Source organism: Tachypleus tridentatus, chromosome 13, assembly GCF_004210375.1.
Source record: "Tachypleus tridentatus isolate NWPU-2018 chromosome 13, ASM421037v1, whole genome shotgun sequence".
Lineage (NCBI taxonomy): Eukaryota > Metazoa > Arthropoda > Merostomata > Xiphosura > Limulidae > Tachypleus > Tachypleus tridentatus.
In genome coordinates, this window is record NC_134837.1 from 264,457,813 (window position 1) to 264,529,901 (window position 72,089).

General features: G+C 34.1%; 1 protein-coding gene across 3 annotated transcripts; it reads right to left on the minus strand.

Annotated features, from left to right (window-relative positions):
* Positions 1 to 927: 927 nt before the first annotated feature.
* On the minus strand, positions 928 to 29,703 carry LOC143236825 (uncharacterized). Of its 3 annotated transcripts, XR_013019763.1 has the most exons (6): positions 29,321 to 29,703; positions 26,046 to 26,357; positions 16,757 to 17,109; positions 6,390 to 6,474; positions 4,535 to 4,737; positions 928 to 2,879 (listed from the first exon to the last, which is right to left on the minus strand). XR_013019763.1 is itself a non-coding variant. In XM_076475426.1 (4 exons), exons 1-4 carry the CDS (start codon positions 16,797 to 16,799, stop codon positions 2,494 to 2,496), a joined length of 717 nt encoding a protein of 238 aa, XP_076331541.1. In that variant the 5' UTR covers positions 16,800 to 17,109; the 3' UTR covers positions 928 to 2,493. The 3 variants fall into 3 exon arrangements, 2 of the variants coding, with proteins under 2 accessions (XP_076331541.1, XP_076331542.1); XM_076475426.1 differs by lacking the exons at positions 26,046 to 26,357; positions 29,321 to 29,703; XM_076475427.1 differs by lacking the exons at positions 16,757 to 17,109; positions 26,046 to 26,357; positions 29,321 to 29,703 and adding an exon at positions 10,944 to 10,979.
* Positions 29,704 to 72,089: the final 42,386 nt, after the last annotated feature.

Genomic DNA, 72,089 nt, shown 5'->3' on the forward strand with positions numbered 1-72,089 from the left:
TAGTGTTTGTCACAAGGATATCTTCACAATCCATAAGACAAATTAGTGAAAGTAACAAAAGTCTAAGATCTAAAGCAGTAAGAACTAGTGTTTGTCACAAGGATATCTTCAGGATCCATAAGACAAATTAGTGAAAATAACAAAAGTCTCAGATCCAAAGCAGTAAGAACTAGTGTTTGTCACAAGGATATCTTCAGGATCCATGAGACAAATTAGTGAAAATAACAAAAGTCTCAGATCCAAAGCAGTAAGAACTAGTGTTTGTCACAAGGATATCTTCACAATCCATAAGACAAATTAGTGAAAGTAACAAAAGTCTAAGATCTAAAGCAGTAAGAACTAGTGTTTGTCACAAGGATATCTTCAGGATCCATAAGACAAATTAGTGAAAATAACAAAAGTCTCAGATCCAAAGCAGTAAGAACTAGTGTTTGTCACAAGGATATCTTCAGGATCCATGAGACAAATTAGTGAAAATAACAAAAGTCTCAGATCCAAAGCAGTAAGAACTAGTGTTTGTCACAAGGATATCTTCACAATCCAAAGACAAATTAGTGAAAGTAACAAAAGTCTAAGATCTAAAGCAGTAAGAACTAGTGTTTGTCACAAGGATATCTTCAGGATCCATAAGATAAATTAATGACAGTAACAAAAGTCTAAGATCCAAAACAGAATCCAGAAGACAAATTAATGGTAGTAACAAGTCTTTAGGATGTAAATTATTATGTGAAAAAAAAACGTCTTTCAGAATTATTCTTGAACCCTGGGTACCTGAGTAATTAAGCAGTGGAAGCCTTTTCAATGTCAAAAGATTTTCTTTTTAACATAAGTATGATCATCACACTATATTGTGGTTAAGTAATTAGTGGACAGAATAGCTATCACCCATTAGTCTGTTAAATATATCAAGTTACATAAAAAAAAAAATTCAGACCAACATTTTATTAGCCACAAGTTACAATAATTCAATCCAATAACATGGAAGCTTGGCTAAACATCATGGCAAACAAGCATATCCTGTGTTATTTTCAAACATGGTGAATTAAAATACATAAAGAACTAAATTACAAGAGGCAAAAAAAAAAAAAATTAAAATTGAGTCTTGTAATTTTTTTACCATAATTGTTAAGCCTAATAATTCCAGATTTCTGAATTTAATACTAAGATTAAGCATGGCATTGCAAACTGAAGTTAAACCTCGAAGAGTTTCTATATTTTCTTTTTTATTGGTCACATAATTTCATGCAAAGAAAAATCAAAGGTATTAGCTATTTTGAATATTTCAATATACCAAGTAAAATAAAAGTACACAAATTATTGGTAATTGTTGCTTGTTAAATAAAAGGTTGCTCAAATATATCTCTATCCAAGATAAAACTGTTTTGTTTCTAAATATAAATACAGAAGTGCATATTTATAAAAAAACTAAATGCATTTTAGAAGTTGGTAATACGATTTGTATATTTAAATTTCCATTTGAAAGATTGGAAATAAAAGTTTTAAATATATCAAATTTACTTTCCTAGTTCTTTAGGAGTTTTGTAATTCAAGTTTAACCACAAGGTTTAACGATTTACATCTCGTGAAGGTGAGTATGCTGTAATAGTTTAGTCATGCCAAGTAAGTATGTGGTAATAATTTAGTCATGCCAAATAAGTATAAAACAGAAGTCTACACATAAACTGTTTTGTAAAAGAGAGAGAGAAAAAAAAATTTTCCATTTCATGCTTCAGTAATACATGTAATGTCTTACTGAAGGTGTACAATCTAGTAATATTTACATATCAGAACTTTTGAACCAATTACTAATGAAATTTGTACACTTACTACTAATTTCTAATAGTAAAATATTTACTAAATATTCCATCTTTGATGAAGGACCTGAAGTCTGTTAATATATTACTGTAGTAAAGACAGAAGATAAAACAAAAGATTTGATATAACCATGGCTATAATAATAAAGGAACCCATCCAGGATAAAAGGAGGGGAAAGGGTGTAAAATGAATCATGATGCATTGTTTTAAGACTTATTTCTGCACATTTATTAATCAAAATTTTAATTTCTTATCCAATGAACTTTGTGTAAACTTGTAATGAATGTAATTAACTAAAGGATTAACAAAATGAAATACTATTACTTTTTAAACCACATTCGGGTAAGTCAGAGGGAAGTGGCTAAAATGAATAAAACCATGCTGTTAGTAGAACAAACTGTTTTTACTATAGATTGTGTTCCAAGAACATAATTCAATTTTGTAAACTAATATCATATCTGCACACTCACAAAATACATGTCTGCATTCTGTGAAGATCTAAGAGTAAAATTTGCTATTAACAGAGAATATGTTATTCTTATGATTCAATCACAGTTCCAATACTTCAATGACATCATTAAACTCTGTTCACATAATACCTGTTATTTTATACATTTCCTGAAAACAAAAATTTTTTAAATGTAATTGAACTTTAAGTAATACATCACTAATACTATATTATACGTGTTTCCACTCAGATATAGCAAAATATTTCCAAATGACACTAAGCAATGGCACGCACGATGAGTGGCCATCAAAAGAATTACTATTTACTATGGCAGCATCTTTAACTTTTACATGTCCATTGATACTAGTGAAGACCGGAGGCATTTCTTCAAAATGCTGAAAATTGCATAAAACATCTTTGAAGGAGTCACGAAGTCTTTCAAAAAATGTTTTCTCAACTAGCTCGTCAGGTCTTTGGAAATCAAAATCTGCTACTTCAATCTTGTGTATCCGTTGTTGCTGAAGGTGATAGGCGACTCCAACAACTATGATGATGATTGCTACAACACTACAAGAAACTGGCACTATTACCACCGACAGAGGTTTCTTTCTTGAAACTGAACAAACAAAGAATTACAAACATGACAATTATTTCCATTCTGTTAAAACACAATCACCATAAAATACTATTCTTCCTTGAACAATATTTATACAACCTACTAATACACCACAACTATGAAGGCTATGGTAATTCAGAACACATGAATGCTTACAATGAACATCACTACCTGTTTCTCTCTCTAAAAATTTCAGTAAAACAAAAAACAATGAACTGGTAAAACAACTATGAAAATATCTCCAAAAATAGCTACTTTTCATTAAGGTTACATATAAGTCAGTAAACTAATTAACAGAAATTACACACACTGTAATAATAAGCATATTAAAGTATTTCTTCTAAAGATACAGACAGGACTGAAACAGCTTAATAAATTTTTCTACAAAGGTATTAAAAAATAATAAACATAATCCACTACACATGTAAACATAATTAACTTTACTAATTTTACTATCAGAGATGCTGTCCTATGCATGTCTATTCTTGGTAGTAATTACTAATTGCACTATTCATTCTTTATTGAAATAATTTAGAAAAAGTGAGCATTTTCCAAGAAAAAAATATTTTCTGTTAGTACTGTACAGGAAACTTGTTCAGATTGTGTTATTTAGTTATTTGTGTAATTTAGATTGTGCTATCTGCTGAGTCCACCGAGGGGAATCAAATCCCCAGATTTTATTGTTGTTTATCTGTAGACTTACCACTGTACCAGCAGGGGACAAATGGTTGTTGAACTTACAACAGTTAGTTTTCTGTCTGAATCTCAAATACCCAAAGTATTAAATTTTTTATAAATCTTTGTTTATGGTGTCATTTAGCAGATGGTGCACTTTTATAAATACATAATTTCAGTTTAAAATATAATCAGGAGTACCAGTTCTACAAAACAGTATTCCACATTGTTTACAAGATAATACTTAAACTTGAGAAACATAAGTCAGTTAAACCATTCTTATCTATAACACATGTATGTAAAAAGTTATCGAAAGGTTCCCTACAACACCAACCTCTTAAGAATCAACTAATATTCACTCACATATGACAAAAACCAATCATTATAAATATTCAGCAGCAATTCTATAGATGTAAGAAGATGCAAATATTTTAAAAGAGAGCACCTATGTCTAGGGCAATTAAACAAATGAAAGTATAAAATGGTCAAAAATGTTCTGGGGCATTCTAAACCAATAAAACAAACTATTGAAAAAAAAACAAGAAAGAAAACAAAAATTGAATAATAATAAAAAAGATGAATATCTGGTCTGAACTTTAGACTCTTCATCCAGACGAATAACAACTTAAAACAAGTGAAACTAAGGAGGAGATGATTCTTAACTTATGGACAATCATGGCTTCCTTTCTTCACTTACAAAAATATGACCATGTTTTAATAAACTAGGATGGTCCCCCCATTGTTGTAATATTCTATTTTAAAATATGTATTCATCTTGTGTTTCTTGTTTCATTTATTTATTTCAAGCACTCCAGAAATCTCTAAGAGGTTTTGTGTCCACCCATTGGTAAGTCTTTTAAGTCTGGTTAGTAACTAACGTAATGAATATTACTAACTTTTGTTCAATAAATAAGTACAGAAACTCATAAATATTCAGAGAGAAACCTCTACTGCACTGTATAAGAAAACTTAAGGTTCACCATCATATATATGGACATCCATTCCTCTTTGAAGATGATTGATGTCATTAGCAAGGTACATCCCTATGTGGTACGAGCCAGGATTGGAGAAATAATGGACAATGAGGAAGCTACAGTTGGAAGTCACTACTGGTTCTGGGCAGGTCAAGTTAACTGGATATTTTCCTTCATCAAAGATCTTCCAGCAGTACTCAAACGGACCACTAAGGTAAATAATAAGACCATAAAGTTACTATAAGACTTTGTCAAATAGACTTATCGTAACTAACAAACATTCCACCTATTTATAATGTTATGTATCTTTCATCCTAAGCTGAAAGTTGTTCACAAACAGATCTTTGACACCTTTCTTAAGCAATTCAAGTCAAATCTACATAAATAAAATGACCAAGAATTCATAGTTTTCACCACCACATAACAAATTTAATTGAAAAACCTAAAATGTTTTATTCTATATAAAAAAATGATAAAATTTTACATTCTCCTAAAGTGACATTACTGATTTGTATCACCCAAACTAATGAGAGTTGAATAAAATCCCAAGATTAATACTATATACAAGCTCTGAAACTTTCAGTTTACAATCAGATATTCACCATCTTATAACTGAATAGTTAACAGGACTCTCCCATAGTTGAAATTAACAGTAATCCTCTATGTAATAATAAACTGTTAAACAACAATTTATAAACATAATTAGTTGGTTTACTAGTTAAAGAATGTGTTGGCATTACTTCTAAGAAAATTCACACTTGTTGTTTTGTTCTGGTCAAACACAAAATATCAAGAGTGAAGAAACAGGTGAAGTAGATGTTTTGATACATTTAAAATCAATTAAATGAAACATTTAAAAGTTTCAAATACTACGTTGGAACACTTGTATTTAAGCAATCCATGCAGAGTGACACAGTTCAATGTATTTTGTATTGGGTGTCGCTGTAGTAACGTTTAGAGAGATAAGAGCTAAAGCTTTGTTTGTCTTTTTACATACAGTATTTCATGGATTGTGACACATTTAAATTTATACAAAAATAATGTATTAGCTACTGTTTGACATAACATTCCAAAACAATATTGGACTAGTTGGTCCATCTTGACTGTTCCATCCTCTAAATTAAATTAATTTTTCAAAAATTCTTAAAGGCCAGCCCTGATCATTTATATCATTATTAAGTTTTTTCTTAAATTTATTGTCCATACAACATTCAAAGGTATCCCATTCAAAAGTCCTATGAATCCATGGGAGTCCACAGAAATGTTTCCAGGGCAGAAATACAAAGTCTAAATCAAGGGATAATGGACCTGCCTTCAAATTTTTGCCATTATATTCAAGAGAAGAGGCAAATTCCAACAGTCAAATTTAATGAGCTTAATATTTGAAAGATTAGCTTAAGCCGCACTGCATCAGTCACTTCAGTAACCTGCTGCCAGTAAGTGTCAAAAAGTTGATCCCAATCATTCTGTATCAGGGTTGAGGAAATGTTGGTAAGATTTGATGGTCTCTTTGATGACCTGAACAAGAACTGCCACGTCCAAGAATACTTAGCAGCAGGGTAGTTAATCATCTAAAGATTTTTAACCAAAGCTGCTGACAAGAATGTAAACTTTTATTAGAACTGAGAATTAAGTGTAACAAGTAGTGTGAAATTGTGCATGAATGAAGAAACTTGTAACTTCGTATACATGTGCAGAGTAAATAAAAACTAATTGTGTTTCTCACTTTACAGGGTGGCTAGCCTACACCACCCCTTCATTTCGAAAAATGTCCATACTTAGAATTAAAAATCTGCCGATTTTAACCAATACTAAATTCTAAAAACTGATAGTAATGGTGCAAAAATATCAAAATTCTTACCTGCCACTGCAGCTAATGTTTAGGTTCAGCATGTTTCCATGTTCAAAGTACAAATTTCCAGTCACATTAACAGATTCTATAGGATCTAGGTTAGAAAGAACAGTCAGAAATCTTAAGGAAAATTAATATCAAATCAAATTCTTGAATTAAATAAACTGAACACATTTGGTTACAATACTACTAGAAAACTATCTTAAGTACTTGATTACAATACTACTCTATGAAGAACCAGAAAAACTATCATAAGTACTTTTAATATGAAAAGAAATATACATTCTAATCAACCTGATTAACATAATTATTTATATTCTACTAAAACAATATTTTTACTCTTTCTACACTGAAAACAATTTTATTGTAACTAATAATAGATTCTTGTCACTATAAAGATTAATACTTCATGTAATTATATTCTTATCTGGATGTAATGCAGTACATAAAACCATACCAAAGAGACGATGATGACTGAATGTATCATAATACTTGAAACCATCCCAACAGAGACAATGACAACTGGATACACTGTAGTACTTGAAACCATCACTCAAAGACAATAACTGACATACTGCAGTACTTGAAACTATCACCGCAAAGACAATGACAACTGGACATAGTGCAGTATTTGAAACTATCACCACAAAGACAATGACAACTTGATATACTGCAGTGCTTGAAACTATCACCGCAAAGACAATGACAATTGGACATATTGCAGTACTTAACAGAGACAATGACAACTGGACACACTGCAGTACTTGAAAGCACCACTCAAAGACAATGACAACTGACTTACAGCAGCAATTGAAACCATCACCTCAAAGATGATCACAACTGGACATATCACTGTACTTGAAACCATCACAACAGGGATGGTGATGACTGGACGTGCTGCAGTACTTGAAACCATCACAACAGGGATGGTGATGACTGGATGTGCTGTAGTACTTGAAACCATCACAACAGGGATGGTGATGACTGGACGTGCTGCAGTACTTGAAACCATTACAACAGGGATGGTGATGACTGGACGCTGCAGTACTTGAAACCATTACAACAGGGATGGTGATGACTGGATGTGCTGTGGTACTTGAAACCATTACAACAGGGATGGTGATGACTGGATGTGCTGTGGTACTTGAATCCATCAGAACAGGGATGGTGATGACTGGATGTGCTGTAGTAATACTTTACACACATTGTTACAAAAGAGAATTATGAAACTTGGTAATATACATTCTGTGTACCACTAACAATTACTCATCAACTAATGATACCTGATGACAGAATTCATGACAAGCACGGATAAAACAGCTCCACAGATATAAAGGACCAGATTCTGGGTTGTGCAACATGCCCAGCCAAGTTTTGTGTGTGATTTACAATATGGCAGAATTTACCCTGTTACAGCCTGGGATATGCAGGTTCTACGTATCTTAAGGAATTCAAATACTAAAAGAAGAAAAAAACATTACTGGAAATTCTTGTTAGAAAATCAAATAATCAAAATGTCTTCCTGATTCACACACTGTTAAACCCAACATATTAAGTTCCTTTATTCAAAGATTCACAATATCACAGTCTTGAATATGGAAGTATGAACATTCATATTACAGTACAGTACTTAAAGCATGATACGATGTAAGCTTTTTAGAAAAATATTCTATTACTCTAATAACACAATTTTTATATACCTTATTAATAAATTTATTTTAGTTAGACACTTTTATTACCATAGTTGGGACTAAGCACTGTATTCTTTAGATGTTACAATGAATTACCCAAACATTTTTTCATAAAATATAGTTATTACTGTATGCAGAACTTTCTATCACACAGTACATTCAATATAAATTTAGCAGTAACCTGTTGACTGAACGTCCCCCATTCTGTCAGAACATTCAATATACCTTTAACAGTAACCTGCTGACTGAACTTCCCCCATTCTGTCAGTAGATTCAATATACCTTTAACAGTAACCTGTTGACTGAGCGTCCCCCATTCTGTCAGTACTAAGCACTGTATACTTTAGATGTTACAATGAATTACCTAAACATTTTTTCATAAAATATAGTTATTACTGTATGCAGAACTTTCTATCACACAGTACATTCAATATAAATTTAGCAGTAACCTGTTGACTGAACGTCCCCCATTCTGTCAGTACATTCAATATACCTTTAGCAGTAACCTGCTGACTGAACTTCCCCCATTCTGTCAGTACATTCAATATACCTTTAACAGTAACCTGCTGACTGAACTTCCCCCATTCTGTCAGAACATTCAATATACCTTTAACAGTAACCTGTTGACTGAACGTCCCCCATTCTGTCAGTACATTCAATATACCTTTAACAGTAACCTGCTGACTGAACTTCCCCCATTCTATCAGTACATTCAATATACCTTTAGCAGTAACCTGCTGACTGAACTTCCCTCATTCTGTCAGTACATTCAATATACCTTTAGCAGTAACCTGTTGACTGAACTTCCCCCATTCTGTCAGTACATTCAATATACCTTTAGCAGTAACCTGTTGACTGAACTTCCCCCATTCTGTCAGAATATTCAGTATACCTTTAACAGTAACCTGCTGACTGAACTTCCCCCATTCTGTCAGAACATTCAATATACCTTTAGCAGTAACCTGTTGACTGAACTTCCCCCATTCTATCAGTACATTCAATATACCTTTAACAGTAACCTGCTGACTAAACTTCTCCCATTCTGTCAGAACATTCAATATACCTTTAGCAGTAATCTGTTGACTGATCTTCCCCCATTCTGTCAGTACATTCAATATACCTTTAGCAGTAATCTGTTGACTGATCTTCCCCCATTCTGTCAGTACATTCAATATACCTTTAGCAGTAACCTGTTGACTGAGCTTCCCCCATTCTGTCAGTAACCTGTTGACTGAACTTCCCCCATTCTGTCAGTACATTCAATATACCTTTAACAGTAACCTGTTGACTGAACGTCCCCATTCTGTCAGTACATTCAATATACCTTTAACAGTAACCTGTTGACTGAACTTCCCCCATTCTGTCAGAACATTCAATATACCTTTAGCAGTAACCTGTTGACTGAACTTCCCCCATTCTGTCAGTACATTCAATATACCTTTAACAGTAACCTGTTGACTGAGCTTCCCCCATTCTGTCAGTAACCTGTTGACTGAACTTCCCCCATTCTGTCAGTACATTCAATATACCTTTAGCAGTAACCTGTTGACTGAACTTCCCCCATTCTGTCAGTACATTCAATATACCTTTAGCAGTAACCTGTTGACTGAACTTCCCCCATTCTGTCAGAATATTCAGTATACCTTTAACAGTAACCTGTTGACTGAACTTCCCCCATTCTGTCAGAACATTCAATATACCTTTAGCAGTAACCTGTTGACTGAACTTCCCCCATTCTGTCAGTACATTCAATATACCTTTAACAGTAACCTGCTGACTAAACTTCTCCCATTCTGTCAGAACATTCAATATACCTTTAACAGTAACCTGCTGACTGAACTTCCCCCATTCTGTCAGAACATTCAATATACCTTTAACAGTAATCTGTTGACTGAACTTCCCCCATTCTGTCAGTACATTCAATATACCTTTAGCAGTAACCTGTTGACTGAGCTTCCCCCATTCTGTCAGTAACCTGTTGACTGAACTTCCCCCATTCTGTCAGTACATTCAATATACCTTTAACAGTAACCTGTTGACTGAACTTCCCCATTCTGTCAGTACATTCAATATACCTTTAACAGTAACCTGTTGACTGAACTTCCCCCATTCTGTCAGAACATTCAATATACCTTTAGCAGTAACCTGTTGACTGAACTTCCCCCATTCTGTCAGTACATTCAATATACCTTTAACAGTAACCTGTTGACTGAACTTCTCCCATTCTGTCAGTACATTCAATATACCTTTAGCAGTAACCTGTTGACTGAACTTCTCCCATTCTGTCAGTACATTCAATATACCTTTAGCAGTAACCTGTTGACTGAACTTCCCCATTCTGTCAGTACATTCAATATACCTTTAGCAGTAACCTGTTGACTGAACTTCCCCCATTCTGTCAGTACATTTAATATACCTTTAGCAGTAACCTGTTGACTGAACTTCCCCCATTCTGTCAGAATATTCAGTATACCTTTATCAGTAACCTGCTGACTGAACTTCCCCCATTCTGTCAGAACATTCAATATACTTTTAGCAGTAACCTGTTGACTGAACTTCCCCCATTCTGTCAGAATATTCAGTATACCTTTAACAGTAACCTGCTGACTGAACTTCCCCCATTCTGTCAGAACATTCAATATACCTTTAGCAGTAACCTGTTGACTGAACTTCCCCCATTCTGTCAGTACATTCAATATACCTTTAACAGTAACCTGCTGACTAAACTTCTCCCATTCTGTCAGAACATTCAATATACCTTTAACAGTAACCTGCTGACTGAACTTCCCCCATTCTTTCAGAACATTCAATATACCTTTAACAGTAACCTGTTGACTGAACATCCCCCATTCTGTCAGAACATTCAATATACCTTTAGCAGTAATCTGTTGACTGAACTTCCCCCATTCTGTCAGTACATTCAATATACCTTTAGCAGTAACCTGTTGACTGAGCTTCCCCCATTCTGTCAGTAACCTGTTGACTGAACTTCCCCCATTCTGTCAGTACATTCAATATACCTTTAACAGTAACCTGTTGACTGAACGTCCCCATTCTGTCAGTACATTCAATATACCTTTAACAGTAACCTGTTGACTGAACTTCCCCCATTCTGTCAGAACATTCAATATACCTTTAGCAGTAAACTGTTGACTGAACTTCCCCCATTCTGTCAGTACATTCAATATACCTTTAACAGTAACCTGTTGACTGAGCTTCCCCCATTCTGTCAGTAACCTATTGACTGAACTTCCCCATTCTGTCAGTACATTCAATATACCTTTAGCAGTAACCTGTTGACTCAACATCCCCCATTCTGTCAGTACATTCAATATACCTTTAGCAGTAACCTGTTGACTGAACTTCCCCCATTCTGTCAGAATATTCAATATACCTTTAGCAGTAACCTGTTGACTGAACTTCCCCCATTCTGTCAGAATATTCAATATACCTTTAACAGTAACCTGCTGACTGAACTTCCCCCATTCTGTCAGAACATTCAATATACCTTTAGCAGTAACCTGTTGACTGAACTTCCCCCATTCTGTCAGAACATTCAATATACCTTTAACAGTAACCTGTTGACTGAACATCCCCCATTCTGTCAGAACATTCAATATACCTTTAGCAGTAATCTGTTGACTGAACTTCCCCCATTCTGTCAGTACATTCAATATACCTTTAGCAGTAACCTGTTGACTGAACTTCCCCCATTCTGTCAGTACATTCAATATACCTTTAGCAGTAACCTGTTGACTGAGCTTCCCCCATTCTGTCAGTAACCTGTTGACTGAACTTCCCCCATTCTGTCAGTACATTCAATATACCTTTAGCAGTAACCTGTTGACTGAACTTCCCCCATTCTGTCAGTACATTCAATATACCTTTAGCAGTAACCTGTTGACTGAACTTCCCCCATTCTGTCAGAATATTCAGTATACTTTTAACAGTAACCTGTTGACTGAACGTCCCCCATTCTGTCAGTACATTCAATATACCTTTAACAGTAACCTGTTGACTGAACTTCCCCCATTCTGTCAGAATATTCAATATACCTTTAGCAGTAACCTGTTGACTGAACTTCCCCATTCTGTCAGAATATTCAATATACCTTTAACAGTAACCTGTTGACTGAACTTCCCCCATTCTGTCAGAACATTCAATATACCTTTAGCAGTAACCTGTTGACTGAACTTCCCCCATTCTGTCAGTACATTCAATATACCTTTAACAGTAACCTGCTGACTAAACTTCTCCCATTCTGTCAGAACATTCAATATACCTTTAACAGTAACCTGTTGACTGAACTTCCCCCATTCTGTCAGAACATTCAATATACCTTTAACAGTAATCTGTTGACTGAACATCCCCCATTCTGTCAGAACATTCAATATACCTTTAGCAGTAATCTGTTGACTGAACTTCCCCCATTCTGTCAGTACATTCAATATACCTTTAGCAGTAACCTGTTGACTGAACTTCCCCCATTCTGTCAGTACATTCAATATACCTTTAACAGTAACCTGTTGACTGAACTTCCCCCATTCTGTCAGAACATTCAATATACCTTTAACAGTAACCTGTTGACTGAACATCCCCCATTCAGTTAGAACATTCAATATACCTTTAGCAGTAACCTGTTGACTGAACTTCCCCCATTCTGTCAGAATATTCAATATACCTTTAGCAGTAACCTGTTGACTGAACTTCCCCCATTCTGTCAGAATATTCAATATACCTTTAACAGTAACCTGCTGACTGAACTTCCCCCATTCTGTCAGAACATTCAATATACCTTTAGCAGTAACCTGTTGACTGAACTTCCCCCATTCTGTCAGAACATTCAATATACCTTTAACAGTAATCTGTTGACTGAACATCCCCCATTCTGTCAGAACATTCAATATACCTTTAGCAGTAATCTGTTGACTGAACTTCCCCCATTCTGTCAGTACATTCAATATACCTTTAGCAGTAACCTGTTGACTGAACTTCCCCCATTCTGTCAGTACATTCAATATACCTTTAGCAGTAACCTGTTGACTGAGCTTCCCCCATTCTGTCAGTAACCTGTTGACTGAACTTCCCCCATTCTGTCAGTACATTCAATATACCTTTAGCAGTAACCTGTTGACTGAACTTCCCCCATTCTGTCAGTACATTCAATATACCTTTAGCAGTAACCTGTTGACTGAACTTCCCCCATTCTGTCAGAATATTCAGTATACCTTTAACAGTAACCTGCTGACTGAACGTCCCCCATTCTGTCAGTACATTCAATATACCTTTAACAGTAACCTGTTGACTGAACTTCCCCCATTCTGTCAGAATATTCAATATACCTTTAGCAGTAACCTGTTGACTGAACTTCCCCCATTCTGTCAGAATATTCAATATACCTTTAACAGTAACCTGCTGACTGAACTTCCCCCATTCTGTCAGAACATTCAATATACCTTTAGCAGTAACCTGTTGACTGAACTTCCCCCATTCTGTCAGTACATTCAATATACCTTTAACAGTAACCTGCTGACTAAACTTCTCCCATTCTGTCAGAACATTCAATATACCTTTAACAGTAACCTGCTGACTGAACTTCCCCCATTCTGTCAGAACATTCAATATACCTTTAACAGTAATCTGTTGACTGAACATCCCCCATTCTGTCAGAACATTCAATATACCTTTAGCAGTAATCTGTTGACTGAACTTCCCCCATTCTGTCAGTACATTCAATATACCTTTAGCAGTAACCTGTTGACTGAACTTCCCCCATTCTGTCAGTACATTCAATATACCTTTAGCAGTAACCTGTTGACTGAGCTTCCCCCATTCTGTCAGTAACCTGTTGACTGAACTTCCCCCATTCTGTCAGTACATTCAATATACCTTTAGCAGTAACCTGTTGACTGAACTTCCCCCATTCTGTCAGTACATTCAATATACCTTTAGCAGTAACCTGTTGACTGAACTTCCCCCATTCTGTCAGAATATTCAGTATACTTTTAACAGTAACCTGCTGACTGAACGTCCCCCATTCTGTCAGTACATTCAATATACCTTTAACAGTAACCTGTTGACTGAACTTCCCCATTCTGTCAGTACATTCAATATACCTTTAGCAGTAACCTGTTGACTGAACTTCCCCCATTCTGTCAGTACATTCAATATACCTTTAACAGTAACCTGCTGACTAAACTTCTCCCATTCTGTCAGAATATTCAGTATACCTTTAACAGTAACCTGTTGACTGAACGTCCCCCATTCTGTCAGTACATTCAATATACCTTTAACAGTAACCTGTTGACTGAACTTCCCCATTCTGTCAGTACATTCAATATACCTTTAACAGTAACCTGTTGACTGAACTTCCCCCATTCTGTCAGAACATTCAATATACCTTTAGCAGTAACCTGTTGACTGAACTTCCCCCATTCTGTCAGTACATTCAATATACCTTTAACAGTAACCTGTTGACTGAACTTCTCCCATTCTGTCAGTACATTCAATATACCTTTAGCAGTAACCTGCTGACTGAACTTCCCCATTCTGTCAGTACATTCAATATACCTTTAGCAGTAACCTGTTGACTGAACTTCCCCCATTCTGTCAGTACATTCAATATACCTTTAGCAGTAACCTGTTGACTGAACTTCCCCCATTCTGTCAGAATATTCAGTATACCTTTATCAGTAAAATGCTGACTGAACTTCCCCCATTCTGTCAGAACATTCAGTATACCTTTAACAGTAACCTGTTGACTGAACTTCCCCCATTCTGTCAGAACATTCAATATACCTTTAGCAGTAACCTGTTGACTGAACTTCCCCCATTCTGTCAGTACATTCAATATACCTTTAACAGTAACCTGTTGACTGAACTTCCCCCATTCTGTCAGTACATTCAATATACCTTTAACAGTAACCTGCTGACTAAACATCTCCCATTCTGTCAGAACATTCAATATACCTTTAACAGTAACCTGCTGACTGAACTTCCCCCATTCTGTCAGAACATTCAATATACCTTTAACAGTAACCTGTTGACTGAACATCCCCCATTCTGTTAGAACATTCAATATACCTTTAGCAGTAATCTGTTGACAGAACTTCCCCCATTCTGTCAGTACATTCAATATACCTTTAGCAGTAACCTGTTGACTGAACTTCCCCCATTCTGTCAGTACATTCAATATACCTTTAGCAGTAACCTGTTGACTGAGCTTCCCCATTCTGTCAGTAACCTGTTGAGTGAACTTCCCCCATTCTGTCAGTAACCTGTTGACTGAACTTCCCCCATTCTGTCAGTACATTCAATATACCTTTAACAGTAACCTGTTGACTGAACTTCCCCCATTCTGTCAGAACATTCAATATACCTTTAGCAGTAACCTGTTGACTGAACTTCCCCCATTCTGTCAGTACATTCAATATACCTTTAGCAGTAACCTGTTGACTGAACTTCCCCCATTCTGTCAGTACATTCAATATACCTTTAGCAGTAACCTGTTGACTGAGCTTCCCCATTCTGTCAGTAACCTGTTGAGTGAACTTCCCCCATTCTGTCAGTAACCTGTTGACTGAACTTCCCCCATTCTGTCAGTACATTCAATATACCTTTAACAGTAACCTGCTGACTAAACATCTCCCATTCTGTCAGAACATTCAATATACCTTTAACAGTAACCTGCTGACTGAACTTCCCCCATTCTGTCAGAACATTCAATATACCTTTAACAGTAACCTGTTGACTGAACATCCCCCATTTTGTTAGAACATTCAATATACCTTTAGCAGAAATCTGTTGACAGAACTTCCCCCATTCTGTCAGTACATTCAATATACCTTTAGCAGTAACCTGTTGACTGAACTTCCCCCATTCTGTCAGTACATTCAATATACCTTTAGCAGTAACCTGTTGACTGAGCTTCCCCATTCTGTCAGTAACCTGTTGAGTGAACTTCCCCCATTCTGTCAGTACATTCAATATACCTTTAGCAGTAACCTGTTGACTGAACTTCCCCCATTCTGTCAGTACATTCAATATACCTTTAACAGTAACCTGTTGACTGAGCTTCCCCCATTCTGTCAGTAACCTGTTGACTGAACTTCCCCCATTCTGTCAGTACATTCAATATACCTTTAACAGTAACCTGTTGACTGAACTTCCCCATTCTGTCAGTACATTCAATATACCTTTAGCTGTAACCTGTTGACTGAACTTCCCCCATTCTGTCAGTACATTCAATATACCTTTAGCAGTAATCTGTTGACTGAACTTCCCCCATTCTGTCAGAACATTCAATATACCTTTAGCAGTAACCTGTTGACTGAACTTCCCCCATTCTGTCAGTACATTCAATATACCTTTAGCAGTAACCTGTTGATTGAGCTTCCCCCATTCTGTCAGTAACCTGTTGACTGAACTTCCCCCATTCTGTCAGTACATTCAATATACCTTTAACAGTAACCTGTTGACTGAACTTCCTCCATTCTGTCAGTACATTCAATATCCCTTTAGCAGTAACCTGTTGACTGAGCTTCCCCCATTCTGTCAGTACATTCAATATCCCTTTAGCAGTAACCTGTTGACTGAACTTCCCCCATTCTGTCAGTACATTCAATATACCTTTAGCAGTAACCTGTTGACTGAACTTCCCCCATTCTGTCAGTACATTCAATATACCTTTAGCAGTAATCTGTTGACTGAACTTCCCCCATTCTGTCATATCTGATCTGGAAGAAATAGTTTTGTTCTTGTGAAACTGAGAAGCCAAGGGTTCATAAAAGGCCACAACAGTTACATCAATATTGTATTTTCCAGGACGAGAGAAATTGCAGCTAAACTGGGTCCGACATCAATGAAGACAAGTTTATCAATGTTCCAGGAATAAGTAATGGTGTAGTTGTCTAGAAAGCCACTAGGGTCATGAAGAATGACTGTAAGATTAGTTTCTTCCTTTGTTGATATGAGTTTGAAGTCTGACTGCCCACCACTCTCTTCCTCCTGACTAACTGAGATGTTTCCATTCAAGAGCTCTAATAAATGAAAATATATAAATTTTAAATCTGTTCTCCAAAATCAAACTTGTTTTCCTCAAATCTAACAAGATTTCCCAGCATCAAAACTGAAATAAAAACACGTAAAAAGATAAAATTACCTAACCAGCTGGAAAGTGAAAAATTAACAGAGAATCATAATGTAATTAATATGGTATTAAATATCACTCATTAAAAAACAAAACCAAAAAACATTCAACTATAAGATTACTTTTTATTCATCAGCATTAAGTACTTATCACTAACACTATGATATGCTAGGATGTTATAGTAATAGTTATTTACATGTTTCATAAAAATACTGAAAAGTTTAACATAAGACAAATACAATGTAGTTTATATTTATTGAGTAAATTCTGATGCAAAAAGTAATTAACTTTATTTTTCAATTAATTAAATAGAGTTATTGATAAAGGTTTAATACTTAAATCCATTACCAAATTTAATACACAAAATGTAAGCATCTATGAACTAATGTAGAAAAATATTACTGTAAAAAAAACTTGGCTTTTTAGTTTACTTTATGGTCCCAGTAATGAGAGACTGTTTTTAGAATTCTACATCAAAAATAAATTTCATATTAAAAGAAACAGCTATAAATATTTTGATTTTGTAATTTAAACAAATCACACTTAAACAAGGCAGTTCCATTTTATTAATAGGTCTTTTACTTTTATTGAACTAAGTTTTACCATTATCTATAACTACTATATATATTTGTGACTTCCCAGGGAAAGAGAACACACATACTGATACACAGCAACAATGTATTTCTGGTTAAGATACATTTATCTATTTCAATGTGCACAACATTCTTTCTTGGCCTTTGTCTTTCACCGTACACACAGCCATGTACCTCTACTACACTGGACACCAAAACAAGTCAACTAATTTTTTTTTCTGTTGAACCAGATATCTTTCTGTTCTTCAAAATTTTAATCCTGTTTGATAAGTGGCCTGAAGTTGTTAGACAAGGAAGTTAAAAAACAATAATAGCTTTAAAACAAGAATAAAATATATGTAACCTAAGACTAGTTTAGACAAAAAAAAACAACAAATGAACAAGTAGGAAACTTCAGACATTGACAGAATGTTTAGATGAAAAAAGAATACAGTATTATACATGGAGTAGAAGAGTCCAGACCAAACTACAATATTATACACTCACTTTAGGAATTGATGTCAGAATACAATATTATCAATGTATTCAGAGTCCATGTCAGAATACAGTATTATGAAGGCATTCAGAGCCCAGGTCAGAATACAGTTTTATGAAGGCATTCAGAGTCCAGGTCAGAATACAGCATTATGAATGTATTCAGAGTCCAGGTCAGAATACAGCATTATGAATGTATTCAGAGTCCAGGTCAGAATACAGTATTATGAAGGCATTCAGAGTCCAGGTCAGAATACAGCATTATGAATGTATTCAGAGTCCAGGTCAGAATACAGCATTATGAATGTATTCAGAGTCCAGGTCAGAATACAGTATTATGAATGTATTCAGAGTCCAGGTCAAAATACAGTATTATGAAGGCATTCAGAGTCCAGGTCAAAATACAGTATTATGAATGTATTCAGAGACCAGGTCAGAATACAGTATTAAACATTGACACCAGGAGTCAAGATTTGTATACACTATTATAAATTCACACCATGGGTCAGGGTTAGAATATAATAATCACAGTAACTGAACATACAAACTAAACATAAACAACACAACACATATAAACTAAACATAATAAGAGTAACTAAGCACACATAAACAAAACATGATAATCACACCAACTGAAAACACATGAAATAAACTTAATAATCATATTAACTCAACACATAAAACACAATAACCACAATAAATGAACACACAAACTAAACATAATAATCACAGTAACTGAACACACAAACTAAACATAATAACCACAGTAAATGAGCACATAAACCAAGACAATCACAATAACTAAACACACAAACTGAATATAATACTCACAGAAACTAAACACATTGAAACTAAACATAATAATTACAGTAAATGAACACACAAACAAAACATAATAAACAAAACAACTCAACCCAAACTAATCATAAGAGTAACTGAAAACACAAACAAAACATAATAATCAGAGAAACTGAACACAAAATAAACATAATAATCAAACTAACTACACACAAACATAATAATCATATTTACTGAACACAAAATAAACATGATAATCATATTAACTCAACACATAAAACATAATAACCACAATAAATGAAAACACAAACTAAACATAATACTCACAGTAACTGAACACAAAATAAACATAATAATCACAGTAACTAAACATATAAAATCAACATAATAATCAAACTAACTACACACAAACATAATAATCATATTTACTGAACACATAAAATAAACATGATAATCATATTAACTCAACACATAAAACATAATAACCACAATAAATGAAAACACAAACTAAACATAATACTCACAGTAACTAAACACATTTAAACTAGACATAATAACCACAGTAATTAAACACACAGAACATAATAATCACGACAACTGAACACATGTAAACTGCACACAATAACTGTAATAACTCAACAAATACTCTAAAAATATAACCACAGTAACTGAACACAAACAAACTAAACATAATACTCACAGTAACTAAACATAATAAACACAGAACATAATAATCACAACAACTGAACATATGTAAACTGCACACAATAACTGTAATAACTCAACAAATACTCTAAACATATAACCACAGTAACTGAACACAAACAAACTAAACATAATAATCACAGTAACTTAACACATATGCACTGAACATAGTAATCACGGCAACTGGACACACAAACTAAACATATTGATCACAATAACTGAACACATGCATTGTAAACATAATCACAGAAACTGAATACACATAAAATAAACAATAATCACAGTAACAGGGCATATAAAACAACAAAATAATCACAGTAACTGAGCACGCATAAACTAAAAGTAATAATCACTGTAACTGAACACACAAACATAATAACCACAATAACTAAACACATGTGTACTAAACATAACCACTGTAACTGAACACACATACACTACACATAATAATCACAGTAACTGAACACACATAAACTGAACATAACAATCACAATAACTGTACACATAAACTTAACATAATATTCAAAGTAACTGAACACATAAAAACTCATTCATCACAGTAAGTGAACACACAAACAACACATAATATTCACAGTAACTAGACACATAAATTACACACAATAATCACAGTAACTAAACACACAAACTACACATAATAACCACAGTAACTAAACACATAAATTACACATAATATTCACAGTAACTAGACACAAACTAAGCATAATAATCACAGTAATTTAACATACAAACTATACACAATAATAACAGTAACTCCACACATACAAACTACATAATAATCACAGTAACTGATCAAATATAAACTAAACACAATACTCACAGTAACTGAACACACAGACTAAATATAAAAATCACAATAACTGAACACACATAGACTAAACATAAAAATCACAGTAACTGAACACACATAGATTAAATATAAAAATCACAGTAAATGAACAAGTAAAAATGAAAATAGTAATCACAGTAACTTAACACACATAAACTAAACATAATACTCACAGTAACTGAACATACACAAACTGAACATAATACAGTAACTGAACACACAAACTAAACATAATAATCACAGTAACTGAACACACATAAACTAAACATAATAATCACAGTAACTGAACACACACAAACTGAACATAATACAGTAACTGAACACACAAACTAAACATAATAATCACAGTAACTGAGCACATATAATCTGAATAGTAATCACAGTAACTGAACACACAAACTAAACATAATAATCACAGCAACTGAACAAATAAAAATGAAAATAGTAATCACAGTAACTTAACACATATAAACTGAAAATAGTAATAATAGTAACTGAACACATATAAACTAAACATAATAATCACAGAAACTGAACACATATAAACTAAACATAATAATCACAGAAACTGAACACATATAAACTAAACATAATAAGCACAGTAACTTAACACACATAAACTGAAAATTGTAATCACAGTAACTGAATACATATAAACTGAATAGTAATCACAGTAACTGAACATATATAATCTGAATAGTAATCACAGTAACTAAACACACATAAGCTAAACATATAACCACAGTAACTGAACACACATAAACTAAACATAATAATCACAGAAACTGAACACATATAAACTGAAAATTGTAATCACAGAAACTGAACACATAAACTGAAAATTGTAATCACAGTAACTGAACACATATAAACTAAACATAATAATCACAGTAACTGAACACATGGAAACTTAATAATCACAGTAACTGAACACACACAAACTAAACATAATACAGTAACTGGAAACATTTAAACTAAGCATAATACTCACAGTAACTAAGCACACATAAACTAAACATAATAATCACAGTAACTGAACACATATATTCTTAGAAGTTAGAATATGCATGCCATCACATCCTGACCACTCTCATCATAACTGAACAATGAAACTGTATCATTTTTTAGTTGTATGTTCTTTTAAATATATCAATACCACAATGAAGTTTCTATTTTCCCTCAAAGGATGAAGATAACAAGTTTCTAGTCTCTAACATTTTTATTTATGTGAATTACATTTCTGCACATTTGATATTATAGTATAATTTTCTTTTTCCAAGCTTCTTAATAATAACAACCTCATACTGAGTGAAAGAAGTTGGAGGGCAAACAAACTCACAAAGAAAAGAACAAATCTTAATTACTGTTTGAGGACAGTGCACTCTATGTCTGGTAGGTTTGAGGACAGTGCACTGTGTCTTGTAGTTATAAACTAATTGCATGCCAGTCACTGGAACACAACCAAGATATACAAGTCAATAAAACAACATAAAATAGTACTATGCAGAACTTATTTAGGGCAAGGTCGTAAATAAAAACTGTTAGACAGAAAACAATACCATCCAGGTTCTGTTTGGGTCTAAAAGCAAAATGTGACATCCCATACAAAGTAGATTTCCATCCAAGTAAGTCTTACTAACCAAGTACTTGTTACACCCATAGAAATAAATCATTTTTCCATTCAATAATAAAACAACAATAAATAAATTATCATGTTGAAACCTTTCATTCTGTATATAATATTTAGAAAAAAACATTTAACTTACACTTACATAACCATAAACATTACAGGGAAGACATTTGACATCAATACATTACCTTGACAGATGAAGCATATTATAAAAGGTTGTACATATGGCTCATGAATCACTTAGTCACATTTACAAGACAAACATCTCTTAACTTGAACTTTGTAAGCTATCTATAGTTTACACATCATTAATTCTGTGTTGAGTATGCATATGTCACACTTCAAAGAAAATCAACATAAACTAATTTAGTGAAATTTAAAAAACTGAAATGTTTTTCAAATTACACATTTACAATTATCACTACTTTACCATTAGTTTTCAAATAGAAACATAAACCTTTGTAATCCATTTTTTATTGTGAATATAAAACTAAACACTAAATACATGGTACCTTGTAAGTCCAACTTATAAGTAACATAATATATATATACAGCTAAAGACATACAGTACATGGTACCTTGTCAGTCCAACTTATTAGTAACATAATATATATATATACAGCTAAAGACATACAGTACATGGTACCTTGTTAGTCCAACTTATTAGTAACATAATATATATATATATACAGCTCAAGACATACAGTACATGGTACCTTGTAAGTCCAACTTATTAGTAACATAATATATATATACAGCTAAAGACATACAGTACATGGTACCTTGTATGTCCAACTTATTAGTAACATAATATATATATACAGCTAAAGACATACAGTACATGGTACCTTCTTAGTCCAACTTATTAGTAACATAATATATATATACAGCTAAAGACATAGAGTAAATGGTACCTTGTTAGTCCAATGTTTCAGTAACATACTATATACAACTAAAGACATGCAGTAAATGGTACCTTGTTAGTCCAATGTTTCAGTAACATAATATATACAACTAAAGACATACAGTAAATGGTACCTTGTTAGTCCAATGTTTCAGTAACATACTATATACAACTAAAGACATGCAGTAAATGGTACCTTGTTAGTCCAATGTTTCAGTAACATAATATATACAACTAAAGACATACAGTAAATGGTACCTTGTTAGTCCAATGTTTCAGTAACATACTATATACAACTAAAGACATGCAGTAAATGGTACCTTGTTAGTCCAATGTTTCAGTAACATAATATATACAACTAAAGACATACAGTAAATGGTACCTTCTTAGTCTAACTTCTCTGTAACATAATACATACAACTAAAGACATACAGTAAATGGTACCTTGTTAGTTCAATGTTTCAGTAACATAACATATACAACTAAAGACATACAGTAAGTGGTACCTTTTAGTCCAACTTATTGGTAACATAATATATATATACAGCTAAAGACATACAGTAAATGGTACCTTGTTAGTCCAATGTTTCAGTAACATACTATATACAACTAAAGACATGCAGTAAATGGTACCTTGTTAGTCCAATGTTTCAGTAACATAATATATACAACTAAAGACATACAATAAATGGTACCTTCTTAGTCTAACTTCTCTGTAACATAATACATACAACTAAAGACATACAGTAAATGGTACCTTGTTAGTTCAATGTTTCAGTAACATAACATACACAACTAAAGACATACAGTAAGTGGTACCTTTTAGTCCAACTTATTAGTAACATAATATATATATACAGCTAAAGACATACAGTACATGGTACCTTGTATGTCCAACTTATTAGTAACATAATATATATATACAGCTAAAGACATACAGTACATGGTACCTTCTTAGTCCAACTTATTAGTAACATAATATATATATACAGCTAAAGACATAGAGTAAATGGTACCTTGTTAGTCCAATGTTTCAGTAACATACTATATACAACTAAAGACATGCAGTAAATGGTACCTTGTTAGTCCAATGTTTCAGTAACATAATATATACAACTAAAGACATACAGTAAATGGTACCTTGTTAGTCCAATGTTTCAGTAACATAATATATACAACTAAAGACATACAGTAAATGGTACCTTCTTAGTCTAACTTCTCTGTAACATAATACATACAACTAAAGACATACAGTAAATGGTACCTTGTTAGTTCAATGTTTCAGTAACATAACATATACAACTAAAGACATACAGTAAGTGGTACCTTTTAGTCCAACTTATTGGTAACATAATATATATATACAGCTAAAGACATACAGTAAATGGTACCTTGTTAGTCCAATGTTTCAGTAACATACTATATACAACTAAAGACATGCAGTAAATGGTACCTTGTTAGTCCAATGTTTCAGTAACATAATATATACAACTAAAGACATACAATAAATGGTACCTTCTTAGTCTAACTTCTCTGTAACATAATACATACAACTAAAGACATACAGTAAATGGTACCTTGTTAGTTCAATGTTTCAGTAACATAACATACACAACTAAAGACATACAGTAAGTGGTACCTTTTAGTCCAACTTATTAGTAACATAATATATATATACAGCTAAAGACATACAGTAAATGGTACCTTGTTAGTCCAATGTTTCAGTAACATAATATATACAACTAAAGACATGCAGTAAATGGTACCTTGTTAGTCCAATGTTTCAGTAACATAATATATACAACTAAAGACATACAGTAAATGGTACCTTGTTAGTTCAATGTTTCAGTAACATAACATATACAACTAAAGACATACAGTAAGTGGTACCTTTTAGTCCAATGTATCAGTAACATAATATATACAACTAAAGACATACAATAAATGGTACCTTGTTAATCTAACTTCTCTGTAACATAATACATACAACTAAAGACATACAGTAAATGGTACCTTGTTAGTTCAATGTATCAGTAACATAATATACACAACTAAAGACATACAGTAAATGGTACCTTGTTAGTCTAACTTCTCTGTAACGTAATACATACAACTAAAGACATACAGTAAATGGTACCTTGTTAGTTCAATGTTTCAGTAACATAATATGTACAACTAAAGACATACAGTAAATGGTACCTTGTTAGTCCCACCCAATTTTCTGTAACATAGCATATACAACTGAAGACATAAGTACATAGTACTTTGTTATTTAAACTTATTAGTTATATAGTGTATACAACTAAAGACATAGTACAGGGTACCTTGTTAGTACCACTTCTCTGTATCATAGTTTACACAGCTGAGAACATACAGTACACATTAGAGTGAACAACTGAAATCACTAATTATACAGCCAAACATCCTAAAAATCTAAACCTTTTCAAATTTTATTCGGTAAGATTACCATCTTTTTTATATTTAACAGTGAGAATAGTAAGATTAGAGGTCAGAAATATAAATTTTGGCAGGGTAGGGGTCGTCTTCAGCTAATGCAGCTATTCTTCCAACAGGATGTTTCACCTTTGTATGTTACTGATGACATGAACGTGAGTTTGATACTGAGTCTGGTTAATATACAACTGATAAGGACTGGCTTCAAGTTGTTGTATTTTCTGTTTATTTATTTACTGTTTTAGTTTAGTTTAGAGGATGGTATAGCCAAAATAAACTAACAGTTCCCATGCTGTTCCAAAACATTATGTTAATTGACCATTATTAAGAAGTTTTTGTCGTAGTGTTTCAGCCATTTTACACATCTTTAAAATAATTATAACAAACAAATTACACAAACATCTGTAAACCATATACTTACTTGTCAATAGAAATGTAGTACTTCCATGGGCTATCCTATTACAAAAGATTAAAAGTACTTTTTCACATACACTAACATTCATAACATAGGTCCCTTCTCTACAGTCTGTTTTAGAGAATACCAAAGGTAGATTAGCTGTCCTCCCAGACATTTTTGAGTATCTATGTTCACTATGACAGTTGGCATTGTGTTGAAACACATATTCAAACTGATCACTTGTTCCCGTGTTATTGTCCAACTCTGCTACAAATGTGAGCACAGAATCAAATATTGCAGGGCCATCATTCGAAACTTTAAGTCCTTGAGAAAACACTACAAGAGATAAAATAAACATTTTGCAATTAAATACAAAAAAAAATGTCTTGTATATGCTTTATAAGAGAGAGATTTACACTAATTAAGAACTTTAAAAACAACACAAAGAACATACCAATATCCAGACAGCCTGACCAGCTCTAGATTAAGGAATACATGCTGGTAAGGGACATGATAAATATAGTGTGGTTGGAGTGCTAATATTATACATGCTTCTAATTTATGACAATTCCTAAAGGTCTGGATATAAAATGTAAAAGGTCTTACACACTGGTATAGTTGTATTTCTGCTTGCCAGCTTGTTAAGGACATACACAGTACAACAAGTACAAAATAATTTTATGAGTGTGGAACTAATAATAAAATATTTTATTGCTAATCAAACCTCAAAGTCTTGTATGCAGCTCAAGATCTGTGCTAAATGTCTTAACTGTGTAGAAGAAATGAAAAATATATATCCAGGGAGTGTATGAATTATTAAAAATTTCCTAAACTTGATGATAACAATTCCTTTTTTTTAACACATAACAAAATACACGGTGTTCATGTCAGGAAGATAGGCTCAAGAAGTCTTAACACAAAATGATACAGCTTTGAAGACATAATTCCTAATTCCACATGACTTTGTAATCTGAACATTCGTGAAGAAAGACCTTCCTGAAGTTCACAAATTTCAAATAACCATTGAAATATTTTGTTTTTTATCTTTGAATTTTATGCAAAGCTATTTGAGGGTGATCTGTGCTAGCCATCCCTAATATAGCAGTGAAAAACTAAAGGGAAGGCAGGTAGTCATCAACACCCCCCACCAACTCTTGGGCTACTCTTTTACTAACAAAGAGTGGGATTCACCATCACATTATATTGCCCCGTGGCATGTTTGGTGTGATGGGGATTCGACCCAGCGGCCCTCAGATTACAAGTTGAGTGCCTTAACCGCCTGGCCATACCGGGCCTTTTTATCTTTGTGTCTATAAATAAACCTGATACAGGAAGAGTTATTTCTTTATAAGCTTGGCACTGGAAATGAAAGAGATGCTTGCTTGTAACCATGGCAATGAAAGAACTAGTAAACTTAAGGATATCCTTCATTACTGGTTTTTAAAATACTAAACATTAGCTTTCCTTACTTTCTCGAAATGTTCTAACTACAAGAGATAAATCTAATAAAGGCATACATGTACTGATAAGCATCATCTACTATGACTCAAAAAATAAACCATTCATATTTAATATCTTTTTCAGTGTTTTATTCCATGATTACAACTACATATATTTGTTGTATTTTCTCCACAAATGAGGTTTTTTTTCCAATAGTTAAATCTAACACAAGGTTAAAATTCTTCAACATATTTATACCAATGATCTAGACCTGTTAGTTTAGTAATGGTAATGAGAACAGCTTAATGTACTGAGTTCAATCCTCACCCAACAGACAACAACCAACATCTATATGGCCACTCACATCTACAGGGTGACCATAGAGATGCTTCGAGTGACTCGTACAACTTTACACTGTAATAAATATTAGAATTAAATGTGCATATGTATGGGTTCCTGTCCCATGAACATGAAGAGTTTGCAGATACTTTCACCATCAGGAGCTACTTGATTCTATATCCATGTAAGCATACAGAGCTATGAGATGTGTCACTTTGCCCACAGAGATGCTTTAAGAATAAGAAAAAAAGGATTTCTCCAAGATTTCTGAGCACATTTGAAGTTTTTTTGTAACAATAAATGCAATACAAAGGTAACCTTATATGCTTTTAGACATGATAGAAGTGTTTGTTGTGGCCCAAGATCAGCTGATGCATCATGAACAAGATATTATGAATGGGCATTTGTCACAAATTTTGATTTATTTTCATGACAGATTGAACATTTTCTTCGATGCATGTGTTCAGGTGAACGATAATCAACTTGACAAAATCTAGTTGGTTCATGAAGCTCACATGGCCACGTCCTACTTCCATTACCCGAAGTGAGACCATTCTTTACTCATTTTGGGGTAAACTCTATTCTTTACAAGCCTCTTCATGTCCAGCAGTATTATCACTGGACCTTATTTTTGAAGCACCCATGAGCCACAGATCATGTTCACAAATTATTGGTTTACATGTTACTGTGCCCTATCAAAGGTTCAGAGTGGTTAAGGTGACTCCTAACTTTTTAGACTCCTAGTTATAACAAAAATGAGAAATGGTGAAACATATAGGACAAGCGTTAGTAACTGTCTTAGTATACTGAATTATAATATAAGTACTTAAGTTGTATGCATGATTTCCAGATCTCAGCTAAGGGTCAGTGTCACGTTTTGGTCCTGATTGGGAGGCTCACAGAAATGATTAGAATAAGTAAAAATTAAAAAAAAAACCTATACAATAGCATTCAAATTATCAAGTTTAAGTATCGTCTTAGATGTTTCACAACTTAAAGTTGAATTAGCAGGAACATATAACATTCATAAACAGCAAGTTAGATGTAGGAAAGAACAGTACGTTCTTAAATATCAGAAAGACCATTTTCATCCCACTTAAGGGTTTTAAGACTAAGAGAGCTTCACAGTTAAGATTAAAACTATAAATATACGTTCTACACTATAGCCTAATATAATAAATCTACAGACTTTTTTTGTATTTCTGTCCAAGGTTACATTTAACCTTCAGCCAGGAAACGTATTTTTGCCGAGTGCAAATTACAAGCGATATAATCGAATGAATATGGAAACAAGTCAGTAGTTTTTTCTTCTGTTTAATTTTTACTAATATTAATACTGATTCAATAGTAACACTAATTTACATTTACATTTTCAATTAAAAGTTTATGAATTCACGATTTTAAGATATTCAAGTTCATTGTTCAGACCCCAACATGCAAGTTCAAGAACTATTGAAATAAACTGTTGTAATACTCATCGTAACACTGTCCATTTTCAGAGCCAAAGGGAACTATCATACCTGAGTTAGTCATACTATTAGGAGAAAAAAAGTCAATCCATTTAGAAACTGAACTTGTAGGAAGGGGAAATCCTGCAAATGTGACACTCGGATGAAATTCACCCTGTACTGAAGAAACAAGGCTCAAAAATAGAGTGATTATCGCTGTATTTATCAAACTCACGTATTCGATTAACGTCTTAAAGTTACAAAACGAAACAAAAGTTTTTGCCATTACTGACAAATAACGTGTTGTTTATATTCGTCACAAAAGCCTTGCGGTTTTCACACAATTTTTACCATCTTAACACCGTAACTCGCTTTTATCACACGTAAACCACAAATGCCATACCAGCACTAAATGTACCCTGATCTCGTTTAAGTCGCTGTGTTTTCGGTTCGACACCAAATGGCCAAAACATCAGATAGTATTTCGCTATTGTATAATGTTGTTTATCTTGTATAAATAATCTAAGAAATTAATATATATGAAATCATAGCAATTGTTAAACATTGATTAGTTGGGTGTATTGAAATTATTACTAACAACGTATAAAAAAAAAGAAATAAGATAAGCATGTTTTGTTTGTTTAGTGTGTGTGTTTTCTAAAAGCAAAGTCACATCGGGCTATCCGCTGAGTCGACCGACGGGAATGAAACCCCTGATTTTAGCGTTGTAAATCTGTAGACTTGCCGCTGTATATTTGTTTAGAATTAAGCACAAAGTTACACAATGAGTTATCTGTGCTCTGTCCACCATGGGTATCGAAACCCGGTTTCTGGAGGTGTGAATTCGCAGACATACTGCTGTGCCACTAGGACGCTAAAAAAGTAACAATCCAGTTATCCCGTCAAGACTTTTCTTGTACATCAACTCCATAGAGAAAGAAGTTTATTGTTGTTTTTGAAATTTCTGATTCCCCTCTTAGTCTTTGTAAAATATTGGCCTGCAATACTCCTGAAGTCAACTTAATTTATAATCTAATCCTTTCCTTACAGCTCAACGTTAGGTTTGATATCAGTGGTGGACACAGCCCTAATAGTTTACTGCGAAACTTAATGTTTAAACACAAGAAACATGAAACACGCTACTGGGAAGCTAACCTAGTCTTAACCATAGTCATACTGGTATTTTTCAAATATTTAACTTGTGTCCTCTTATCCTATCGACAACTCGTACAATACAATATATTTCAATAAAATAATTTTTATTTATTTTGTTTTTATTAAAACAAAATCAGTTAAGATATTCATACATATCCCTCTAAGATAACCCTTCAATCCCGGAATCATCTTAGAAGCTCTTATCTGAACCTTTTCCAATAAGATATTATTCTTAGTCAGTCGATTGCTTGAAGGGCCTTTACACTATTATAACAAACTTCTTGTTTTATCAACATCACTGAAACTACTTTTCATCTGTCATGCCATTATTAATCCACATATTAAGCGTTTGATTAAATTTAATTTACCAATAATTTGTCCAGTTAACAGTTTGATCTGAGTTATTCTGTAATACCTCAATATTTTCAATATAACTATAAATGCCCAAGACTTTCAAGACATTTCCAAACTCTATTAATCATTCCTATATGATATTCAAGCATATAATGCATTGTTTATCATATTTTATATAAATATGGATTATTTAAATGTTCGTTTAGTTTGATTCTGTGCGCTTTTGGCATAACCACATGATCCAGAAACCCACTGAGCTGTTTTGTCCTAAATATCTTTGTTGTTCTCTAGCAAATACTATTTATTTTTCCCGCAGAGATATTGTAGGTCAGTAATATTCTTCATTGGCCGAGTAGATGCTGTCTAGAGGTTACAGCTTTTGTATGCCTTAAGAAGACAATTGGTAACGTGTTGTAGCCTGTTGCTTATGGGTGTAGTTGAGGTTGTTTGTTTGAAACGAAACATAGAGCTTATTCAGAATTTATGTTTGGTTTGAGATGCAAGTTAAAAAATAACTGTTACTTGATTCGCTGATCCACTATGATGGCGACTGTTAAATGTCTACACATCTATGCACACTGTTTGTTTGTTTATTTTTTACTTCACAATAAGAGTGCAGACTATTTATTTTGCATCTAAACTCAGTCCATTAGTTAAATGTATATTTAATTCTCACTTATCATGCTCGTATCTCAGATGATCTGCCCTCAGATTACCACATCCATATCAATGCTGTTAAAATAAATAAACAGTAAACAAAGACCTTGGTTTTCCACTTGTAATAAAGATCTAATTCGTCAAAACTCTAATAATTAATAATGCTTATTTAATAATTTACTTTCCTTACTATTAACGCGTGATTCAGTATCCCACCATACATTATTATATTTATTATTATTATTATTAACACTCCTACGAAAAGTGGGGCCTAATAGGCCCCAGAGCAACTTAAAAGGTTATTAATATTAGGCTAATAATTTTGTATTTAAATGAAATTGCCATTTAAATCCATTAATGAATGGATTAACGAGATTCCCACTGTCCCTATCTACTATCTAGCGAAACCACAGCCAGGGGAACGGGCTTGGAGAAATCAGGACTAGAAACGTCTTTTCGTAGGAGTGTTAAACCACTCGATTCCATGAAGGAACATTGGGCTGCAATCGCTTGCGGTTTCATTAACAGGCTGGTTTTTTAAGTGAGCAGATTGTTAGCCTACTGCATAACCCCCAACCAGGAGGAGAAACCTGAGCGGTCCCTAATTTTGCAGTGTAAGACCAGAGGGAGGACAGCTAGTCATCACCACCCACCGCCAACTCTTGGGCTACTCTTGTACCAACGAATAGTGGGATTGACCGTCACTTTATACGCCCCCACTGTTGAAATGTTTAGCACGACTGGGATGCGAACCCGCGCACGCCTAACGCGCTCAGCGATGCCGGGCACACCATACATTATATTTATATGTAAATGTAGGCCCGGCATGGCCAAGCGTGTTAAGGTGTTCGACTCGTAATCCGATGGTCGCGGGTTCGAATCGCGGTTGCACCAAACATGCTCCCTCTTTCAGCCGTGAGGGCGTTATAATGTGACGGTCAATCCGACTATTCGTTGGTAAAAGAGTAGCCCAAGATGTTGGCGGTGGGTGGTAATGACTAGCTGCCTTCCCTCTAGTTTTGCACTGCTAAATTAGGAGCGGCTAGCGCAGATAGTCCTCGAGTAGCTTTGCGCGAAATTCAAAACAAACAAAAAACAAAACAATCAAATACATAAGTGTAATATCAAAATCATATATATTAAATTTGCTCATACATGTAACGTTACCTTCCATTTCAGTAAAAAGTACTCGAACGTAGCGGCATCTAGTAGTCAAAAGTCACATAACATGAAATTACATAAACTTCGCTAAGTTAAACATATGCGTTAACTGCATTCAAAATATAAATAAATGTATTTATATTTCTCATTAACTAGACTATGCGTGTAAAACTTTTTTCAGGTGTGATTGGAAACATTGTTTTTACATTCAACAGGGAGAGCCGAGGGATATCGTGCATGACTTTAAGTGATTGACTTTCAAAATTTTTCACTTTAAACTATAGCACATATAATGATTTAGGGCAACTGTAAATACAAAAAGACTTACCCAACGAAACATCAGCCATTTCTGGTTAGTCTTTTTAAAAATTTTCAGCCGATAAATCTAAAGTTGTCTGTGTGAGCTACAAGGTAATTATTGATTTCTTCACTGTTTCGGCCCGGCATGGCCAGATGGGTTAAGTCGTTCGACTCGTAATTCGAGGGTCGTGGGTTCGAATCTCCGTCGCACCAAACATGCTCGCTCTTTCAGCCGTGGAGGCGTTATAATGTGACGGTCAATCTCACTATTCATTGGTAAAAGAGTAGCCCAAGAGTTGGCGGTGGGTGGTGATGACTAGCTGCCTTCCCTCTAATCTTACACTGCTAAATTAGGGACGGTTAGCACAGATAGCCCTCAAGTAGCCTTGTGCGAAATTCAAAAACAAACAAACAAAAACAAAACAAGCACTTAACAGTTTGTTTTTGTTTTTTGAGACATCAATTAGAAATGTTTTTAGTTTATTTGTGCTTGAAACCAAGATGAAACATGTTTGTAAACTGGTAGCTGTCAGTTAGTAAGGGCAAAAGTACTATGATAGTGAAAAAAGGTGACAAATATAAATAAAAACTTTGGTTCCAAAACCAGGATCTTTTGGTTATTCAGTCAGTTTTTCATCCAAGACTACGAGTCGCCCCATCTAGCCTCACTTAAAGATATTTAACTATGAGTATGTAATTTCATACTGCCTTGTGTTGTTGGAGTCAAGTAGCTAGTCGGTTAATTTATTACCACTGAACCAACTTACATCAGTCAAATTAGACTCACACATACACGTTTACTTTTACTTACTGTATTTAGTTCAAGTACCACAAGTTTTCAGTTCACAGAGTTCCACAAGTTTTCAGTAAACAAAATTCCTTAAGTTTTCAGTTAACAAAGTTCCTCAAGTTTCTAGTTAACAAAGTTTCACGAGCATTCACTTAATAAATTTCCAGGAACGCTCAGTTTATAGGGTTTAACAGGCTTCCAGTCGACAAAGGTCCCAAGCTTCCACTTAACAAAGCTCCACAAACATTCAGTTAACAAAGTTCCACTAGCATCTACTGTAAACATTAAGTTTACAGGGTTTAACAGGCTTCTAGTTAACAAAGTTTCACAAACATTCAGTTAATAAAGTTCCACTAGCATCTACATAATAAATTTCCACGAACATTAAGTTTACAGGGTTTAACAGGCTTCAAACTGACAGAGTTTCATAAGCTTCCAGTTAACAAACTCAAAAGCTTCCAGCCATATGCTATAAGTTCACTGCTGAGGAGAACAGCATCCAAACAGATCGTGGTTTGGGGAAATATACTTTCGTACCTGATTATCGTTTCCAAAAACTCTGAATGACGTTCTTTGGAACAACCTCGTGTGTCTAGCAATATGTCGACCTTAGTCTTAGTTTAGAATCACTGATAAATCATTCAACAATTGAAAAATTCATGATGAAACACTTTTTTATTCAATTATATAAAGACGTTCGTATACAAACACACAAAGATACGTGTGTGTGTGTGAATAAACACATATATACGTGTGTGTGTGTCAATAAACACATATATACGTGTTTGTGTGTCAATAAACACATAGATACGTGTGTTTGTGTCAATAAACACAAAGATATATCATTTAAAGTTTGTCGGTGAATTTCTTGAAATAATTTTGAAATTTCTTCACATAGTTAGACATTTTTCTCGGTATCAGCTCTTTAATTTAAAATTCTTGCCTTACTCCTAATATTAGTTGCGACATACTATTTAATTTGTGACTTAAAATACACACCTTCTTACGAAAACAGTGATGAACAATTTACTTTGGACTTGAATATAAATTCAACTTTCTCGAACATTCTTCTAATCCACTATGGTCTTCAGTCCAATCAGTGTTACCGACCACCGTTCTATAAAACTGACTAAAGATTGGTGCATTTATATGAATTACACCTTAATTTACTGAGACTCATGTTGTATGTACCATGAGCTGGACTTAGCATTAGGCGAGATAAAGCATTACTCTGTTTTCACTAACATGAAATATACATTTCTCCTATTGTTTTATACTATTGGAATAAAGTGCTGTAAATATCATGTATATACCAGGTGAACATTAATTTGTTGTATTTCCAAAGGTCGTGATCGATGTAGAAGGACTTGGAGTGTTCAGCCGTCTTTAGTTATCAGTATAGAGACAGCAGAGTGTTCATCCGTCTTTATTTACTAATACAAAGACAACAAAATGTTTAGCCGTCATTATTTAAGTCAGTTGAGTTATAATTTTTATTATGTCTGTCACTTACTTACCATTCTACCTTTTAACACAACATGTTTAACACTTCAACCTGTGGTTAGGGTGCTGAGCGTAGTATAAGAGTCAAGGGTATAAATCCCCGTCACGCCATAAAATACTTTCCTGGTCAAGATGAAACTAGTTTAGGTAAATGTCACTTTATCATTTACTATTAGAAATGTACTATTCACCTTCACTATAAACGGTATAAAATGCTTTAAAGGTACACGATATTTATATACAAGAATAATGATCAAAGGTTTGAAGTAGAGGTCAGCTGACAGAAAAGATGTGACTTGCGGGTCAGCTGTCAGAAAAGATGTGATCTGCGGGTTAGCTGACAGAAGAGATGTGACCTGCGTCGCCAACTAGTACGCACATTTCCAAGTAAAAACTTTTAGACTTGGTTCACACTTTAAATCATGAGGTTCGTCACCAGGAATATTCCTGTAACTAAAGATTGGTAACTGAATATTTATGGCTTTTCTAATGAACCTGGGTCTTGTAAAGTGTACGTGTGTTTTTCTAATAGCAAAACCACATCGAGCCATATGCTGAGTGCATGGCGGGGAATCGAACCCTTGATTCTAGCGTTGTAAATCCGTTGTTTTTTTACAAACCTCTTGAAAAGGCCTAATAAACACATATATAACATACAAAACAAATACAACAATCAAATACACAATTATATACAATTGAATGCACCTAACACTATTTGTAATTGTTCATATCAAAGGACACACCATAATGTAACGTTGTTAACAAGGATGAACAAGTTTACAATAAAATTGAAAGAAAGAATTGACATCGTTACGAATAACATACCTGGAATAATCAAAACTTCTTTTCTTTATTAACTGACCCTTATAAAATGACAACAGATTTAAATGTGTATTTTTAGCTAAACAAATTTTCCTAACAGTCATAATACAATACTTAGCTAATGTAATTAAAAACTTACACTGTAGACTGTCGTCTTTTCTTAATCCTTCTAGGATGTCATGTACAAGAATTCACCGTTTCTGATTCATTGGTACTGATTTTTGAATGATAAAGGAACTTGTGTAGAAAACTAATGTCCAAAAGGGTTGAACCACTGGACACAGACAATATAAATATCTCACTGTTTCACTATCTTCACTCTCCGCTAGTACAACGGTATGTCTCCGGATTTACAACGCTACAATCAGCGGTTTGATTCTCCTCGGTTGGCGCCGCAGATATACTGATGTGGCTTTGCTCCAAAAAAAACACACAAACACACTCGCTTTCTTTACTACAAAGTGTACATAAACGAGTACCATTTTTTGCATTTGAACAAGTTTAATATTCGTCATTAAGGCATTGTGATAAAATAAATAATCCACATCAGCAAGGACAAAGCCTTTAAATGGGTGTTAATTATATTTATGTATTTTTTTCCAGTTAGTATCTCTTAAAATATCTTTCCATGCAGTAAGCTGGGATAGAGTTCTGATATATTAACTTAATCAGTTTTTTAATCTGTGGACTTACCGCTGTACCAGCGGGAGATGGTCCTGTAAAGAGAGGGATAAAAAAAGAATTTGTTTGTTTTTGGAATTTCGCACAAAGCTACACGAGGGCTATCTGTGCTAGCCGTCCCTAATTTAGCAGTGTAAGACTAGAGGGAAGGCAGCTAGTCATCACCACCCACCGCCAACTCTTGGGCTACTCTTTTACCAACGAATAGTGGGACTGACCGTCACATTATAACGCCCCTACGGCTGAAAGGGCGAGCATGTTTGGCGCGACCGGGATGCGAACCCGCGACCCTCAGATTACGAGTCGCACGCCTTAACACGCTTGGCCATGCCGGACCCCCACCCACCCCAAAAAAAATCTAGTCTCTTTACTAACGTACAGTTTGGGTTGAGAAAATATTTTACGTAAAGGAGCGTCATCGTCAGGTTCACAAAGAAAGAAAGAAGTAACTGACCGGAAGCTGACCACATATTTGAAAGGGGTTGTGTAACTGAGTGTCGGAATGTAGAGGGTGTGCTAAGATGTTTGAATATATTATTTTATATTATTTTTAATATAGGTATAGAGGTGTTCCTTTGTATTGGTTTATTTTGGGCTTGAGTTGTTGTATAAGTAAGGATTTTTTAATTTTGCGTTTGTTTATGTTTGTTTCTTTATTTAGTATTTGAGTGTTTTCTATGGTTATATTGTGTTTATTTGACTTGCAGTGTTCGAAAACGTGTCAAGGTGACTTTTTATGTTCTTTAAATCTGATTTTCATTTTTATACTTTGTTTTTCCAAAATAGAAGTCGTGGCAGTTATCACATTGTATTTTATAAATAATGTTGGTGTGGTGTTTGTCAGTGTAGTTTTTACATAGTATAGACCTCAGTTTTGTGCCTGGTTTTTGAATAAATTTGGTATTAACTGGAATGTCATATTTTGTTACTAGTTTTTGCCAAATGTTGGTTATTTTTCTGCTGATGTCTGGAATATATGGTATGCAGCAGTATATGGTTTCGTGATTTTTTGATTCGTGAGATATATTTACTTTTGTTGGTTGATTTTGCTTTCTGTCTAGGTGTCTGCGTGTAATGTTTTCTCCGGTTTGTGGAGGAAACTAATTCATGGTTAATTTTATCTGGTGAGCATTGTTTTATGGATGTGTTTATTTGGTTTCTTAGTATGTTGAGTTTTTGTTTTGTTTCATGTGCTGAGTCCTAAGGAATGTATAGTCCAGTATGGGTGATATTTCGGTGGACTTCTGTTTTGAATTGTGTGTCGGTTCTTGTAATTTTGAGGTAAAGAAAAGATATTTGATTGATTTCTTCCTGTTCACATGTGAAGTTAATGTTGGGATGTATGGAGTTAATCTCCTCTACGTAAAATATTTTCTCAACCCAAACGAGCCGTTTTTACATATATATTTCTCTTGAAGTGGGTTTTCTCGACATCACTAACGAGCATGTTTGGTGCGACGGGGATTGGAACCCGCGTCCCTCACATTACGAGTCGAACGCCTTAACCCATCTGGCCATGCCGGGCCTGGAAGACGGTCTAACCTGCAACCGAATAACTGTGGCACCTTCTTGATAAAATGGACATCTTCTCATCTCTCGTACTTCGGCCAAATTACCGAGAAGCCCAGCCCAACGTGCCAAGGTGGTTAGGGCGCTTGAGTCGTAATCTAAGGGTCGCGGGTTCGAGCCCTAGTCGTACCAAATATGCTTGCCCTTTCATCCTTGTGGGCGTTATAAAGTGACTGTAAATCCTGATATTCGTTGGTAAAAGAGTAACCCAAGAGTTGGCGGTGGATGGTGATGACTAGCAACATACCCTCTAGTCTTTCACTGCTAAATCAGGGACGGCTGAACCAGATAGCTGAACGTGACAACTAGAACAATATTGACGACTTTAAAAAAGTACGAATATTAGTGGTAGATAATAAAAGACCTTTCTGGAATTTTGATTGTACGTACAATCCGGACACTATCAAAATAATTACAGAGAAGGATACTGTGAACAAAGACAGGAAAGTAAGATAACTGTTGGGGCTTCCCCAATCCTGGAGCTACCCCACCCTCACCCCTCAGGAAGGCCTCATTTTCTTCGCATCGATGAGCACTTCCAAGTGAGACTTATTATGTTAGGAAGTTTACTGTAGCGTGAGACAGAAAAAAATCTGCGACATATATCGATTTCATGAAAACATCGATGCTGTTTTGGCTTCTTCATCAGAAGTGTTCTAGTGGTCATAATCTCATCCATGTATTAGTTCTTCATAATGTCATTGCTGTATCAGCTCTTCAAAATCTCAATACTGTATTAGCTCTTCATAATATAATTATTGTATTAACCCCTTGTAATCTCGTTGTTGTGTTAGCTCTGAATAATATGATTGTTGTATCAGCTCCTTATAACTCCACTGTTGTATCAACTCTTCAAAATCTCAAAAACACATTATCTGAAATACGTTCTGAAAACGTTCGATTGCTATTCACGGTGTTGCTAACAATAAATAAATAAGCGTTATGTACCGCTACTACAGTAAAAAAAAAATGTTTTTAAAAAAGATAAGTCTATTTCAGAATAATTAAACTATTTCCTTCAGTTTTTTATAATTATTTTTGTATTGAAACACATTTCTTGGAGTTTAACTTTGGAGGAATTTACATCTTTGTAAACTTAAGCACAAAATAATTGTTCTTATAGTTAAGCCTCAAGTACGTATTTTTATTTTTCATGTTATACATCGAGTATGTATTTTTTCGTCAAGTGCTGAATTACCTTTCACTTTATGCACTTAGCACTAAGTTTCACAAGCTTACATATTATACACTTACTTTTCACATAAAACACTAAATATGTACTTAATTTCCATGCTATAAATGAGTATTCACGTATCACATGTACTAATAATTTTATGTGAAAGTGAAACTTCCAATATATTACAGAAGTGAATCAAACAAACGTGTAGCGTTCTATGCTTGTTCTAATTTTATCAAATCAAGTGTGCAATGATTTTTTTTCATGTGCACCAGTATCGAGGCAATGTACTAATGTGCGCTAAGAGTTTTGTTTGGAAGTGGAGGTATTTTTTAGACCATTAACCCCATTGGCTCATTAGGCCACTTTGTAACACTACCACTTGGTTATTTCGACAGCCAGGGTCCTTAAGGCCGTCAACATGTTGACACACCCAACTGTTACCACGAATGTGCGCGGTCAGAATAATCAGGTGTAAGGCAAGTGGTTGTTATCGTTCGGTTTAGAAAGAACCCTGGCAAGAACTACTTAGTTTCAGGTACAGTTGTACCTAATTCTGAAGTGATTATTAGAAAAATGGTAGCCAACCAGTAGTACGGATCACCACAAGGACTGAATACCATACGGTAATGACACAGACAAGAGAAAAACTGTATTAACTAAATCATGAGGTAATGACAAAGATAAGAGAAAAATTGTTATTGACTAAATCATATGGTAATGACACACTACACTTGATTAGTTGCAGGCACTACATGATGCCACGATATACCTTACATACTATAATATTACAGCAGAAGTTACGAATTATATTACCTCTTAAATACTAACTTAAACAACAAACTCAAGGGAACTAAAAGTTTGTGTGCCCGTGAGCTAAACGACCAGGCCAGGGACTCTTAGGATATCCTTACATGACCATCTCTTATTTTGACCAGGTGACCAGAGGAACAATTACCAGTCAACATCATCCGATGCCACAGAGGCCTGGTCATTTTCATGACGTGCTCACTGTTGAAGGTGCTAGACGTGTTCGACACTCATCGAACCCCGGACCCTTAGACATGCAGACCGACATGTATTGAATTTAGCCACGCCCGGCCCATAAGTCCAAAGACATAAGAAAAATAAAACCCGAATTTTTGTGATTGGCTTTTTGGAAGAAACTATATAGCTTCAGATTTTGGTAAGTTATAACGTAGGTTTTTGACCACGATATGGTAAGTTATATTTACTGATTTAGTAAAAGAAAATAAAAACGATTGAAACTGCTATAAGTAAAGCGAAAATAATGCCAATTTCGTACAAATTCTGTTTGTATGAAAATATTTACCATCAGAAACAACGTTAAATCTTCACGTTTGACCTTAAAGAATAAAAGGTTGTGGTATTTAAAATATATACTTTTAACATGTAAACGATACTTACTGATTAAGAAAGAACTAAACGGTGATTATATGAAACGGCCAAAACTAGTCTTAATAAATAAATTATGTATGTTTGTTTTTTTTGTTTTTTGGAATTTCGCACAATGCTGCTCGAGGGCTATCTGTGTTAGCCGTCCCTAATTTAGTAGTGTAAGACTAGAGGAAGGCAGCTAGTCATCCCCACCCACCGCCAACTCTTGGGCTACTCTTTTACCAACGAATAGTGGGATTGATCATTACATTATAACGCCCCCATGGCTGGGAGGGCGAGCATGTTTGGCGCGACGCGGGCGCGAACCCGCGACCCTCGTATTACGAGTCGCACGCCTTACGCGCTAGGCCATGCCAGGCCTAAATTATGTATGAAATCAATACTTTACGATTATACAGACTGCGTTGTTCGTGCACGAGATCGAATAACGGTTTTAGAACGATGATTCTTCATACATTGTAACAGCATAAAGAGGCCGTTTCTAAACGGAAATCGTTGATGGCAAACAAAATTCGAAAAGCCTCAAAATAGAATACAACGTATATTCTTTTCTTAAAGAATGGAAGGAAAATGTCTCGAGACATTTATAGTTTCCAATTAGAAAATGAATTATGTTTTAATGTTTTTAAAGTGCATGTGCAAAACATTAATTGTGTTCCATAAGTTTCGTATTAATGAATAATACTAATATGCGTAAATTTGCTTCCTAATGGAGTTGTTTTTTTTAATCACGTACACGTCGTTTCGGTTCACAGGAAAATGTTAGGTTGAACGATGCTTCACCCTAGATCGTACGAAACGTAAACCTATATTCACACGAAATCTAAGCCTAGGTCTTCCGAAACATAAGCTTAGATCGTACAAATTTGTTTGTGTGTTATGATAGCAAAGCCTCATCGGACTATCTGCTGAGTCAACAGTAGAATGTACAAAAAAAAAAGTTTGGATCGCACGAAACTTTGGCTTAGACTAATCAAAAAGTAAGCTTAGACCTCACGAAATGTAAGACTATATAGTAAGAAACTTAAGCAATGGTTTTCAAGAAGTAACAAAGACAATGTTTTGTCGAACATCAAAATAAACTGTGATTTAGATTGAGGAATAAATTTTAACTTTATTACTGCTTAATTTTTAATTATAGTTAAAGTAAATATGAAACACATAAAAGAAATAGACGTACAAATATATATGCGACGTGACTAGTCTGTCCCACAAACACAGACCATCACATTACAGTTATTATAGCTATTTCACTATTACCGTTAGTACATGGGAAATGTTATTCTCAGCGGCTAGTGAAATCATTTTGTGTGTGTTTTTTCTATGTTTGTAAACCAGTAACCCTCCAATGAACGTACTGTAAGTCTAGTTGCTCGTTTATACTGTTATTATAGCATATATATTTTGCTTGTAGTTGTCAGATACGTTTAATTTATTTCCGCGTACATTTTGTGGACAGTTATGAAAACAGTAAAATATGTTAAAGAATTTAAAATTGACCACAAACGAGTCAACAAAGGACTTCATATAATCTTTACTTGGAAATGATTTGGTATAACACTTGAAACCAAAGTAGGCCCTGCGAATATTCACACATACTTTTGCACAGTAGCGACATCTACTAGGTTTTACCAAAATTTATCGCAATTTTGCTCATTAAAACAGATACAAGATAATTTCTTAATTAATTAAATATAATTTAATCTGTGGTCGTAGTATCACAGATTAATAATTGTAATATCCTGTAACAAAGAAATAATCTGAGTTTTAAACACCTTCGATAAGACTTATAAAGAACGGAATCGAACCATGTATCTACAAAGATCTCTGGATAAAATTAAGTAAATAAAATAGATGATTAGCATTCATGCATAATTGTCCTTAATGACATCAAATTTTGACCTGAGAAGAGATCTTAAAGAGATTGCAAGCGAATTTCTCTGACTGTATCTTTGATTGTTCAATACTCCTGTGGGTTTGGTGAAGTACTTTTGAAAGCATTGCATCTATTTCAGGCCCTCCATATTATAAACTGGAATACGCAAGTTTTTTTTCTTCTTTCTCTTCCTTAGACCATTATATATATATATATATATATACATTTGTTGTTATGGGTTTTTTTTAGAGCAAAGACACATTGGGCTATCTGTTTTGTCCACCAGGAGGAATCGAATATGTCTTCGTAACTTGAATCTCTTCTGGTTAACACAATGAACCCACACATGAACGTTTCTTGGTGTAGTATACTGTTACAACAGATGGTGTTTAGCGAACCTTTCTGATTGCTTCAAATACAGACTCACTTTTATGGATAAATGGTTAATTTTAAAACCCGTATGTAGGGATCTATATATAGAACTTTTAAGAAACCCCTTTACAGGTTCCCGCAAGAAAATCTTAAAAAAGGTTGAAAAAGGAACAGAATACGGCTGCATCCATATATTAAGTAATCTATATTAAGATCTATATTAAGTAATCGTATTCCAATAGTTGGTTCCACAGTACTTCAATCATTGTTTGATCTGGAACCTTTGATAGTTCCATTTTTTACTTTGGTCCGTTTTAGGATGCAATGCTGACCTCTGGTGGTTGAAACATCTATTGATCTAAATGGTTCCTTAAATGGTTGATTAAGAATTCTTTAATAATTCCGTTTACAACTTTTGACAATCCCATATTTCAGATCAAAAAGCTCCATAGAGAACCTTGAAAGGGTTCTGAGCTCTGTAATAAACCTTTGAATGTTCTATATGGGATGGTTTTGATACCAAAACGTGTACAGTTTCATGTGCGACCTTCATTTATTGCATTTATCATAGTTTCATATACATATATATATATATATATGCATCTTATATACGTGGTTCTCAAGCACATTATATAAATAATGACTGAAACTGCACAAACGTAAGTATAGTTTGTTTGTTTGTACGTTATAGAATTTCGCGCAAAGCTACACGAGGGCTATCTGCGTTAGCCGTCCCTAATTTAGTAGTGTAAGACTAGAGGGAAGGCAGCTAGTCATCATCACCCACCGCCACCTCTTGAACTACTCTTTTACCAACGAATAGTAGAATTGACTGTCACATAACAATGCACCAACGGCTGAAAGGGCGACTATGTTTGGTGCTACGGGGATTCGAACTCACGACCCTCAGATTACGAATCGAATGCCTTAACCCACCGGGCCTCGTAAGTATAGAAATGATCTTAAATGCTACCGTTGGCAATATGCAGATGCAAGTTAACTTTCCAAAATCACTGATAAAGTTTATTTTTTAAAATAAATCATTATTACAGTAATATAAAACTACATGACCTAAAAATGTTATGTTTAGAATCCAGTAATCGGGAAACACATAACTAATTACTCGATTCAAGTTAAATTAGAACTCGGAGTTAGAAATTAAATATATCAACTTTATTGTATCATAATTAGTAAACCTGCACCTGTTCCCCAGTGGCACAGCGGTACGTCTGCGGACTCATACAATTAGAAATCGAGTTTCGATGCCCGTGGTAGGAAAAGTATAAATAGCCTATTGTGCAGCTTTGTGTTTAACCACAAACAAACAAATACTAAAGCCTAACCAACAAGAGGCATTTAGTCTACATTCATAAGATGTGAAAGGAATGTTGGTCAACAGTCGTTAAAACAAAGCTGCTTCCATACACCAATTTTCTCATTTCATAAAAATCATTTAGAATTTCTGACAAAATAGCATCTCTTTCATTTCTGTTTAAAACTATCTGTGCAATTCAGGGTGTTTATTTTATTTTTTGTTGGGGGGTATTCGATGGTGTATACCAAATAAAGATAAAACTTGAAGAAGTTCTTGGCTCAATGTCCATGATGCGGTCATCCTGGAATACCTCAATAACATCCGCCTGAACACTGGTCATTTGGAGCTGTCCAAGTTACATTCTTTTAGAAATAATTTAAGGGTTGAGGCATTAGGGTTTTAAAATAAAAAAAAAACAAACTGAATATATAGTAAAGAAGAGTCAGTTAGCTACATTTGATGTAAAAACACGAGTTGGAATTTAAGAATAGTAAAGAACTAATCATTTCCAGGTATTAATGGTTTACATTCATTGATGGACTTTTACATTATTGGTTTCCGTGTTCGATAAGGTTTGATCGAGACGTTTATAACGTCATAGGTGAAAGGACGTAAAAACATCTTTGAATGAATACGTTTGCAATAATCAAAATTCCTGATTAACAATAAACAGCAAATGTGAAAACTCCTTAAAGAGTTGAAGTGTAGTGGTCGTCTCCACGTATATAAAATGGCGTCAGATTTATCAGTAACGCCCCACTCTATATGATTAGCAATCTGAAAAAAAAGCTACTTTATTTATAATTTTGGCATGGTTAAAAGTTATGTATATTGTACACCATTGAATGTAAACACAGTAAAACTACGTGCGATGTGTTTCTTGATTATAAACACAGTAAAACTACGTGCGATGTGTTTCTTGATTGTAAACACAGTAAAACTACGTGCGATGTGTTTCTTGATTGTAAACACAGTAAAACTACGTGCGATGTGTTTCTTGATTATAAACACAGTAAAACTACGTGCGATGTGTTTCTTGATTGTAAACACAGTAAAACTACGTGCGATGTGTTTCTTGATTGTAAACTCAGTAAAACTACGTGCGATGTGTTTCTTGATTGTAAACACAGTAAAACTACGTGCGATGTGTTTCTTTCTAAGTCAAAACAAAAATAAAATTTAGTTTTATTTTATAACAGTTTTTAAAAAGTTTTAGAGACGTTCTAGAAAGTTGTAGAACGATTAAAATGAATAATTTTAGATGTTTCCTGATGCTGTATCATCTCATCTGTATGATACTCTATCAACATGTTTCCTTATTCTGTATCATCTCATCTTTATGATACTCTATCAACATGTTTCCTGATCCTGTATCATCTCATCTGTATGATACTTATCCTGATGCTGCTGTATGATACTCTATCAAAATGTTTCTGATGCTGTATCATCTCATCTGTATGATACTCTATCAAAATGTTTCCTGATGCTGTATCATCTCATCTGTATGATACTCTATCAAAATGTTTCCTGATGCTGTATCATCTCATCTTTATGATACTCTATCAACATGTTTCCTGATGCTGTATCATCTCATCTGTATGATACTCTATCAAAATGTTTCCTGATGCTGTATCATCTCATCTGTATGATACTCTATCAAAATGTTTTCATAGTTACGAATTCATACATATATTACCTTTTTTTTCATAACCTGTAGAAAGTTTATCTGACGTTTCAAACTGAGTTATGGTTTGTGTTATAGCGAAACGTTCCTGAAGAAACTATAAAGCGAAACGTTGAGATCAATCAAAGTAAAATGAAAACTATTTTAATATTCTAAAATGGCCAGGTGGTTAAGGTACTCGACTCGTAATTCGCTGGTTCAAATCCCCCTCGCGTGGGGGCGTTATAATGTTACGGTGAATCTCACTATTCGTTGTTAAAAGAATAACCAAAGGTTGGCAGTGGGTGATGATGACTAGCTGTCTTCCCTCTAGTCTTACACTGCTAAATTAGGAACGGCTAGCGCAGATAGCCCTCGTGTAGTTTGTGCGAAATTAATAAACCAAAGTAATATTAGCCAACTAATGGTTCTTCTCTGTTTGAATGATGGTTCTTTGTGCGTCAGTGATGTCTTCGTTTTCACTATTGATGGCAAGTCGATATTCGAATAGTGAAGATCAAACACGTCATCCTATAAATTAAATCACTTGCTTTATTTATAGGATGAATTTTTGGCAATTTTTAAAAGTCTTATATATCATGGTAAGACGAATAAGTTACATGAAGGCAGGTATCCACTACTATTAAAACGGTTTAATATATTACGTGTAGATTTATAATTTATTTAGATGTGAATGTTAGCCCATCTAAATATAAGAAAATTCTAAATTAAGCATAGAAATAAATTATTGTGTTTTATTAAGTTTGCTGGACAAAAATAGTAATGGTCGTTATCAATTACAAGACTACACAAACAGACTCTCTGCGTCCTGACCACCATGAGTATGGAAACCCGATTTTTAGCATCGTAAGCCTATAGACTTACCTCTCAGCCACTGGTGTCAAAAAATGACAAATCTAACATTATCCAGAGATAGTCAACTGTAAAATAGGAAGTCGTGTTCAATTTCAGCAAGGATAGAAACAACGAGAACAGTGGAAACCCCACAGTTGTGTTTCTACAACAGACAGTCGTCATCCATTCAACATATTTTCATCATGAATGCTCCGTCTAAACAATCTATTAAAAAACAAGGTTTTTTTTAATTTTATAAGCGTAAAACACAGCAGCTGTCTGTGTTCCGTTCCGGTTAGAGAAATAAATATGTATTTTCAAAGTTTTTACACTTATAAAAAAAGCGAATAGGTTTAAAAGAGAGAAGCAAGTTTAATAAACTCGCTATCGTTAATCTAGTTACTTAATTCCAGAGACCAGACAACCACTTTCGACGTCGAGGAGCTGGCTAATTGGTAATACCGTGTTTGTATGTGACAATAACAACTGTGTATAGATTTAGAAATACCTGGAAGACAGGTACTTCTAATTTTTACTGGTGAGCTGACCACAAGTGACACACGCCCTCTGGAAAATATAACATTTCTCTAAATAACGATCAGCTCTGTCGTTCTGGTCTCGGATTATTCGTAGTTGAAGCTCTGAGCAACAGGAAAGATCCAGATAATCGAGAACGAACACAGTGATTATTAAATAAAATATTCTCTGTACAGCACTCATAAGTTCTAACAAGTAAGTGTAGCCCGACCCCGCCTTTGGTAGATGTTACCCACGGAGAGTCTAGGGAGGTTTATCAGCTAGAACTGCTTCACCACCAGAAGTGATAGTTAGGACTAACTAATGGATAGCTATGTTTGAACATCACAGTCTCTAGCCTAGTAGTGTATCCCATATGTCACGTGAGTGTTCATTGCCTAGTTGTTTAGGCTTTATGTCACACCTCATCAGGGCTCAAATTAAAAATACCAGATCACATAAACTACCAGCTAACTGACCACATTATTATTGTTAAAAAGATCGTATGTTTACATTAACGAAGTCATATCAGTGTTAATATAGTTTTATCGTTCTTATTTATAGCATCACAGTGAAAATACATATATACACTAACGTGTTTCAAGCTCACATATCTCTGTAAATACGCAGTTAGAACACGTGTTTCAAGCTATAAACTGATAAAAGTGCATTGATAACTTAAATATTTAGTTAAAATAAGTGTATGGTGTACAGTTTATATAATAACATAAATGTTTTGATAACTCCTAACTAGGCCAAGCAATGAAAGGTGGTTAGAGCGTTCGACTCCCTGTCACACCAAATATGCCCACCCTTTTAGCTGTGAGTGTGTTATAAAGTAACAGTCATTCTCACTATTCGTTTGTAAAAGAGTAGCCTAAGAGTTGACGGTGGGTGGTGATAACTAGCTGCCTTTCCTTTAGCTTTAGACGGGTAAATTAGGAATGGCTAACGCAGTTAGCCCTTGTGTAGCTTTGCGCGAAATTGAATTTTTAAGTTTTAATTAGTTTTAATGAGCTTTAATGTTCGTAAAGAAATGTTGTAATTTTTATTTATTCTGTTTTATATAAAACTGTTCTGTACGAGATTTTAATCTGAGAAATTTTAGAATCTATTTTATAAATATATTTTCTATCATAACGTTTTTTTAAAAACACAGATACAACATTTGTAACAAAAACATGTTAGAGCTTAGACTTTATCCAAAACACATTGTTGAAGCTTATGATTTTATTCTAGAACTTTCTTGAAATTCGAAGTGTTCATCTGGAGTGTGACCTTAATGTCTGGAACTTTCTCCAAAGTTATGGAAATGATTGAGCGTATATAAAAAAACGTGTTAGGCTACACTTAGGTTGCATCGAGTTGTTGAATGGGTCTGTTAAAGCGACTTATCCAATGAGTGATTTGGTTAGCTAGTTAGTGAGTTATCAGTACTGAATTTGATTTATTTATCTATTACTAACATCCACTTAGCTAACTAAGCAGTTCAGTGCTTTAAATTGTGTTTCGAATAAGAAATACATAGATATGTGTATCTAGATGTAGTTTATTTGTGAAGTTAAGCCTACCAGAGGACGTTGATTTTGCTAACTGTAGAATTTAATCTTCAGTAAATCAGATGTCTGTGTTATTTATTGTTAAATGAATTGAACTCTCAGTTTTTATTATTATAATCTTTACCGAGCATTCTAGGAAAGCTTACTTAACGGTAAAAGTCATCACAACAGTGTGAGATAAATAAGAACTTACAGAGTACATGGATTAAGATAATTTCTCACTTTCATTTGCCACATCAACGGAATATAATGATAATCTTACATTCCATAAAAGACTAGTGTTTTAAGAGCAGTCGAGACTACACGTATTGATTTAAAAAACCAGAACTCTCTGCGAAGTGATGTAACTTTGTTTTCTTGCACACTTTAGGAAGGTTTTATTGATTCTTCGACTGCGGCAGTGTGTGTGTGTGTGTCGGTACGTGAAAAGAATAGCGCGCGAGAGTTGGCAGACGACGAGAAATAGCACGCTGCACGGGCGCGTTACGTTGGTTACAACAGTTGGACGTTCTTGATACGTCACTAGTCGAGGTATTCTTTAAGACTCGTATCGTCAACGGCCTGATTTCGACATTTTTTCTTGATGATTGAGGGACGATAGACCACCAGATTTTGTTAGTTTGTGCTTAAATAAGTGACTTCGTATATCCTTTCTTCGGAACAGTATTGTTAGCTAGTCAACAGCAGATAATTACAGCGAAAAGCTCGGCACAAAAAACGGTTTCATTCCTAGCATCACCCGTTGTTGCCGTAAGTTGGCAGTGTTAGCTGGCTGTCCAAACTACTCGTTGAATTTAGTTTGCTATAGCAATAAAGGTAAGTCTCGTTTACCTAGATACATAAGTGAGATCCATTAATAGACTATTTAGGCTGAGAATTCATCGTAAGTAAACTCTATGTGTTTCGAAAGTCTATCGTCTTGACGTTTACAGTCTAACAGAGATAGTATGTAGATGTAATTAATATTGTTTGTTTTATGTTATCTTTCATATTACTTTGTGAGTCAAGAAGGAATATGGAATGACGTATCCGTTTTCTTTTAACACGTTAAAGCAACTGTCACGCTTATTACCCTGTCTCTGAGAAGAGTTTTCTACGTCACGAAATTCTAGACTCGTTGTTATTTTTAAAGTACCTAAGCGATAGTTTCGTAACGAGCAACGTATTTTATTGTTATCGACGTTTCATTTGTACACTTATACCGTATTTGCTATGCAGATTTCTAACGTTGCGAATGTGGGAAAATATAATAATTCTGTAGCCGGGAAAACGTCCGTGAAGAACACGTTCGTTGCATCTTGTGTCAAAAAGTAAAATGGCCACCATCTTAAAATCTCATTATTGGTAGTAAGTAGTACGGCCGTTACTGTGGACCGTTTGAGACTGTTGTAAAACTTGTATAAATGTAACATGTTGAACAGTACGTTGATTTCTTATTGGAAATAGTCCAGTGACTGTCTTTATTTGTAAATGTAGCTTGTAGTTCTAGTGAAGTTTACCCGTCATCTCTTTAGTTACTTAACTTAAATAAGACGGTCATCCATTAACGACCATTTTGTGGACTTGTTTTTAAAAGGGGAAAACGAAAGCATTTAATACGTTTTTGTTGATAATTGAAAGAAATTTCGACTCTTCTTTCAAAACGGGAAGAACAAAAGAAACAGTAAAAACATTTATTTTGTACACGTTTCTTGTTAAGCTTGTGATGTATGCAATAAGGTAAAATTACAAGTTAACAAAATGGAGGAACCATCATCTGTACTGGAGAGTATCAACTTATATCCTTCTTAATTGGTAATATCAGTTTTGTATGGTTAATATTCTTGGTGAAAAAATTATGATGTATAATATTTCCTGGTGGGTGCTCAGCGGTAAATCTGTAGGCTTATAAAGCTAAACATCCAGGTTTCGATACCTGTGATGTGCACATCATGAAAAGCCAATTGTGGTCCTTTGTTTTAACAACTAAGTAAAATGTCTGAGTCGTATTGTTTTTAACATTAACATGACTCTTATTTTAGTTATCAGATTCTTTACAGTCTTTAAACAATGTTTTTAACAACTGTATGTTGTCTCTAAACAGTGTTTTAACAACTGTTTGTTGTGTCTTAACAATGTTCCCTATGAGTGATTATTTATTTTCTCTAAACAAAATTATTTAAAAAATATTTATTGTCTCTAAATAATGTTTTTTTTTGAAAACTGTTTGTTGTCTCTAAACAGTGTTTTAACAGGTATTTATTTTCTCCAAACAATATTTATTAACGACTGTTTGTTGTCTCTAAACAATGTTTTAACGACTGTTCCTTGCCTCTAAACAGTTCTTAAGAACTATTTATTTTCTCAATACAATGTTTTAATAACTGTTTGTTGTCTTTAAACAATGTTTTAACAATTGTTTGTTGTCTTTAAACACTGTTTGTAACAACTGTTTATTGTCTGTTAACAATGTTTGAAAAACTGTTTGCTGTCTCTAAAAGTGTTTTAACAACTGTTTATTGTCTCTGAACAGTGCTTTAACAACTGTTTATTGCCTCTGAACAATGTTTTAACAACTGTTTATTTCTCTGAACAATGTTTTAACAACTGTTTATTGTCTCTGAACAGTGCTTCAAAAACTGTTTATTGTCTCTGAACAATGTTTTAACAACTGTTTATTGCCTCTGAACAATGTTTTAACAACTGTTTATTGTCTCTGAACAATATTTTAACATCTATTTATTGTCTCTGAACAGTGTTTTAACAACTGTTTATTGCCTCTGAACAATGTTTTAACAACTGTTTATTGTCTCTGAACAATGTTTTAACGACTGTTTATTGTCTCTGAACAGTACTGTAACAACTGTTTGCTGTCTCTAAAAGTGTTTTAACAACTGTTTATTGCCTCTGAACAATGTTTTAACAACTGTTTATTGTCTCTGAACAATATTTTAACATCTATTTATTGTCTCTGAACAGTGTTTTAACAACTGTTTATTGCCTCTGAACAATGTTTTAACAACTGTTTATTGTCTCTGAACAGTGTTTTAACAACTGTTTATTGTCTCTGAACAATGTTTTAACAACTGTTTATTGTCTCTGAACAGTGCTGTAACAACTGTTTATTTTCTCTGAACAATGTTTTAACAACTGTTTATTGTCTCTCAACAATGTTTTAACAACTGTTTATTGTCTCTGAACAGTGTTTTAACAACTGTTTATTATCTCTAAACAGTGTTTGAAAAACTGTTTGCTATCTCTGAACAATATTTTTACCAACTGTTTGTTGTCTCTAAACAATGGTTTAACAACTGTTTGTTGTCTCTAAACAGTGTTTTAACTAATGTTTGTTGAACACAGCTAATATTCGTGACATTATTAGCGTTTGCGGGAAAAACTATGTTAGCTAGTTTATTTTGTCTATGACTACTTAGGTATTATAGGTATTTAAAGCGGTTTCTTTATTGTTAAAGTATGACCTATTATATAAATTTGTCGTTAATTTTGGGTTGAGATAAAAATCACCTTTTTACCAGCAGTAATACCAAAGAATACTTATGATATGTTTTAATATGGAGGTTGTCGTTACGAGATATTCTGGGATATATTCAAATTACCTTTTAATAGTATGTAACGTTACTGTAAAAATAATGTAGGTGTTTTTGATGTCATCTACTTCTTGACATCTTAAAACTGTGGATTACTATACGAACTTAAACCATTTATTGTTAGTGTTAGTGATTATTGGATCTCAGTAAGTGACACCTGGTGTTGAAAAGACGAACTAAAAGTATTTTTCTTTGCTTGTTTATTAATGTTACAGACAAGAAGACACGGCGAACGTGATTTTAGTTTTTTACCTTTTGTTTATTAATTTCTTTAAGTTAATTCCTTGCATTTCAAACTCCAGCCAAATTCTAAAAAGCACACTACGAAACAGCCGTGGGTGAGATAGTATTTAGCATACGGTAAAGTATACAAAAAATTCTGATTAGGTTTTACGAGTTGGTATGTCACACTTTTATTCACTTATCAGTGCAGACTTTAGTTTTTGTTTGACGATGGTAATGTTTGATCCGACTTCGGTGTTTTCAGGTCAACGAAGCCTTTTCAGGTTGAGTCTGGTGTTTAAAATACAAACTAATATGATATTCATTTATACAATAATAATAAACAATCGTGAGATATAAGGTCATTTTTCAGTGGCCCAAAGTAATAAAAAACTGCTCTTAAATCGTAGAGTCTGGAAGATATCTTTTGTATGGGCGTGTGTTTGACTGATTAACTTTTGTGTTATCTGTTTAACTAATAGTTTTACTAGCTTCCATATTATTTTACAAGATTAACTGTTTAATTAACGGACTAACTTTATGTGATATCTGTTTAAGTAACAGATTAACTGCTTGTGATATCTGTTTTAATTAACAGCGTAAATGTTTGTGGTATCTGTTTAACTAATGGATTAACTGTTTAAAATATGTTTGATTAACGGATTAATTGTTTGTGATACCTGTTTAACTATCGCATTAACTGTATGTGATATCTGTTTAACTAATGGATTAACTGTTTACAATATGTTTGATTAACGGATTAATTGTTTGTGATACCTGTTTAACTATCGCATTAACTGTATGTGATATCTGTTTTAAGTAACAGATTATCTGTTTTAATTAAAGGGATGACTTTGTGATATCTGTTTAATCAACAGAATAATTGTCTGTGATATCTATTTCAGAAACGGATCAACTGTGTCTGATATGTGTTTAATATATAAACTGTCAGTGACAGATGTTTAACCAATATATTAATTGTTCATTAACCGATCTTCATATATCATGACCTAATGAACTAACTGCCTATAGCATGTTAACAGATGGAATGACAATAGAAAAGCACGTAGGATCATACTTTCCACCCCCGCTACAAAAAATTCAAACTCAGCCATTTGATTTCACTAATAATAACTATATTTATATTACTCGGCAGGCGGCGTGCCAAACTACCCTATATATTTCCTTACTTTTCCTTTCGGCCCGGCATAGCTAGGTGGTTAAGGCAATCGATTAGTAATACGAGGATCGCGGGTTCGAATCCCCGTCACACCAAACATGCTCGCCCTGTCAGCCGTGGGGGCGTTATAAAGTGACGGTCAATCCCACTATTCGTTGGTAAAAGAGTAGCCCAAGAATTGGCAGTGGGTGGTGATGACTAGCTGCCTTCCCTCTAGTCTTACACTGCTAAATTAGGAACGGCTAGCGCAAATAACCCTCGAATAGCTTTGCGCGAAATTAAAAAAACAAAGAAACAAGCTTAACTGTTCTGGCTTCTTAGATATAAGACTTATTTAGATGAGACCCAATTTTACGATAGGTATTTTAGCAGTACGCTGCTAATAAAAGCTTCTGTTTATATTATCACGCATACCTGTTATTTCGCACGTGACAACACGGTTTAGTAGCTAGATTCTCCATAGAAATGAACTGTAAAAAAGTTATCTTTCTACCCATTTCATCTATTACTGTTATTACACAAAATGGATATAAATTCACAATATCATGCAGTAAAATTTAATGTAACAATTATTACAACAGCTATCTCCTGTAACATTTTACAGTCTCTATAAACGTTTCGTATATCTTTTCTAGCAGTCCATGCTCCTAATGACGGACTTACGTATCTTCCTTGTATTAACCTTTCACTATGCTGTTATCTTCAATTTTATTATGCGTTAGGAAAGAGCTTTCCAGTCCTATTAAATAACCAGTTGGTCAATAAAAATAAGTAATTTGCAATTTACGTGATTGACGAGTGAGTTCCAACAAATGTACAATAACATTACAATGTTACTACCTAGTGATAACCACACTTTCTGATATGAACAGCGTATCGAAATCAACTTTAAAACAAGAGGAAATCCTCAATAGCCTCTGCACGTTAAATTCATTTAGGCAGGGTTAGATTGAAGTAATCTGTGGGTTTAGTCGGGCATGTATAATAGGTATGCCTGCACCCCTCCCCCCATGATCCTCTGAAAACAACTTTTTTTGAAAATTTTTAGGATACTTTTGAAGATTAAATATGTTTCCTGTTGCGCTTTCATGGTATAAGGGGGTTTTCGGGCCCTTTTCAAAATGGCCGCCACCGAAAATCGTAACATTACACAATATATATAAAATGATCATTATTTGCATCCACTTGGCCTATAATATTTAAATTCTTGTTATTCACTTATGTATAAAGCACAAATTGGACCAAAATATGGAATTTTGAAATTTTGTGACATGGCAGAAATCCAAGATGGCGGTCAAATTTTGGTGCATTTTCGCAAAATCGCTCATAACTTTTGAACCAGTTAACGTATAAAGTTGATTTTGGTGTCTAACCATATGTTTTGCCACATAAGGAATTCAATAGAACCATAGTTAGAATGATTTACCCTAGCCATGTTAGCAACATATTAACTGTGCACAATGAGTGCAAAGTGATTCATGCCATTTTCCGAAAAACGCCCTATTATTCCACTCTATACTCAATGCTTCGTACATTTGATTTCCAATATTTTTCTGAACTAGGTACATAACAAATGACCTTATTCTGCTATTTTATAAGGTAATATCGCTATTTTATATGGTATTAATATCACTGCATACAAAGAAAAACAAAGTAAGTATTCATAAAACTTTAATCAATGTAATCAAACAATTACATTGTTACAAGAATAACCATTTGAACATGGGCAAACAAAAAAAAACAATATCATGAAACCACACTGTTTCTTTATACTTCATTGTCCAAGTCGTCGTCTGAGGAGAAGGACGCAATATCTGGCCCATCCTCATCAGATTCTTCTTCACTCTCATCATTGGCCATGTTGACGTCCAAAATATCTACCAGACTGGCAGGCAGGACAGGCCCCTCAGACCACACCGGATCTTAACCGTTTCGCTACCTGTCAAAACCAGACCCAGAAACCGTTGAAGTACATGTGGAATCACCCCATCTTGGACAATCAATTCCATTGGTCTGGGAGCCATTTCTCTTGAGCATCGTCTGCTTGCTCATATGCCTGCAAGATAGCTCCACGAAGGATCATGGCCACATCTCTCATCGAATCTTATGAAGCAGGTTGGTAAGCCTTGGCGATAGCACTAGATGTTTTGGTGCTGCTGTTGAATACAAGATAAAATGGCAGTTTGCCACGACCTGTCTCAACCAATGTGAACTCAAGTTTGGAACCTAATTCTGGGTGTTTCTGTAATTTGTCCTTGAGTTTCTCAGCTCTGTAGTGTGGATTGTCATAGTGTGTTTGCTGCAATTCAGTAGCATACAAACGTCGAAGGTGCGATAACATGACAACATTTTGCTCCACTATTATGGTGTTGGAAACATAATCGACAACTTTCTGCAGGGCATTCTGGTGTGCCTCCTCTAGACCTGCTTGTTGTTTGATGTTCTCAGGGTCTTTGCTGTTCCATAGCGCAGGGTTTGATGTATACTTCTTTCTGCAATTCGGGTGATACTGGGCTTCACAAGCAGAGAGGCCTTGCCCACGTATATTTGTTAGAAGTCTGTCATCATTGCGGCTTGTGGCAATATCAATAACAGTTTGACCGCCACTATACTCGAACGTTGACGTGGACTGGTGTTCCCAGTTTCCTGCAGTCTTGAATTTGATACGCCCAACTTTGTTGCAGAATATACAGTCTTTCTTGAACAGAATGTGATCTCCCTGTGTGAAGGATCTACGAGAAGGATTTGATGTGCCTTGCACAGAGTCTTGACGTGCGGTGCTTTGTGATACATTGGTAGGATCAAGCAAGGGAAGCTGGTCCAGATGATTAGTGAATCGCTGGTAGCAATTTCTGTGATACCCATGGTGATCTTGGAGAATTTCTGGGATGAGGGAACATGCCGACTCTCTCCTTTCTGGTGAATCTTTTTGATAGCAACAATCGCCTGTCCCTTATGTTACATATTTCATTGTACCTTCTTTGTAGATCTGAAAGGCTGGAAATCAAAGTCAGGTTTCCTGCATTTTTGATGCCATCAGTGTGTAAAAACAAACTGGCAGGCGTGATTGTTTTTTTAGCTGGACCATCACCAGAGTCAGTGCCACCACCACAAGTTTTAGATTTTGCTTTGGGCATGGTAATGCAGACAGATGTTAAAGTGTCTCTACAACTACAATATTAGATCACCGACATCGCTAGGAATAGGGAAAACTATAAGTCTGTGAGTCTTGTTAACCACCGTCGATTGGTAATTATGCCACCTATAACAAAGAAAGATATTTTAAAATGACATGTTACAATGCATTATTCGTCATGTTTATAGTGTTTTTACTATACATGTATATATTGCAACTTATATATCTTATTTGATTACTATGTTATTTTTATATGTTTTACTGATGTGTAGTATATGTGTGTGCCATATGTGACCAGAAATAAATATTTTTTAACAAGTGCTTATTAAGTATAGACTTGAATAAAATATTTCTAAAAAATTGCTGAATAAAGTCATTTGTTACGTACCTAGTTCAGAAAAATGTTGGAAATCAAATGTACGAAGCATTGAGTATAGAGTGGAATAATAGGGCGTTTTTCGGAAAATGGCATGAATCACTTTGCACTCATTGTGCACAGTTAATATGTTGCTAATATGGCTAGGGTTAGATGAATCATTCTAAGTATGGTTCTATTGAATTCCTTATGTGGCAAAACATATGATTAGACACCAAAATCAACTTTATACGTTAACTGGTGAGCGATTTTGCGAAAATGCACCAAAATTTGGCCGCCATCTCGGATTTCTGCCATGTCACAGAATTTCAAAATTCCATATTTTGGTCCAATTTGTGCTTTATACATAAGTGAATAACAACAATTTAAATATTATAGGCCAAGTGGATGCAAATAATGATCATTTATATATATTGTGTAATTTTACGATTTTCGGTGGCGGCCATTTTGAAAAGAGCCCGAAAACCCCCTTATACCATAAAAGCACAACCGGAAACATATTTAATCTTCAAAAGTATCCTAAAAACTTTCAAAAAAGTTGGTTTCAGAGGATCATGGGGGGTGCAGGCAGACATATTATACATGCCCGACTAGTTTCCTTCTATTTTGTTACCTACATTTTCGTACGCCAGCAGGAGCGTGCGTGAAGCGCGCGAATACCAACTTCGATTTTATTACCCACCAATATTTTTACCCTCAAACTGATACTCTTTAAGGCAGGATTAGGGTAAATTAATCTATGATTAGGGTAAATTGATTTAAGACACCTTAAGTGTGATCAAATACGTCAGTCGAAAGGGTTTAATTTCCTAAGTAAAAACTGTAGTAAAATTTTAAATCGCTCAAGAGGTAACCGAGCTATGAGCTAAGCGTTTTTTACATGAAGAAAAAAATAAACTCGGGTCGTTCCATGATCCGCTGCTAAAAATATCTTGGTCCCATGAAAATAAAAAGATATCGTGGAAAAAAGCCTACTTTAAACAATTTATATGTTACTCCACTTTACTGGCTGTTTAAGGAAATGATTATAGGGTTACATCACTCGTTAAATATGAGCAGCTAAATGTTTTCATCAAAATACCAAGAAAGACAAAACTTTTACTTGGATTATGGTACGGTAATGACCAATAACAATTAACTATACCAAATCACTGTCTTCACGCACCTACGTGTTTACATATAGATTCGAGAACAGCCATATAAAAATGAGAGTCCTGGAGTATTAGATTCTGTGTTTGGTGTTCGTAAGAAAATGAAAGTTATTAGAACTGTCACCACGTACAAGTGATTACAGAATTATGTTGCTATAAAATGTTTCGTTTTTAGTAGCTACAATAGGGTGTCTTGTTCAATGCTGCTGCTATAGTAGACACGTGTTGACCATAAAGAAAAGTAATATAATAAACAACCTCTGATCATTTCGTGAAGAAATATAAATGAAACATTTAGATCTTAACATTAACTGTACACATTTAACAAAGGAAATACGTTATCGCTGGTAAGCAAAAGCATTTTAAAAATTATCAACTGTAGTTCATCGTGGGCTTCTGTTAAATAACGATGTCATGAATTCGTCGTAATATGTCTTTGTTAACTAGACAATAATACCGATGTTATTAACAGGTACATAATGATGTCATGAAGTTTTAGTATATTACTTTCTTAAATAGACAATAATACCATAGTAAATAACAGATACATAAAGATGTCATGAAGTTTTAGTAATATTTCTTTGTTAAATAGGCAATGATGCCGCGGTAAATAACAGATAAATATTAATGTCATGAAGTGTTAGTAATATTCCTTTGTTAAATAGACAATAATACAGTAGCAAACATCAGATACATAATGATGTTATAAAGTGTTAGTAATATTCCATTGTAAACTGGACAATAATACCGCAGTAAATAAAAGATAGATAATGTTGTCATGAAGTGTTAATGATATTCCTTTCTTAAATGGACAATAATACCATACTAAATAACAGATAAATAATGATGTCATGAAGTGTTAATAATATTCCTTTGTTAAATAGCCACTAATACCATAGTAAATAACAGATACATAATGATGTCATGAAGTGTTAATAATATTCCTTTGTTAAATAGACAATAATACAGTAGTAGATAACAGGTACATAATGATGTCATGAAGTTTTAGTATATTACTTTCTTAAATAGACAATAATACCATAGTAAATAACAGATACATAATAATGTCATGAAGTGTTAGTAATACTCCTTTGTTAAATAGACAATAATACCGTAGTAAATAACAAATAAATAATAATGTCATATAATGTTAGTAATATAAATTTGTTAAATGGACAATAATACCATAGTAAATAACAGATACATAATGATGTCATGAAGTGTTAATGATATTCCTTTGTTAAATAGACAATAATACCATAGTAAATAACAGATACATAATGATGTCATGAAGTGTTAATGATATTCCTTTGTTAAATAGACAGTAATACCATCGTAAATAACAGATAAATAATGATGTCATGAAGTGTTAATAATATTCCTTTCTTAAATAGACAATAATACCACAGTAAATAACAGATACATAATGATGTCATGAAGTGTTAGTAATATTCCTTTGTTAAATGGACAATAATACCATAGTACATAACAGATACATAATAATGTCATGAAGTGTTAGTAATACTCCTTTGTTAAATAGACAATAATACCGTAGTAAATAACAAATAAATAATAATGTCATATAATGTTAGTAATATAAATTTGTTAAATGGACAATAATACCATAGTAAATAACAGATAGCTAATGATGTTATGAAGTGTTAGTAATATTCCTTTGTTAAATGGACAATAATACCAAAGTAAATAACAAATAAATAATAATGTCATATAATGCTAGTAATATAAATTTGTTAAATGGACAATAATACCGTAGTAAATAACAGATACCTAATGATGTTATGAAGTGTTAGTAATATTCCTTTTTTAAATAAATTATCATTCTATTAACCATCTTTGTGATTGTTACATGTCGTTATTTACCAAATGTTTCGTATTAAGGATGAGGAAAACTTGTGTCTTTGAGCGTTTATGTTGCAGTTAGCAAACAGTTAGCGTCCTCTGGATTGTGTAGTTTTTTCCAGTCCGTAGGTGGTACATTGACAATACTATCGTCCTTGTTGTGCTTGTGTTATATGAATCTCTGATTGCCAGTAGGCTATATTCAGACTCTGTAAGGTATCTTAGTTGAACGTACAGGTCACATCACCCTTACCCTTTGTTTTGTAAAGACAACTTGTTTTTTCCCTGTCCAACCATTCTGTCCTTGCAAGAAGATCACTCTTATATGGTTCACATTGAAAAGAATTCCAATACTATTATTTGATAGATTGTTTAGACAGAGTTATCGTGATGAAACTTTGTTGAATGGCCGGCAACCGCCTGAAGACGAAAGGCGATAGACATTCGAAACGTGGTCCTCTACCCTTGTGTCTCCACGACATGCACTTGCTGTCCTTTCTACAAAGTTTGACCGATTCCAATACTGTTTAAGGTGTAGTTTTAATTATTTTAATATCGCCAGTAGAGGGCGTTTGAATGGTTTCCTCTAGTGTAAGTTTAGTTTTTAGTTAAGTAGAGTAATCTGGGTAATTAAATGTAATTACTAAAATTCTATTAACCGTGAATTTAAAGATAATTGTAATATAGCATGCCAATTACATTGAATATAATATATGCAGTGCCAAAGAGGCCTCTCCGAAAATACCAGATCTGGAATACTCCAAACACGATATGTTTATACATTTATGAAATTCCACGAACTACAACGGTTATTGTATGAACTATAGTAAGTTTGTGAATTGTAGTTATTGTAAGTTTTTTTGATTAATTATTTTATTACAATGTACAGCTGTAACAGTAAGGGGTAATACAACAAGTGTTACGTTTCGATCATTATTAACTACATAAGTTTTTCCCTGCAAAGTTTGTTTGTTTTCGAATTTCGCACAAAGCTACTAGAGGGCTATCTGCGCTAGCTGTCCCTAATTTAGCAGTGTAAGACTAGAAGAAAGGCAGCTACTCATTACCACCCACCGCCAACTCTTGGGCTACTCTTTTACCAACGAATAGTGGGATTGACCGTCACATTATAACGCCCCCACGGCTGAAAGGGCGAGCATGTTTGATGTAACGGTGATTCGAACCCGCGACCCTCGGATGGTTAATCGAGTGCCTTAACCATCTGGCCCCTACTGTAAGTGTCAGGTTCATGTTTTAGTACTATAACGTTCTGTTCAGAAAAACTGTTTTTATTCATTCGCTCATGGACTTGGGAAGGGAGGTTTTGGTTTTCTTTTCACCTGATCTTCAAGTTACGCCCTGTTTCACATATGTAAAATACTGGACAACTGTTACACTCTATTTTGTAGGTATTTCTTGACGAAGTGTATACATTATATGCCTATTCTAAAAATATTCTTCCTCACTGTAAAAGCTGTAAAACCTATAATAAAATAATAATTATAATATGTAAATAAATGAACTCAAAAAGAAACTGTGAAAATATTATTTTGTTATTTTGACACTAAATATTTATTATTATTATTATGTTAATCTAATATAATAAGTAACCTAGCTGGGAACCCGGATGTTTAGTATAATGAGAAATCATAATGTTGCGGTAACCCCCGTGTTTCATATGAAGAAATTTCAAAGCAAGATAAATTATAGGCACAAAACAGAAAATCCAAGATGAATAGGGCGAGCTAGGTAGATTAATTAGCAGTGAGAGACAAGAATATGATACGTTGTTATGGACCGCTTGTTATTTCGTATAACCTAAGAAAGAACATTTTGATAAATGTCTTGGAACGTGATAAACCTGTCTTACCGAGATCAGTAGCGGAAGTGACGTACTTAGATAGCAACCAAAATCCACAAGTTAAGTACTTAATAATAAGCAAAACTCATTATTATAAGCGGAAGTGATGTTCGTACTAAGAATCGAAGATGAATCGCCGTACAATTGAAAAACTTAAAAAGAATCCAAGGCTAGCATCAACGGAAGTGACGTACTTAATATGAATCAAAGGAAGTTTTCTTATCGGAGATTTAAATTTTAATGTTCGTGTTTTTATTTTTATTTTCGAAACAAAATGCTTGTTTTTCAGGTCTTTGTTAGCTGTCATCTTTGACTGATCATTTGTTTGTCTGCTTACAAAAACTGGGTAAATCAGAAAAACCTACCAGGTCTGACTGATTGTTTGCCGACAAGAAGTAAGTAAATCAGAAAAACCTACCAGGTCTGACTGATTATTTGTTTGTCTGCCGACAAAAAGTGGGTAAATCAGAAAAAAACCTACCAAGTCTGACTGATTGTTTGTTTGTCTGCCGACAAGAAGTGGGTAAATCAGAAAAACCTATCAGGTCTGACTGATTATTTGTTTGCCTACAATAAGTTGGTAAATGAAAAAAACCTAACAGATCTGACTTATTACTTGTTTGTTTGCCTACAAGACGTGGATGAATCAGAAAAACCTACCAGCTTTGACTGATGATTTGTTTGTCTGACTACAAAATGTGGGTAAATCAGAAAAACCCAGTAGTTCTGAATGATAATTTGTTTGTCTGCCTACAAGAAGTGGATGAATCAGAAAAACCTACCAGCTTTGATTGATGATTTGTTTGTCTGACTACAAAATGTGGGTAAATCAGAAAAACCCAGTAGTTCTGAATGATAATTTGTTTGTCTGCCTACAAGAAGTAGATGAATCAGAAAAACCTACCAGCTTTGACTGATGATTTGTTTTTCTGCCTATAAAATGTGGGTAAATCAGAAAAACTCAGTAGTTTTGAATGATACTTTGTTTGTCTGCCAACAAGAAGTGAGTAAATGAGAAAAACTTAGGGAAAGCTGGACAAGGTTTACGTTTAATTAAGGATGAAAGGAAAGGACTGTGGTCTAACATAACCTAAAAGTTTGGTTATTTATGTTGATGAAGACGTTGAGGTTTCTATGAATAACTCCATGATACCAATTTCCCAGTACAGTTAAAGTTCACACGTATCAACATTTCACAAAGCTTCATAATGGTCTATCTGTGCTCTGCCCATCACGGGTATCAAAACCCAGCTTATAGTGTTGAAAATCCTCAGACATATCGTTGTGCCACTGGGGGAAGGGGGTGGGTACCTTCAATGATGTTTGCCAACTACGCACATGTGCGAACTTAACTTGTAACATATTAAACTCCATTGTATTTCACTCTCTGACATTGACTAAGAAATGATGTTAATTATTTGTTGTTTCTTTTTTTTTTAATCTTCATGCGTGGTTACACAGGAACATCTGCGTGTGGGTCTTCCCTATAGTTTAGCCTGCTAGATTAGAGAAAAAGCAGCTAGCCAGTCAGTAGCACCCACCGCCATTTGTTGGTCTAGTTGTCTGATCAAATTGTAGGATTTGACTGTATCACTTAGCACCGAAGTAGCTACTAGTTCACGTTTTTTCCACAGAGAGCTGATGTAACTCGAATCTATGGTCTAAATAATGTCTTGATTTGACCCTACCATTATAATCCGATGTGGGTTTTTTGTTTCTTATATTGTCTCTTCCCCATGGTGAAGAAAACATGAATTTGTAATGTAATAGGAACACTGGCACAAACTCCACCGTGAAGGTATAACTGAAAGTTTCAGTCGCTTGCCGCCAGGGTTTATAAGACGGTCATCTATCCATGCGTGATTCATTCAGTTTTTGTTATCACAGAAGCTACTTGTTTGACAGTACTTAAGTACAAGAGTATGTGTACTATTATTTTCTAGCTCTGTTCCCTTTAATTACTGGAAAAACAGTTAAGAAAAGACTGTAGTTGTCACTTGCTAAGTTTTCAACTGAAACGGTAGTTTAACATAAGTATAGAATAAGTTTTCGTTTGCGAAACTATTACATTGTTGTTCTGTTTGCTGTATATGTTTCCACACCTACTTGGCTTTACGTTATTTAATATATGTTATGATGACGAAGTTCTATGACACATATAACATTAGTTCAATGTTAAGTTTTGTATAATATTAGCTGGTAATGTGTATATATAAATATATCTATATAATGTAATATTTCTGGTCACCTGACGACGAATATATGACTAGATCGTTCATTTTAGGTTTTGTTGTGTGTATGACTTAAGTTTTCCGTTAAAATAGCGATGCATATATAATGTGGGATTTAAATTAAAGTTGGTGGTGTAAAGTGTGTTTGAATTAAAGTTAGTGATGTAAAGTATGTTTCAATTAAAGCTAGTGGTGTAAAGTGTGTTTGAATTAAAGCTAGTGGTGTAAAGTGTGTTGAATTAAAGCTGGTGATGTAAAGTATGTTTGAATTAAAGCTAGTGGTGTAAAGTGTGTTTGAATTAAAGCTAGTGGTGTAAACTGTGTTGAATTAAAGCTGGTGATGTAAAATTATATGCAAAAACGGCTCGTTTGGGTTGAGAAAATATTTTACATAGAAGAGCGAACAACGTTTCGACCTTCTTCGGTCATCGTCAGGTTCACGTGAAAAGTTGTGTAAAGCGTGTTTGAATAAGAGCTGGTGGTGTAAAGTGTGTTTAAATTAAAGCTGTTGGTGTAAAGTGAGTTGAATTAAAGCTGATGGTGTAACGTATGTTTGAATTAAAGCTAGTGGTGTAAAGTGTGTTTGAATTAAAACTAGTGGTGTAAAATGTGTAGAATTAAAGATGGTGGTGTAAAGTGTGTTTGAATTAAAGCTGGTGGTGTAAAGTGTGTTTCAATTAAATATGGTGGTGAAAAGTGTGTTTGAATTAAAGCTAGTGGCGTAAAGTATGTTTGAATTAGAGCTGGTGGTGTAAAGTGTGTTTGAATTAAAGCTGGTGGTGTAAAGTGTGTTTGAATTAAAGTTGATGGTGTAAAGTCTGTTTGAATTAAAGCTGCTGGTGTAAAGTGTGTTTCAATTAAAGCTGGTGATGTAAAGTATGTTTGAATTAAAGCTGGTGGTGTAAAGTATGTTTCAATTAAAGCTGATGGTGTAAAGTGTGTTTGAATTAAAGCTGGTGGTGTAAAGTGTGTATGAATTATAGCTGGTGGTGTAAAGTGTGTTTGAATTAAAGCTGGTGGTGTAAAGTATGTTTGAATTAAAGCTGACGGTGTAACGTATGTTTGAATTAAAGCTGGTGTTGTAAAGTATGTTTGAATTAAAGCTGGTGGTGTAAAGTATGTTTGAATTAAAGCTAGTGGTGTAAAGTGTGTTTTACTTAAAGCTTGTGGTGTAAAGTGTGTATAAATTAAAGCTGATGGTGTAAAGTATGTTTCAATTAAAGCTGGTGGTGTAAAGTGTGTTTGAATTAAAGCTGGAGGTGTAAAGTGTGTTTCAATTAAAGCTGGTGGTGTAAAGTGTGTTTCAATTAAAGATGGTGGTGTAAAGTATGTTTCAATTAGAGCTGGTCGTGTAAAGTGTGTTTGAATTAAAGCTGGTGGTGTAAAGTGTGTTTTGAATTAAAGCTGGTGGTGTAAAGTGTGTATGAATTATAGCTGGTGGTGTAAAGTGTGTTTGGATTAAAGCTGATGGTGTAAAGTGTGTATAAATTAAACCTGGTGATGTAAAGTATGTTTGAATTAAAATTTGTGGTGTAAAGTGTGTATGAATTAAACCTGGTGATGTAAAGTATGTTTGAATTAAAGCTGGTGGTGTAAAGTATGTTTGAATTAAAGTTTGTGGTGTAAAGTATGTTTGAATTAAAGCTGATGGTGTTAAGTATGTTTCAATTAAAGCTGGTGGTGTAAAATGCGTTTGAATTAAAACTGGTGGTGTAAAGTGTGTTTGAATTAAAGCTGGTGGTGTAAAGTGTGTTTCAATTAAAGCTGGTGGTGTAAAGTATGTTTGAGTTAAAGTTAGTGGTGTAAAGTGTGTTTGAATTAAAGCTGGTGGTGTAAAGTGTGTTTGAATTAAAGCTGGTGTTGTAAAGTATGTTTGAATTAAAGCTAGTGGTGTAAAGTGTGTTTCAATTAAAGCTGGTGGTGTAAAGTGTGTTCCAATTAAAGATGGTGGTGTAAAGTATGTTTGAATTAGAGCTGGTCGTGTAAAGTGTGTTTGAATTAAAGCTGGTGGTGTAAAGTGTGTTTGAATTAAAGCTGGTGGTGTAAAGTGTGTATGAATTATAGCTGGTGGTGTAAAGTGTGTTTGGATTAAAGCTGATGGTGTAAAGTGTGTATAAATTAAACCTGGTGATGTAAAGTATGTTTGAATTAAAGCTGGTGGTGTAAAGTATGTTTGAATTAAAGTTTGTGGTATAAAGTATGTTTGAATTAAAGCTGATGGTGTAAAGTGTGTTTGAATTAAAGCTGGTGGTGTAAAGTGTGTTTGAATTAAAGCTGGTGGTGTAAAGTGTGTTTGAATTAAAGCTGGTGGTGTAAAATGTGTTTGAATTAAAGCTGGTGGTGTAAAGTGTGTTTGAATTAAAGCTGGTGGTGTAAAGTGTGTTTCAATTAAAGCTGGTGGTGTAAAGTGTGTTTCAATTAAAGATGGTGGTGTAAAGTATGTTTGAATTAGAGCTGGTCGTGTAAAGTGTGTTTGAATTAAAGCTGGTGGTGTAAAGTGTGTTTGAATTAAAGCTGGTGGTGTAAAGTGTGTTTGAATAAAGCTGGTGGTGTAAATGCGTTTGAATTAAAACTGGTGGTGTAAAAAGTGTGTTTCAATTAAAGCTGGTGGTGTAAAGTATGTTTGAATTAAAGCTGGTGGTGAAAAGTGTGTTTGAATTAAAGCTGGTGGTGTAAAGTGTTTTTAACTTAAAGCTGGTGGTGTAACGTGTGTTTGATTTAAAGCTGGTGGTGTAAAGTGTGTTTGAATTAAAGCTGAGGTGTAAAGTGTGTTTGAATTAAAGCTGGTGGTGTAAAGTGTGTTTGAATTAAAGCTATTGGTGTAAGGTGTGTTTAAATTAAAGCTGGTGGTGTAAAGTGTGTTTCATTTAAAGCTGGTGGTGTAAAGTGTATTTCAAATAAAACTGGTGGTGTAAAGTATGTTTGAATTAAAGCTGGTGGTGTAAAGTATATTTGAATTAAAGTTCATGGTGTAAAGTGTGTTTGAAGAAAAGCTGGTGGTGTAAAGTATATTTGAATTAAAGTTCATGGTGTAAAGTGTGTTTGAATTAAAGCTGGTGGTGTAAAGTGGGTTGAATTAAAGCTGGTGGTGTAAAGTGTGTTTGAATTAAAGCTATTGGTGTAAGGTGAGTTTAAATTAAAGCTGGTGGTGTAAAGTGTGTTTCATTTAAAGCTGGTGGTGTAAAGTGTGTTTAAATTAAAGCTGGTGGTGTAAAGTGTGTTGAATATAGCTGGTGGTGTAAAGTGGGTTGAATTAAAGCTGGTGGTGTAAAGTGTGTTTCAAATAAAGTTGGTGGAGTAAAGTGTGTTCGAATTAAATTTGGTGATGTAAAGTATGTTCGAATTAAAGCTGGTGGTGTAAAGTATGTTTGAATTAAAGTTAGTGTGTAAAGTATGTATGAATTAAAGCTGATGGTGTAAAGTATGTTTGAATTAAAGCTGGTGGTGTAAAGTGTGTTTGAATTAAAGCTGGTGGTGTAAAGTGTGTTTGAATTAAAGCTGGTGGTGTAAAGTGAGTTGAATTAAAGCTGTTGGTGTAACGTGTTTTTAACTTAAAGCTCGTGGTGTAAAGTGTGTTTGAATTAAAGCTGGAGGTGTAAAGTGTGTTTAAAATGAAGCTGGTGGTGTAAAGTGTGTTTCAATTAAAGCTGGTAGTGTAAAGTGTGTTTAAATTAAAGCTGGTGGTGTAAAGTGTGTTGAATGAAAGCTGGTGGTGTAAAGAGGGTTGAATTAAAGTTGATGGTGTAAAGTCTGTTTGAATTAAAGCTGCTGGTGTAAAGTGTTTTTCAATTAAAGCTGGTGGTGTAAAGTATGTTTGAATTAAAGCTGGTGGTGTAAAGTATGTTTCAATTAAAGCTGATGGTGTAAAGTGTGTTTGAATTAAAGCTGGTGTTGTAAAGTATGTTTGAATTAAAGCTAGTGGTGTAAAGTGTGTTTTACTTAAAGCTGGTGGTGTAAAGTGTGTATAAATTAAAGCTGATGGTAAAAAGTATGTTTCAATTAAAGCTGGTGGTGTAAAGTGTGTTTGAATTAAAGCTGGAGGTGTAAAGTGTGTTTCAATTAAAGCTGGTGGTGTAAAGTGTGTTTCAATTAAAGATGGTGGTGTAAAGTATGTTTCAATTAGAGCTGGTCGTGTAAAGTGTGTTTGAATTAAAGCTGGTGGTGTAAAGTGTGTTTGAATTAAAGCTGGTGGTGTAAAGTGTGTATGAATTAAAGCTGGTGGTGTAAAGTGTGTTTGAATTAAAGCTGGTGGTGTAAAGTATGTTTGAATTAAAGCTGATGGTGTAACGTATGTTTGAATTAAAGCTGGTGTTGTAAAGTATATTTGAATTAAAGCTGGTGGTGTAAAGTATGTTTGAATTAAAGCTAGTAGTATAAAGTGTGTTTTAATTAAAGCTTGTGGTGTAAAGTGTGTATAAATTAAAGCTGATGGTGTAAAGTATGTTTCAATTAAAGCTGGTGGTGTAAAGTGTGTTTAAATTAAAGCTGGAGGTGTAAAGTGTGTTTGAATTAAAGCTGGTGGTGTAAAGTGTGTTTCAATTAAAGATGGTGGTGTAAAGTATGTTTGAATTAGAGCTGGTGGTGAAAAGTGTGTTTGAATTAAAGCTGTTGGTGTAAAGTGTTTTTAATTTAAAGCTGGTGGTGTAACGTGTGTTTGATTTAAAGCTGGTGGTGTAAAGTGTGTTTGAATTAATGCTGAGGTGTAAAGTGTGTTTGAATTAAAGCTGGTGGTGTAAAGTGTGTTTGAATTAAAGCTGATAATGTAAAGTGTGTTTGAATTAAAGCTGGTGGTGTAAAGTGTATTTCAAATAAAACTGGTGGTGTAAAGTATGTTTGAATTAAAGCTGGTGGTGTAAAGTATATTTGAATTAAAGTTCATGGTGTAAAGTGTGTTTGAAGAAAAGCTGGTGGTGTAAAGTATATTTGAATTAAAGTTCATGGTGTAAAGTGTGTTTGAATTAAAGCTGGTGGTGTAAAGTGGTTGAATTAAAGCTGGTGGTGTAAAAGTGTGTTTGAATTAAAGCTATTGGTGTAAGGTGAGTTTAAATTAAAGCTGGTGGTGTAAAGTGTGTTTCATTTAAAGCTGGTGGTGTAAGTGTGTTTAAATTAAAGCTGGTGGTGTAAAAGTGTGTTGAATATAGCTGGTGGTGTAAAGTGGGTTTGAATTAAAGCTGGTGGTGTAAAGTGTGTTTCAAATAAAGTTGGTGGTGTAAAGTGTGTTTGAATTAAATTTGGTGATGTAAAGTATGTTTGAATTAAAGCTGGTGGTGTAAAGTATGTTTGAATTAAAGTTAGTGGTGTAAAGTATGTATGAATTAACGCTGATGGTGTAAAGTATGTTTGAATTAAAGCTGGTGGTGTAAAGTGTGTTTGAATTAAAGCTGGAGGTGTAAAGTGTGTTTCAATTAAAGCTGGTGGTGTAAAGTGTGTTTCAATTAAAGATGGTGGTGTAAAGTATGTTTGAATTAAAGCTGGTGGTGTAAAGTGTGTTTGAATTAAAGCTGGTGGTGTAAAGTGTGTTTGGATTAAAGCTGATGGTGTAAAGTGTGTATAAATTAAACCTGGTGATGTAAAGTATGTTTGAATTAAAATTTGTGGTGTAAAGTGTGTATGAATTAAACCTGGTGATGTAAAGTATGTTTGAATTAAAGCTGGTGGTGTAAAGTATGTTTGAATTAAAGTTTGTGGTGTAAAGTATGTTTGAATTAAAGCTGATGGTGTTAAGTATGTTTCAATTAAAGCTGGTGGTGTAAAATGTGTTTGAATTAAACTGGTGGTGTAAAGTGTGTTTGAATTAAAGCTGGTGGTGTAAAGTGTGTTTCAATTAAAGCTGGTGGTGTAAAGTATGTTTGAGTTAAAGTTAGTGGTGTAAAGTGTGTTTGAATTAAAGCTGGTGGTGTAAAGTGTGTTTGAATTAAAGCTGGTGTTGTAAAGTATGTTTGAATTAAAGCTGGTGGTGTAAAGTGTGTTTCAATTAAAGCTGGTGGTGTAAAGTGTGTTCCAATTAAAGATGGTGGTGTAAAGTATGTTTGAATTAGAGCTGGTCGTGTAAAAGTGTGTTTGAATTAAAGCTGGTGGTGTAAAGTGTGTTTGAATTAAAGCTGGTGGTGTAAAGTGTGTATGAATTATAGCTGGTGGTGTAAAGTGTGTTTGGATTAAAGCTGATGGTGTAAAGTGTGTATAAATTAAACCTGGTGATGTAAAGTATGTTTCAATTAAAGTTTGTGGTGTAAAGTGTGTATGAATTAAACCTGGTGATGTAAAGTATGTTTGAATTAAAGCTGGTGGTGTAAAGTATGTTTGAATTAAAGTTTGTGGTATAAAGTATGTTTGAATTAAAGCTGATGGTGTTAAGTATGTTTCAATTAAAGCTGGTGGTGTAAAGTGTGTTTGAATTAAAGCTGGAGGTGTAAAGTGTGTTTCAATTAAAGATGGTGGTGTAAAGTATGTTTGAATTAGAGCTGGTGGTGTAAAGTGTGTTTGAATTAAAGCTGGTGGTGTAAAGTGTGTTTGAATTAAAGCTGGTGGTGTAAAGTGTGTTTGAATTAAAGCTGGTGGTGTAAAATGTGTTTGAATTAAAGCTGGTGGTGTAAAGTGTGTTTGAATTAAAGCTGGTGGTGTAAAGTGTGTTTCAATTAAAGCTGGTGGTGTAAAGTGTGTTTCAATTAAAGATGGTGGTGTAAAGTATGTTTGAATTAGAGCTGGTCGTGTAAAGTGTGTTTGAATTAAAGCTGGTGGTGTAAAGTGTGTTTGAATTAAAGCTGGTGGTGTAAAGTGTGTTTGAATAAAAGCTGGTGGTGTAAAATGCGTTTGAATTAAAACTGGTGGTGTAAAGTGTGTTTCAATTAAAGCTGGTGGTGTAAAGTATGTTTGAATTAAAGCTGGTGGTGAAAAGTGTGTTTGAATTAAAGCTGGTGGTGTAAAGTGTGTTTAAATTAAAGCTGGTGGTGTAACGTGTGTTTGATTTAAAGCTGGTGGTGTAAAGTGTGTTTGAATTAAAGCTGAGGTGTAAAGTGTGTTTGAATTAAAGCTGGTGGTGTAAAGTGTGTTTGAATTAAAGCTATTGGTGTAAGGTGAGTTTAAATTAAAGCTGGTGGTGTAAAGTGTGTTTCATTTAAAGCTGGTGGTGTAAAGTGTATTTCAAATAAAACTGGTGGTGTAAAGTATGTTTGAATTAAAGCTGGTGGTGTAAAGTATATTTGAATTAAAGTTCATGGTGTAAAGTGTGTTTGAAGAAAAGCTGGTGGTGTAAAGTATATTTGAATTAAAGTTCATGGTGTAAAGTGTGTTTGAATTAAAGCTGGTGGTGTAAAGTGGGTTGAATTAAAGCTGGTGGTGTAAAGTGTGTTTGAATTAAAGCTATTGGTGTAAGGTGAGTTTAAATTAAAGCTGGTGGTGTAAAGTGTGTTTCATTTAAAGCTGGTGGTGTAAAGTGTGTTTAAATTAAAGCTGGTGGTGTAAAGTGTGTTGAATATAGCTGGTGGTGTAAAGTG

Bases quoted from the DNA above. Each gene is read 5' to 3' on its own strand.
- LOC143236825 (XM_076475426.1), bottom strand. From the start codon at position 16,799: ATGACAGAATGGGGGAAGTTCAGTCAACAGATTACTGCTAAAG. The intron at 6,475-16,756 runs GTATATTGAATG...TTTCTAACCTAG, and splicing joins TCAACAGATTACTGCTAAAG to ATCCTATAGAATCTGTTAAT. The intron at 4,738-6,389 runs GTAAGAATTTTG...TATTTACCTTAG, and splicing joins AACATTAGCTGCAGTGGCAG to TGGTCCGTTTGAGTACTGCT.